The 72,089-nt window shown below is 41.5% G+C and overlaps 1 protein-coding gene across 1 annotated transcript; it reads right to left on the reverse strand.

Moving 5' to 3' along the window:
• Positions 1 to 10,170: 10,170 nt before the first annotated feature.
• rtn4r (reticulon 4 receptor) lies at positions 10,171 to 56,537 on the reverse strand. Its single transcript, XM_022752823.1, has 2 exons — positions 55,989 to 56,537; positions 10,171 to 12,228 (listed from the first exon to the last, which is right to left on the reverse strand). Exons 1-2 carry the CDS (start codon positions 56,008 to 56,010, stop codon positions 10,847 to 10,849), a joined length of 1,404 nt encoding a protein of 467 aa, XP_022608544.1. The 5' UTR covers positions 56,011 to 56,537; the 3' UTR covers positions 10,171 to 10,846.
• Between the last annotated feature and the right edge of the window lie 15,552 nt (positions 56,538 to 72,089).

The following is a 72,089-nucleotide window of genomic DNA, read 5'->3' on the forward strand; positions in this document are numbered from 1 at the left end:
TTTATTCATTCTTCAGTCCTACAGTTTAGCTGTTGGGGTAATAGTGTCCAATGCAGTAAAAAAAAAAAAACAGGCTGTGTGTCTATTCCCTTTCTGAATAAAATGAATCTCAGAATGTATGTTTATATGCTTTCACTGCAGTGACAGCGCACTCTAAAGTCTGGGAAAATCAATGGCCATTATATGTAGAGAAATGACCCATTAGCAGTCTGTTAATGTCAATCACTGGCCCTCCATTTCAGTGATTGACTTCTTGTTTCCATCACCTTGTAAATGTCAGCTGTGCACATGTGGTTTTTTGCCCTCTTTAGTAAGATTTAGAGAGGCTTTTGTGACTTTATCAACCCTGCCATATTCTCTGTACTTCCATCCACCCTCCTTAGGTTTGGTTTACAGCTGTTTTGGTTTGTTTTGTGGATGCTATGCTAAGAGGAAGAAAAATATAGAGGGTTATGTAAATAGTTCTTTTATGTTGCAGTTTTTAAATTAAAGATAAATGATGGGACTGGAGGTATAAGAAAATTGGTGCAAATTCTGGTTCTTTTGTAAGATATGATTATCCTCAGTGTGTCTTGCTGCAGAGGCATGTATGATCACAGACATATATATTGCACTTTGCCTTTTTAATCCCTGATCAGACAAGGAAAGGAACGTCACTTCCAGGAACTGAGCCAGCATCAACACTCAATACAAGGAAACCCTTCCCAACAATACAATTTAACACCAAAGCTACTGCATAAGGAAATGAATATAAAAAAGAAAAATGATAAATTCATAAACAAGTACATGAATTTGCAGATTATCACTTTACATTCATCCGTGTTGGTTTGTGTTTGTGTGTTACATCACAGTGGATTAGCCGCTCAGAGCGCTGCTGGATGTTTTTTTTTCAGTAGGCGTGGTGTGAGTCCTGCTCTTGGATTGTGGACGTTTAGTTTGGAGCAGATTATGTGACGTGTTTGTGTGTGTGTGTGTGCTGTTGGCCTTGTGAGGATAACCACACATCAGCACAGATCACTGCACGCACTGGATAGTGTGAAGCACCCTGGGTAATGCTGTGTGTGTGTGTGTGTGCGCAGTGGTTCTCCCCTTCATTTCACACTCACCAGCAGTTGACCAGTGATCCACCAAAGCACATTTGGAGGTCCACCACACAGGGCCAATGCAGGCCCAAGTCTGCAGCTGCAGTGGGGATTATAGATGAAGCTCAGGGCCAACGCAGGCCCAAGCCTACAGCAGTGGTGGGGGGCACACAGCATTATTATATAGCTTAAAATTCTTCCACCTCCATTTTGCAGCAAATGGTTTTTCAGCTGTTTTTTTTTTTTTCACGCCATAATCCCAATGCTTCTCTGGAGGGGAGCTGTGGTCTCCCACCCTCCGCAGCGGGATTGGCTTCGACGCTCCAGGTACTGACGACAGGCAGCATTCGAACCAGACACTGCACGACTGGTGTCGTAACAAACCCACCACACCACCAAGCCCCCTCCACTCAGAGCCTCTCTCTGATCACTTTTTAGTCTTCATTTTGGGTGTTCACTGGATAAAAATCAAACTTTCAACTTTTCTTTCTACTTCCACTACAGATTCCAAGGCTCAAACACAAGACCTCAACCCTCCAGACAGGGAGTTAGAGGACAACTCTAAGATATTGGAACAGAGATATATGAGCTCTGTTTTTAGAGATTTTGTCTCTCTCCTTTGGACAATGAAATTCAAAACTCCAACGCACCTCACAGGATTCAAATCTTAAGCTCAAACAGTCCACTATAGCTCCCTCAGGTACCTCACCAACAACAGACTGGTTTGGAGTGGATGTCACGGTTATGTCACTGCATTTGTAAGCGTATTGTGGTGACAAAAAAAAAACAAAAAAAACAGAGGAAACGAGTAGAAATGGGCAAGTTTAGCTATAATATCACATTTACTGTATATCCAGAACATCATGTTTATGTAAGCATTTAATGAATAAATGGGGTATATGATAATATTATATCTATGATACAACATATGAGAAGACTGAAGTTTTGAGGTTGTGGGTTTAATCCTTGGTGAATTTTGAACTCCAAATGTCCAGATAAAAGATTAAAGGTTAAGAGCTCGAGTGTTTCTGACCAAATAACCGTGTTAGAGGACTGAGGATATGGGTTTGATTCTTGAGTCTCAGTGAATTCTAAAGTCCAACACCCAAAGTGAGGACTGAAAAGTGCCCAGGGTGAAGCTCCCAGTCAAATCGCACTGGATCTTAAATAAAAAAATGTGTGTTTTTATTTTTCCATTTTTCAAAATGACTAGAAATACTGGTGGTCCAAACTTAGTCTGACAGTCCACTTTTGGTAATGTGGGACTGCATGTGTGTGTTTGTGGGTGTATGTTTGTGCATGTGTGAGAAACAGATGATCAGAGAGAGAGAGACAGAGCGGGGGGGGCATGTGTATATGGGTAGCTTTATTCTTTTTAATCATATTAAGTTGGATCATTAGATGGACCCATTTACACAGTGCTTTTATGAGGTATGGGACCAAATCCTATTGGATATCAGCCTAATCTACTGCAAAAGCTCTGCAGCTTCCAGTTGCAGCTTTAGTGGGAACTGTGTGTCCCTCGGTGCCGGCCTGGGTACGAACATACGTGCAGCATTAATTTGACTGATTTAGGATTGAGAACAAATTGCCAGTCTACATTCCCAAATCCAGGCGTGATTCAGAAATAATGAGCGGCTCAGCCCACATAAATGGTTCATGAGATTATCCCCCTCTGAATTATACAGCTCACCTCTTTCCTGGCCAGGAATTCCAATAGTTTCATAACCTACAGAATTATCATGGAAAAACAAGCCTAGATAAAGACTTGGTGAGTCAGATAGGGCCGCCCCATCAGGCAAAGGTCTTTAGTATTGATGTCGATCTACTGTAATAATAATTCTTCCACTCTGTGATGAATCTTATATCTAGAGAATGTTTTCCAACATTGTGTCCAGTTCATCATTTTCAGTGTGGCTCAAATATTGTGACATCCACGTGGACTTTGACCTTCCTTGGATGATGAAACCCTCATTTCAGTTCACTTCCATCTAAAATGCTTCAAGATTATCCCTTAGCAGCATTTCATGCTATGATAGCACTAATGGCAAAAATAGAATCATGATCCTCATTGTTTAAAAAAGGATCAGGGGGAAGGTCTTGCTGATATAACCTTTAGAGTGGGCTCTGGGGGCTAAAGCCAATACAGTCACAATTCTGGAGACGGCTCAAGAGACCACTGAAATTAGTGAAGGTCAGTCAGCCAATATGAACAATACCAGAGCAGCTGTTTGCTATTTACACCTGTGCTTTTCTGGCTGTCTGGCCAAAATTGGCTTTGTTCATCTTTAGAGATATGTATGTTGCATTACCAACATTTTATTTGACCAAAGTCAGAGGGAAGATGCAAGTAAATGCATATAGGTGCAAAAAGACCAACTCTAAAAAAATAAATAAAGAAAGAAAGAAAAAAGATCTGGATTCTGAATTAAAAAAAACAGTTTTGGTCTCTAGCAATGCATAATTGAGTGACTGGTGGGCGAGCGTATGTTGCCACAAACCAGCATGCACCAAAGTCTCGGCTCCACACATGCCCCACCTCTTTGCCCATTTTTGGTTTAGTCAGGCAGTCAGTTAGGCAGAATCAGGCACTGCCAAGATGGCGACAGCGGAGCAGCCCACTCTGAGCTTCAAAACCGCTCTTCAGAAACCTATGGGTGATGTCAGGTAGGCTAGGTCCATCTTTATCTACAGTCTATGGCTGTCACACAGGCACACTCCACAAACACACACAAACATTGCTAGCTTGTGCTGTTAACTAGCTTTTAAATTGCTAGCAAGCTTACAGCTAACAACTGCACAGGCAGTCTGAGGAAAATCAACAGACAATAGAATAAATCCATTCATGTATGCCATGCGAGCTGTGCAGTCTGAATATTAAATGGTAACATTTTAACATCAAAAAGTGAGTGTGAGCACGGGTTTACCTTGGCTTTTTTTCCTGTATGCACTGAATCAGCAGTTACTTAAATAACTGGATTAAGAGCAGCTAACATAGCCAAAACTGTGTTCTCCTTTTTAGATATTATTCAAAGAGATTTTCCAAGCATGAATTATAGCATGAGCGTGCCAGTGGAGAAAGGTGAGCAAGAGGGGGAGCGGTAGAGAGTGACAGAAATAAATAGAGAGGGAATTGGAGTGAGATTTGATAGAGAGAGCGTGATAGCGTTGGAACATTTAGTATGCAGAACGGAAGGCAAACACTTTTAGCCCCTCTGTTGAAGTCTGGGATTCCTCTGCAGTGAGCGGTCTAAACTTTCTCATATAAGCCTTCGCCTCGAGCCATGAACTCAAATATTTCAGTCACATTCACTGAAGCTAAGGAAAAAATGCCTTATTACTTATGATCAAAGGTTGGTGTTTTCTGGTGGAGACATGGAGTGTCTGCTAGAATTTGCATTAGGAGTTGAAGGCGGGTCATTTTCAGTGAATAGAGAGACATCCAGAAACAGGCGGGGATTCGTTGTTTTCCCTGCTTTTAAGCTTGCTTCCTTTGAAGAAAGTTTACACGGGTATACAGAGATACATGAAATCTGAGTAGTAGAGTACTGATGAAGAGTTAATCTCTTTCTCTTCCAACCTGTAAAAAAAAAATCATATTGACCATTATTTCTTTAAATCTTTCCAGTATTTTTTATTTTGTTTTATTTTTTGTCACATGCCATTTTATGGTTAAATTTGGAGGACTAGTTGTAGAAGGGAACTGGGCCATTGCCAGTCCCCCCCCCCCCAATCCTGTCGGCTTCAGGCAGATCCGTCAGAATGCCCCTAATCCTCCCACTCCAGCTGCCACGTACAAGTCCCACCCACCACCCATCTGAATATGAGATGGTCTGAGGTTGTGCACTGTTATTTCTTAGTGACATTTTTGGCAGTTAAATTTTTTTTTCACGTGACTTGTCATGAGCGTCTTGTCACCACACCCTCGCACTTCAGCCAATCACGTGGCCCCGGCCTGTCAGCAGCTGTCAGCAAGCTCATATTAACTAGAGCAACCAAAGAGAGACACACCACTGTCTTTTTTTGCCTTTCCTGCTACAGAAGAAATAACATTTGAACTGTGTGTTAATAATTTATTGAATTATTTCATTATGCATTTCTTGATTTTTTTGTATTAATATGATTATTTCATGTTTTATTTATGCATTTAATATTTGCTATTTTGGAATTTCAGCAGCTGGGCTGTGTACTCTGGAAATATTAATACGTAGGTTTCTGAGAAAATCACAGCAGTAAGCGTACAACTTCTCTTGCTGGTTCACATATCCTTGACTTTTCCATTTAGAATCAGTCAGTCAGAGTTACTCAGCTTCCTTTAGTAGTGGCAGTTAGTAACACCTGCCTCACTTCTGCTTAAAAAAAGCTTAGGATTTAAAGCTCTCATGACACAATAAGAGCTTCAGTGTGTCACGAGATCCATCATTTATTTTCTAAAAAAATGACCTCTTATAACACTTACAGTGATGGAGGAAGTGAGGAAAAGCTGAATACTGGTTTCCTTTACCCAAAAATGTTCACAACAGAACTTCTAAATGTCGACCTACATTTAGACCTAACCTTGACACCACTGAAGTACAATAAATAGGACTAGTTTGTATGCTGAAAGCGTGTTTCACGTGGATGTCAGCTGCAGAGCGCAGAATACCAGCTAAATGTAACATTTTTCTATGCTGATTACTTTCCTTTACCAGAGTGTCTTCCATATCCCGTAGTTATTTTGATTCCTTGCCAAGATGCTAATCCATGTTGCATCCGGACCCTCGCTGCAGATGGAGCACCCATAATTAGCTTCATTTCCCCTTCATCAGTGCAAAAAGAGGGTAAAACTGTTACTGAGACGGAAAAATCCACTCTGACTGAGCAGTGGGTTTCAGTTGTTGCACCATCTGATGAGAAAGTTCTTGACGTCCAGCAGGAGCCTGCAGGCTGCAGGTCATCATGTTTCTGGGCACTGTTAAATGGAGCTGTGGCCCCAGCATGGCACTGCAGTTAGAGTTCACAGCCTCCGTCAGTAACTTTAGGGGCTTGTAAAGAGGCCAGAGCTGATGGGTTTTTTAGTCTCCTTGGGCAGCCAGCTGGAAGAAAATTGGAATGATCCCATGGTGTGCGTGCGTGCGTGCGTGTGTGTGTGTGTGCACGTGGACTGTATGTGGTGTGAAAGTATATGTGACAGCAAGACTTACCAACTTTTAAGGTCCAGAAATAAGGACGTATACATATATAGACCTCCATCTGGGTTAGTTGGGGGATTCCAACTAACACAAATGGCTGTGTTTACTGGTGGGAAGCCAGTGAGGGATCATATCCATGTCACTGTAGTAATGATTCCATAACAGCTGCTCTGAGTACCTGTGAGGAGAGAGATCTAGGGGGGGAAATAGTGTGAACCTTCTTTTCAGAGCAAAAATAGCACCATATAAAAATATAACTGTGAATAGTTATTACAGCCGAAATCATTTTAGCTTCCATCTCGTGAGATAAAGCGTAAAATAACACTGCCATGGCAAACTTAGTGGTCTGTTTGTTCTTTTTTTGAAACAGTGCGAACGCCAGTCTTAACACAGTTTCACACTGGTTATCAGCCGGAAAGAAGTGGCTGTCGGCTCCCTATGGCTTTCTACATCCTTAATGTGCTGCGTATACTCCTGAACGGGCATGAACACAGAGGGTGGATCTTCACGTTCTGCTTATACTGATTTGGTATCTGCGTAGGTGGACGTGTTCAGACGTGTTTGTCGGAGTATACAGTCAGATGGAATTTAATACACTTGAGTGGGTAAAGTTGATGAGTGAGTTTAATGGGTATAAGAGCCATCCAGAGAGAGTGCAGTTTCACCAATACAACCCACTTTGAACAATGACAAATAACCTCTTGAAATCCTCTAATTAAAAATTTCCATTAATGTTATATCTTGATTTTAGAGAGTCAAGACTCACCATATCATAAACCGGCTAGGTCTGTTCATTTCTAACATCATTTTCAACACAGTATGTACTGTACCTATAGCTTTTATTTGCACGTTTGATTCAGACTTCCTATTAACAAAGCCACGTCTCTGTTTTCAGAATATAAAAGACATTTGAAAGCAATCACCCGGAAAATCCACAGAGAGCTGCATGAGAACCAGGAATCTGCTGTGAGAATACAGAGATAAAGGGGAGGTGGAGAGGGACCATGAAACTTTAATTATTATGTATGTGTGACTGTAGTAGGAAAGTATATAGCCTCCAATGTGTGAATGAGATGTGATACTTGTAAGGGTGGATCCTTGTTCCCTGCCCAATGTTCCAAATTTTATTCATGCTAGAAGGAAGTCTAGCTTCCTCTCAGCGTGAGGCTCTGTGTTTGCCACCACGATAATGTTTAAGAGGTCAAAACACTATGTAACATTTTGTGTGTGCCTTTTTTTTTTTTTTTTTTTTTTTTTTTTAAGATAATAATCCATCACAGAACACAATGGTGATTCCTTCCAGCGAACTACATTAGGTTTTATGTTTGCAGCAGCATAAACGCTGATTTCTGTTTGAAACACACTAGCAGTGATTTGTTTGAAATATACATATCTATACTATACTATACATATCACGATGGCATGAGCTGTGATAGGACAAAATGAAAGCGCTCTATAAGCCTTATTGGAACAATAAAAGAGATGAAATTTTATTTTATTTTAACAACAGGGAATGATTAGAAAAGTTACTTTGAATTCATATCCAGACCTGACATGTGGGTTACATATAGATTTTTCTCATTCAAGTAGAGAATTTTTTTTTAAAATTTTTAGCTGTCCTGCTAAATAGCAAACTAGAAAGCAAACTGAACTAAAGTGATAATGACATTTGTATTTTAAGTACATGTAAAATATAAAGGTATTTTCTGCAGTATACAGGAAATGTATTGCTTGATTTGTATAATACAATACATTTGAGATACATTACATTGGAAATTTCATCAATATATTGTACCTGCATGTATGAAAAATAAAGTTTAGAACTCAAGGTTCACTCACTAGCCTTTTCTGGAGGTCTTAATAACATCGCAGACATCTCACATGACGCATAGAAAAACAAACTTGAGATGAGAGTGGTTGTAATCTCTCCACATGTCGAGGAGTAAAAATTAAAACTCTAGCAGCGGACGTGCTGAACTCTTTCACACATTACAGTAGCGCTGCACTTGTAGAGCTGCAGGTCCTTATCCAACATGACAGTCATTTTAACATATGAATGGGGCTCAGATGGGGAGTGTCATTTGATGATTGCCTGAGCAGATAGACATAAGAGGTTTGACTGAATCAGATACAGTTTCTGGCATCCTCTCAGCCTGCAGCTGCGTGTGTATCATCCGAGGGCAGCGGGGCTCCGTTGGAGGGGCCTTGTTGTTCCCCTGTTGATTCCTACCCCAGATCAATATCTTCTCAGGTCCCCTTCAGTCCTCTTACTTTTCCTGGGTTAATCAACAGCAATGAAAAGCTCTGAGGATTTGTGGAGACCCTGCCTTCTAATCCTTTCACTTTTTGTAAGATAAATTGAGGGCTGTTGACAAGATCTCGACTTAATTTGGTGCAGAATATAAGTCTTACATTATCCTTGCCTGTGGACACACGGGCAACATGGACCTACCATAGCTAACTTGCCCCGTGTCAAGGTGACATCTCAAAAGTGAAATTATTTTGAATTCAAGAGTGTTCTGCTGTATTTTTCATGTCAAGAAAGCAAAACAGTACTTAATATGATGCCTTGAGGGTCTTTTAAAGCTCTCGAAGTCAAGGTTGTGATGTGAATAGTCAGTTTTTGAATATTCCCTTAGCATTTTCATACACTGTTTAATAATTCACTCAAAATTATGAGGAATCTGGCAGTGTTTGTAATATACATGACTAGGTCTAATCGTATGCTGAATTTTGTTAAGACGCCCGGGGCACTTCATTCAACATCATCATAGTGCATGTGCAGCAGTCACTTAAGCCTTGTAAATATTCTGCATGGATGGATGTTGATGTCCGATGTTGACCTTGTTTTAAATTGCATATTATCGCATGATCATTGATTTATTTGATCTTTCACAAAGCCTTAGGAGATTGTGCTGCCAACAGAGGTTGCAACTACTGGAGATCAAACAGAGGCCTGAGAATTTAATTCCCTTTATGAGTTATTCTTAGACCAGTGGTTCCTTGACCAATTTCAGATCAGAGTTAAAAACAGGTGGCTACATCAGTTGAGAAAGCGGAGGTGAAAAGTTCAAAACACCTATCAGTGAAAGGGTAATATAATTCTCCTCTTTGTTTCACTTCTGCTGAGCTCATGCGGGTCGTTCTCTGCAGTGTCCTCAAGCGCTGCGATGCCAACGTCCTGAAGAGGCTGAGGAGAAAACAAACAAAATCTGGATGCCTGAGGTTTGGGATGAAGCCAGATTTGACAAACAGTCAGCCATCACTCTCCCAACAATTCTGAAAAACAATGAACACGCCACACTGGGTCCACCATCTGTTTAGGAGGAGGAATGTTGTTTGGCTCTCAATGTGGTTAGTGGGACATAATATGAGCTGCTGTTACTGCTAAATTCAAATGCATTTTGTAAAATTCAGATGCATTTTGGTGCTCACTTAGAACAGTTTTGCTGACGTAGTCTCAAAACAAAGTCCCCTCTAATTTAGTTTGTCTTCACCTCATTAAAGCAGCGGAGCAGAATAGATTTTTGTGAGCTGCAAGTATTAAGTGCAAGAAGTCCAGTGTTTCTCTTCACTGTTTTGCTTGAGGCACTATAATTATTTTCATTCATTCAGTAATATATCGATTATTTTTGTGATTATTAAGTCAGTAAAATGTCTGAAAATTGTGAAAATGCCCTTTTAAAATTTGATATAACCCAAAGGAAAGTCTTTATTTTTTTGTTTTTCTAAACAACGGGTCAAAACCTAAAAACACATTAAATTTACAATCTATAAAACAGAAAAAAGCTGCAAAACTTCACATTTGAGAAACTAAAGTCCATGTGTTCTGCTGTCTTGGAAAAATACCACACCATTTCAACAAGATCTACGAAATAAGAACTTTTATTCATAATATATTCATACTTGTACACAAGTAAAATAAAATGCATATCTATGGTTCCTTTGCAATCTCCATAAACAAACTGATAGCATTCTTTTGGTAAATGCCACCCATATACCCTTTCTGTCATGAAAATAGAACTGAAACTGGGGGGAAGGTAAAACATTTGTTTTTATAAACATAAAAAAAACATAACATTACCCAACAAATGCATCACTTTGAATAAATAATGGGGGGTAGATCTTTTATCATCATTAAACTGACCCAACATTCTTTGTGTGCGCTCTGTCTCGGATTTCCTATATTTGTTTTATTTGTTTTTTTTGGGGGGTTTTTTTTGTTTTGTTTTTGTCTTTTTATTTTTTTAGTCGTCCGGTGGTCTGTCTAAGCAGTAAAAGCTTTTTGGGAGGGAAAAAGGGAGGAGTCCCCGACGTCTTGCTTAGACACAGTACAGTTAAGTACATAGAGAACAAACAATTTTGGGCACCAATTCATTATATACATTAGATCTGTAGTGTTCTGTAAAGGCATCCATTTTGTTAAATGTGCTCTAACATCTTCATTATTGTTTGTTCCTGACCCAGGATGGATCAATGAGACTCCTTGCTTTTCAGTCACTGCCTGTTGTTGTAGATGCCGCTGCATCTTCTGTATCATTGTCATGAGCATCAACAATCTTGAGTCCTGTATTCAGAGTGAGATCAGGAGTCCTAAGACATGGCTAGAGATATCCAGGTCATGGGAATGAAGAGAAAGAGAAGCACTTGCAAAGTAGAACCCCGGCCTTTGATGCAGTGGGTGTCTGATTTGGGCTTTTTGGAACACTTCTTTTTCTTTTTGTTTGATGCTGTAGATGATTCCAGATTGTCTATAAGGTCAGGGTTTAGATTTTCCAAAGACTTGTCCAGGGTGTTGGACAAGGTTCCCAGCGGTCCATCATTCTGCTTGTTCTGGGTCTCGTTTTTTGTTCGTTCTGGCTCCTTGTATTTAGTCTTGGACATGTTCTCCTTTTCCTTAAGAGGGTTGTTAGTGATTTGGCGGCTCTTGCCAGACAGGATAGAGGACTTGTCATTATCTCCAAGGCAACACCTGGGAATGGTGTCCCCCAGAGGATTTTCGGTGGAAGGGAATTTCCCAGATTGTGCCTTGGAGCTGAAGAGATTGGTCTGGATTTGAGGCGTTTCCACACATCCCTCCAAGTCTTCGCTTTTGAGACGTTTAAGGTCCTTTCCTGCCAGGAAATCAGGAATATTGCACTCCAATTCAGAGCTGGAACCTTTGAAACGTTTGAACCAGTCCCACAAGGTCCTAGCCCGGCAGTCACAGATCCACTGGTTACCATTTAAACGCAAATACTGCAGGGACACCAGCGGGTCCATGGTCTCCCCCGACAAGACGGTAAGATTGTTGAAGAACAAGAACAGGGATTTCAGTTTACCAAGATCATTAAAAGCCCTGGGTTGGACATAGATAACCCGGTTCTCATGTAGCAGTAGCCGGTCCAGATTGATTAAGCCTCTAAACATGTTGTCCGTTACTATCTTGATCTTGTTATTGTGCAGGTAGAGATAGGTGAGGTTGGCAAGGTCCATAAAAGTGTCATCATGCAGGGTTAGAATGTTATTGTCCTGCAGGTAAAGGTACTGTAGAGAGAACATTCCTCGGAAAACCCCAATGGGGAGCTCTGACAGGCCACACCTGTGCAGGTGGAGGGTGTGCAGCTTTGTTAAGCCCCGGAAGGCTGTAGGGCTGATGGTGCGGAGGTTGCTGTTGTCTCCAATGTCCAGTTCCTCCAGTTTCTCCAAGCCGTAGAAGGCTCCCGCTTCGATGTAGCTGATGTTGTTGGAGTAAAGCCAGAGGACGGTGAGATTGTGGCAAGAGCTGAAGCTGGTGGACCTTACCACTGTTAGCTTGTTGGACTGGAGGAATATCCGCTGGCTCCGCAAGGGGATCTCAGTTGGGATGGAAAACAGTCCTTGTTGTTGGCAGGCCACGGTGGGCCTGGGCTCACTGTAGCACACACACATGGCAGGGCAGCTGTCAGTTTGAGGCACAAGGTTCAGCCACATCATCAGAAACAGGAGTCGCCCCCCTAAGAAGACAGAAAACAAGACAACAAGTTGATTAGTAAATAATGTATGGAAATATTAAAACCTTTAAAAGTACTGAGAATTAGACTGATATTGAGCAAGTGGGTACAGGTATCGCAAACTATAGATGAAACAGATATGCTGTTTATGCTTTTTATTATGTTATTATTTTGGGGGCATTTTTGTGCCCTTTTTTTGTTGCAGTGATGCAGTGATAGTGAAATGCAGTGATAGGAGTAGGGGAGTTGAACCAGGGACTCACTGCTCAGGGAAATCCTTACGCACCCTAACCACTCAGCCATTTTTTATCATGTTCTCAAAACGGTCAGCATGTTACTATGTGACACGAGTAATAGTTAATTTGCACAGTTTAAGCCAGCGACACTGCACAGACTGTCATATCACAAAACAGACAAAATTTGAAAAATCCAAACCACTCTCATGCATAAAGTGATCCAGCAGGTATTTTAACAGCGGTGTTGTTTGGATCTGGGGTCACCTCTCCTTCCTGCATGCCTCTGCTGATGTGGAGGCCTAAGCAGCTGAAGTGAGCCCTGCTAAGGTGGACTCATTTAAAGTTGGGTGGATGGCTTTTATGTGGAATTGGCTTGCTCTAATAGGGTGGACATAACTAATGGTGTTCAGCGTTCCTGAGGTTGACATTTAGCCTGACGTTGGGAGATAAGCTTTCATGCCAGGGTAAGAGATTGATGCCTGGGGCCAAGGTAGAAAGATGGCCCTGCTAGAGTTTCCACTGTGGAGCCATGACTGAAGCATTTTTTTTTCTAAGTGCAGCATAAAGATGAGATATACAAGAGGTGTGGTAGCACTCAGAGCGAAGCTTGTAAGATTCTTGTATGTGTTTGCCCTGAGGGCATCCATGTTTAAAGTAAGGCGTATTCCGCATTTGCTCACATTAATTATTTCTGCTCGTCCGCTGCCATGGTTCAGATCAGCTCGCTGCGCAGCACCATGATAAGTGAAAAGGGCTGGATTACCACATGAGTGATCACTTCTGACATTACACTGTTGTAGGTACAACTGTGGTAAAAAAAAATGAAGTGCATCTATTGTGTCATAGGTATGTCTCGGTATCAGCCCATAACAGCAGGTACTCCTCCAAAATTCTGAATCCTATTCGACTCCTGTCCTGGCTGAGGATTTCCAATCTCTGCTCCCATGCACATGTGAGGAATCCCAGGTCTCGCAGGCATGACAGGTAGCGAGGCTCTTGGAAAAATGCATGAGCCTTACTCAGCCCTTCCTCCATCCCCACTCTCCTTCCTCTCATTCCCCCTGCAATGTGTTTTGGTGCAGCTCATCTCTGGACCTTGTTAAACGGAGCTCTGGTGTGGCCTGACAGCCGCCCTCTGCTGCACTTTCCCTCCAATCTCCCTGCTCAGCCGTCAGACTGCCACCGGAAAGCTGTCAAGACTTTCCACTCTTTCTGCATCGCAGCACTTTTCCCTCAGCACTCCCTAACAATAGCAATATTTTATCGCACAGCACGCTTCATGTATCTGCTCCACCGTCTTCATTTTTTTTTTTTCTTTTTTTTTCTGCTGTCTGCTGTCTATTCATTAACAGGCTATTTCCACCCACGCGTTGCGTGTCAAAGCCTGGTTTCCTCAGCTCTTGGCATAATATGTCTTGTCTTTGTTAGCATCTGTTGAATGACAGCATAAACCCCGCAATGTCATCAACTCCATCCCAATTATTTTTTGCTCACTAACAGCATCTTCACATCTGCACCACACTGATTGCATTACCATATGTTACCAACATAAATCTGGGAGCCGCGGCTTCCTGACACCTTTTGTGCTATTTCACTCTGTCATAATCACATTTCGGAGGAACCTCGGCATGACTTCACAGTTAGACCTCTTATCCTCCACTCTGGAGACTTGTACTGTATCTATATACAGCTAGTGTAAGAGCTGTGTTCACACTATTGATCGGCCGACCGACAACGCTGCTCTATCCACTTATATTTTCATCAACACTTTTGTTGTCTTAGCTTCAAATCTAAAAATCACAGCGAAGATTATACCAACTAATGTTTAGCTGTTTGTCCTCATGGCTGTTGTTGAGTTATTGACACTAAACTTTAATATCTTAAAAAATACGACAAGGTTGTGGAGAGAAGAAGAAAAAAAATCCATTCCTTATCGTCTTCTGCCAGCTTCGGTTTCAACGCTTAATCTTCCCCTATCTGCAGTGTCAAAACATCGCTCGGAGCACTGCCTTCCTGTTTCAGACCCTGCCAGTGGCCTCTCTTCTGAGAGCTATATTATTGTACAATAGCAATCATCACTCTGTTTAAGAGCAGACAAGCCTCTTTGTTTCCTCCTGACTGACACTGTGGCCCCTTCAGCTTTGAGTAAAGTACATCATTTAACCCCCCTCCCTCCCGCTCCTCCCTCTCTTCCAAGACAAGCACTTCTATTTACAATGGGAGCCTGACAATATATGGCAGGTTAGAGAATTGCAGACGACCACTATTCTTTGGTGGTGCGGCTTCCTTGCTTGACTAATTAAATTGCCTGTCAAAACAAATTCTCCAAAAGTCATGTGATGTAGCTGAGGACAGTCTGGTTAGGGCATTAAATGTGGCTGATGTTGGTCTATTGGATATTGGCCTCTCCGTCATGCCTGAAGCTGGCTGAATGAAATCATATCTCTACCGTAATGGCACCAGCGAAAGGGGACACAATCTGTGGGACCTGCAGTGAAACCTGTTAACAACTCACCTAAAAGAATTTCATCACCAAGGATTTCAGGAAAATTTTGCCTCATGGTCAAAAAGGAGAATTAAATAGTGAGAGAGAAAAAAGCTATTTGGACATGAAAGAAGTCAGTGTTGTAGACACATAATAACAGCTAACTGCAGCTTCAGCCAAAAAAAAAAAAAATACAGTGCTCTAGTAGTACAGGACACTACATTCAGTTGCAAAAACAAAGAAATGCCCACAGGGTGGTATGAGTGGGTGCAGACAGCTTTTGTTTACTTATCATGTGCGCATATCGCTTAACCAGACTCCTTGCTCATTTGCATGTGTCCCTGGCATGTTTGGAACTCCGAACAACCTCCCAGAGCTCGCCGCTTTGTCTTATTGTGAAAGTACAACATGCATTTTAAAAACTTAGCTCGTGTACCAAAACCCGCAATGAACAAAGGGGGCATGTCGGGACAGCACATTCAGAGGGCCTCCGATTCATCACGGTGGCTTTACTTTGAAGGGCTGGGGATTGGGCAGGGATGGCTAACATGACAGTCTTATCCCCTTGGCCCAGAGTGGAAGTGATGTCTCTGTCAGAGATGAATCACAGCAGTTCTCCACAGGGACCTCCTGGCCTCTTTCTGAAATCATACATTATTGTGTTGCTCAGAGGCGGGCCTGCATTTAATATAGTCATGATCCCTCTCTGTAAGGTCATGTATCTTGTGTGAATCCATCCACGCATACATAAATTGTTTTTATATCATGTTGAAATGAATAACTTGGAGAAACTGTATGGGATATGACAGTTGTATGAAGCCCAATTTTAGAGCAGCCTATGCAGCTGTAAAAGGCTTTCGCTAGCTGAGAGTAATAAAGGGCAATAACTCTGCAGCACAAAACTCACAAACACAAAGTTGTAAGTAGGAACACAGAAAACGGGAAGATTACATTCTGGCACTAAGAACAGATAATGTCTTGTTTTCTTTAGAAAGCACAACTTTTTATGTTGTTTTTAAGATATTTTTCAAACCGCTCTTTGACTTCCAGTGTGGTATTTACTGTATATCTTTGCTGGACTCCACCACCTTTTTATAAATCAGCTATTATAGTGCTGCTTCTGTTTATTTGTTTTCTCTCTCAAACCAATCACCAACGGCCGACTGTGCTGCTCCCGTCTGCTCTGCCATCAGGGGCTCATTACCATTCTCCGCTAGAAACAAGTACGACATGTGAATCAAGCTACGTGCTAATAGTGAAATGCTTTTAAATTGTGCATAAAGCAGGTAGTTATGCAAAAATGTTCCTCAATCACACTCACACAGATTACCAGCAATTTTATCTAGGGCTAAATTCTGGCCCTCCCCTGGTGATTATTCTTGGTTTATGACAAATAATCCAGACTATTTCTTCACCAATGCATTTCTCAGATAAGAATGATATGACAGTTTCTCCTCAGGCTTCATCCATTAGAAACTGTCACGGAGACAGTCCAGAACTCTCTTTTGGGAGCCACACAGTCGACTGTACAATGCGACAGAGATGAAAATTGGGGAAAAGGACAGAGGTTCATGTCCTCGACTTCTGAGCGATTCATCGAGCCTTCGCCTTCGGCTTCACTGGGCTTTGAATAACACTGTCCTGGATGTAAAGCAAATAATTGTTGCACTTGTTACCGTAGATGAATCCCTTTTCCTGTACTTTAACTTTTTTTTTTTTTTTTTTTGAGCACATCCTGAAAATCACTACGTCTACTTTCGCTTATGTCCAGCTTTTGAAAGCTGAGAATTACAAAGTAGCCTACAGTTACACTGTCATGGCAGACCAGTAGAATATTCCATTTAAGTTTGCTTTGAACCTCTTTTCACTCATAAGCCTGTGAAAAAAAAGTTTTATTATAGAGAGGAAATGGTCTTCACTTTCAAGAGCATCACTGAATTGCAGAGGGATTGGTTGGTAGGACATATTCATATGGAAAAGGTTGCGATCAGAAAGCCACACTGGCCCTTTTATGGTAACCATATTTACTCTGTCACTGTGAGTACGGTGTTGAAAAGAGCTACTTTCCCTCTTTGCTCAGATTTCAGCGCAATTTTTCTTATTTCTGGAGCATGTAATACTTCTTCACTTACGTTTTCAACCTTGATGCTATGTAATTCCACTTCCTATTGGTGTCTTTGTTACTATGATGTGATTCCTTTACCTTTACCTTAAATAATAAGTAGGTTTAATGGTCATTATTGAAAAAAAGTTGCTCATATTTCTGTGTTTTCTTGGTGTGTTCACGCCAGTCTCTGGGAGGCGGGTTGAAAATGAGACAAACACAGCCGAGCACACAAAGCCAGAGTTGTGCTTGCCCTTACAACATTGATGAACCAGATGCCATGATCTTAAATAAAGATGTAGACATCAGATCAAACAGGTTATTTAGGACGTGATGGACCTGCGAGTCGAGCAGGAGTCCCTGGGCTAACCATGGAGGGTTCAGCGGCGGCTCCAGGATGTAGACGAGGACACAATTAGAAGGCAAACGGGGTGGGGTGTTTGGGGGGGGGGGACAGATGAGGTTCTGTTTGACACACATCTGACACAGCACTTGCCCAAGCAGATGGCTCATGAATAACTGAAGGAACCGGAGGTCGGCTGGCAGAAGGTAAGACACAGTCTGCGTGTGGAAAGAGACGGGTCTTCATAGACCTACATGCATGTGTGTGTGTGTGTGGGTGTTTGTGTGTGTGTGTGTGTTTGTGTGCACAAACATACAAGAAGTCTTCTCTTGTTTTGTGGGGGAAAAATTAAATCAATACCGATACAGTAAATAACTCTTGTTTGGCATAGCTGCGGTAGGCAGATAGTTGTCATGTCATGCTACTGAGAAGTGACAGCGGTAACAATAGGCAAGCGGGCTGGCGATATCCTGACAGTGAGAGAATGAGCTCGCAATCAGAGGGCTGTCGGATCGAATCCCTGCTCGACTGGTGAGCAATTGGACGGGAAAGTGGAAGTGAAGAGTTCTCCCTTGCAACAACTGCCATCAAATTACCATCGACCCCTGAGTGATGCACTGACCTCCCAGCGGCTCAAACCCTCACACAGTGGGTTATCATTCAAGGCTGTGTTGTGCTCAACATTTAGTAAACTGCTGTTGCTGTATACAGCGGTGAAAAGAAAAATGATGAGATAAATTCACTCAAGTACTATAAAGTACAATTTTAAGTACTTGTATTGGACTTTTATTTCATGTCGCTTTAGTTTTCTTCTTCAAATATTGTTCTTTTCACTCTACTTTGACAGCTATTGTATTTTACGTACAAACCATATCATCAGCTTATAGAAGATGATAAATTGTTACAGGTGCCATATTTTTATTTGAAGTGCTGATATCCATAAGAAGATATATGTGTAGTACCAAAAAACATCTCAATGTAGTTTTACGTTTCCTCTCTCTGGCTCACTAACCTTGTTACTAGAAGTCCAGAGAGAAGCCTATCAGAGGAGAGGAGGCTGTGAGCCTCTCTTCTGATAGGCTGACTGTTTTCTGAGTGATCAATTGAAATATAGCATATTTCAGGTAAACACTCAGAGAAACTAAATCCTGGAAATCCTGGGCTGGCTGAGGGCATGGCGGTGTCTGCTTTGTTGTGACATCATAAACTTACAGAAGTCCTGACGGCTCGTTTGAAGGCTCTGTTTCAGAATACAGGCTGTGTGCATTTCTCTGTGGACTGAGCGCTTTGATACTTTCACAGTATGAATATATATATCAAAAAAGACATTGAAATCTCCCTTAATACAATATGAGACCTTTTTAAAGATGAAATTCCAAAATAACACAGATTAAAGTAAAGCTAACAGTTCAACTTAGTTCCACATTAACCGGCTGCAACATGCTGCTTTCACATTAATTCTTCAGTAATACATTTACATTCTTCCTCTATATGGGTCCTTTTACTTTTGATAGCTGCTGTTATTATGTAAGTAAGATTTGTGTTGCAGGATTCTTACTATAGAGTATTTTACATTGTGGTATTGATACTTTTACTTAACATTACATTTGTGATTTAGTAGTGCAATTCTATCAAATTTGCAGTGGAAGACTGAGGAGGATATATTAAGAGTGGTCAAAGTCGATGCAGCAGAGGTTAAGATATTCAGATTTTTAGTCCCTATCAAGCTCCACACACAATTGATCCCCACATCTACTACTGCAAATCAATAACTATTCTTTATTAGACATTTCCTCCCCATCTCTGCTAAACCCCATGCCAGCTTGTGTTCCAGGATTTGTGTTACAAATTTGTGGTCTAAAAGCTGAAGTTGAGATACTCAAACATCGTCACCTGAATCTTTTGACAGAGCTCCTCCAGTGTCGCAGAAAATATTATTCAACTGTTTTCACAGACTGCGTAGGACTCCTCGTGACGATTAAAGAGTCTGTGATATATACAATTTGTGAAATGTGTCTTTTAAGAAAAGGATAGATACCTCATACAATGTTTCCAGAAATGCAGCTCACATTTACAGTCAACAATCAATCAACTTAGTTGCTGAAATGGGAATGCTTTTTCCTCTAAGTTGCATTTAAACAGAGCTGAAAGAGAGTTAGGTATGCTTAAATGCCACTACAGTGGATTAATTGTTGCATGGTGGCATAGTGCCACTGGATTAGAGGGCAAAAATGGCACATTCCTCATAACTCTATTGTATAGTTGGCAGCAAACCAAGTTGCCCTCAGTGCTGCTACTGCTCACTATGAAATGTTCCACGGAAGGCGTTGAGAGTCAAGTCTACCCGTGAGGTTTTGCAGAATGGCTGAAATCCAGCTCTGAGCCCGCCTCCACATGTCACAGACATGGGCAATTTTCCCATGTGAAACCATGTAAAATTCATAATTCAAGTAATGTAAGCTGAAAATAATGCAGGCATCCACCAAGCATGAGTGTGTGGGGGTGTCCAGATGTACTCCTCAAGCCACAGAAGTGCAAAAATTCGGAATGCCCTACTTGGGTTTTGTGCTGTGCAGGCTGCCAGTAGTGCAGCCAAGTGTTTTTGCTTAACAGAGTGTATAAGACTTTATCTTATCTGCACATGGCTGGAGAGAAAATAAATGAGGGTAGCTCATACAGTACATGCCCCATGTGTCTAGTCGTTGCTTAGCTGTCAAGCAGACTTTAGCACAGGTGTTACAACAACGTTTTAGCAGACATCCTTTTCTTTTGTTTAAAACAGCACGTGTCATCCTCCTCTTCAGAGGATTGAATGAAAACACAAGTATGTGGAAGTATTACTGAATCAGTTCAGTCTTGAATGAATATAATATCACATATCTGAACTAACTGCTGTAATTGAGATTGTGTTTGCTGAGTTTTCACTCCCTTTATTTATAGGCTGATAGTATAATCACATCTACCATGTGATCCTAGGTAAAGGTCACACATGTGGGTATTTTCAGGACATGGTTAGGCTACTCATGCTACATTGTTTGGCATGTGAATGGTGGTACAGATGGCTCAGTTTCATGGAGTTTTGTCACTACAGTCTCCAACATGCTTTGGGTAATGTAAACAGAAGGTTAACTAAAGGCTACACCTGAGCCCTGTTTTGCCTATACTTATTTAGATTCTGGATTTTCTGCAACATGCAAGTCTGCATTAGTTGCTGGCATGTCTTGTTTGCACTGTAATCATTGGATAAACTGAGTTATAAATTGATTTAAGAGTAACCTCGTCTCCAAAAAAATGACCTTTTTTAATTGTGACCAAATTACATTTCCTATTAATGTAATGAGGATATGTTGTTTATTGATGAATTTGGCAAGTCACAACATATTTGTTTTCTGCCAAGAAATTCTGCTTTTGCAGTCCAGTATCCACATGTGCTGACTACAGCATCATGAAACTTGTTTAGGCACTCGCAGCACAAAAATGTTTTAGATTAACAATATATTGTTAAAATATAAAAGCATATATGTTTAATCATATGCAAGTTTAACAACGTGTATATATAAAACTTCAAGATGCTTATGTATGTTTTTCTTATTAATTTCTCATTAATTTTAAACATTTATCTCCCTATTCTGGGAAAGTGGTTTCAGACTCTTGGATCCCACTGTGTAATATATCAAGATATATTGCCAGGCTTTGGGATGGACATATATTTAATTCATGTGACATATGTCTACTAAATAAGCATACATATATAAACACACATATTTGTGTGAGCTAGACATATATGTCAATATATGATATTGTTCTAATTTCAAATAGGTTTCAAATACAATTTTTATGTTTTTATTTCATACACATACATTCCATATATGGAAATCAATTTAATACACATATTTCCCAAATGCAAATGTATCTGTACCATGTACGTACGTTCCAATTTTGACTTTGTTTATAGACGAATCGGTGGATTGTATTTTAATTGAGGTTCTAACATTTCATTTCATTTTTCAAAAAAAAGCTTCACCACTCCCAAAACTGAATCATTTCATATCATCAATTTTGAAATGGGTGAGGATTGCGAGCCCTCAGAGTTAATGCATTGCACTGGAATGAAGGCCTAATGAATCACAGCTGCATTATCTAAAAGGATAACCGCCCCAGTACATATTGGATGATAGCTTCATATAAAGCGAACACCTCCTCATGTGAAGTGTCAGCTGGAGAGGGAGAGAGCAGTGACAGCACCCACAGGCAGCCTCGCAGATTTGGGCATGTGAAGATGAGAAAACACATTGAGGTGGTCGGAGAGCAGAGAACACGCTGTAATGGGCAGTTACGCGGCTTGATGCTAGTTTGATGCCATTGTAGTTGAGCTTTCAAAGAGCAGTCTATTCTGTTTTTCCAGACCTGGAAGTAGCTGGTGCAAACATTATCCAGCCCTCATCTTTCTGACAGCTTCATTACTGCAAAATTTGGCAGCAGCCCTCTTTGACTCCGGACTTGTTGTGCTTGTGGAAGAGAAACTAGCTCTAGCTGAAGTGTTGTGTTTGTGTGAGTTACAATTGGGAGGGGAAGAAATACATCAAACAAGCACTTAATCTTTGACCAGGGTAGACTAAACCAAAGTCATTCTGTGAGTGATCCATTTAGTTGGTTTGGAGAATTGCTGCGGAGCAAAGAGTGGCTGAGGGGGAAACCAAAAAGGATTTCTAAATTGCTTGCTGCTTTGTTCTTGACATGGACGCCAAACTTAACCTTGCAGAGCCTTTTGTCCCCAGGATAGAAACAGCTGCAAGCACACACATTAGTCATCCCAAGGTTATGCATAGGTGAATGTACTGTACCGCACAGAGATGTGTTTTGAGTAGGTAGATTTAATCATTCGTGTGATGATGGAATGAATGATACAGGTAGATCTACAGCCTGAGGGTGAGAGGTAGTGAAAATGAGCCTAAGAATACTTCACATGACAAACCATCACTGACACTGTTTTTTAAATTTTTTTTTTTACTGTCATAATGTGTCATCTAACCTTCCTCAGTTTTCTCCAGTTTCGCAATATTGCACTTTGCTGGACTGGCCGGCTGACTATGCAGAGCGGCTGCAAGTATGTCATCTGCAATCACCTCAAACCAAAAGACCTGAGTGAGAGCGGGGCAAGCCCAGAAAGACATGCTCTAACCAGCAAGTGTGGCTTTAAAGAGCATCACTGAACTCATCTTCACTGAAGTGGATACAATGCTTACTATGCCCATATGTCATGGCACACAAACACACACACAATCTCACACATACACAAATCCATATGGTTAAATGTAGGCATATATATTCTCCTACTGCAACTCCCACATGTACAATTAGCCACGCATGATTTTCCTAAGATTTTTAAAGGTCCCATATTTTATAAAGTGAAAGTAAGATTTTCATGTTTTTTGATTATAAAGCAGGTCTGGGTTGATACTTTGAAAGTATCAAAGCGCTCAGTCCACAGAGAAACACACACAGCCCCTATTCAGAAACAGAGCCTTAAAATGAGCTGTCAAGACTTCTGTAACTTTGTGATGTCACAACAAAGCAGTCACAGCTCTCAGCCATGCCCCAAGCCCCACCCACCTGGACCCACAATGCAATGTAAGATTTGGTTTCTCTGAGTTTTTACCTGAAATCTGCAACATTTTTATTTGATCACTCCGAAAACAGTCAGTCAGTCTGACTGACCTGCTGTTACTAGAGCTCCATAGAAGCCTGAGAGAGGAGCTGTAAAACTACATCGAGATTGTTTTTGATACTTTTAAACCACAAACACATCTTCTTGTATCAAAACTTCAAAATAAAACACTGTAAAATGTAAAATATGGGACATTTAACTTTATCAGTAAATATCAGTAAAAGCAGATTTATGTTAGAAGAAAACTTAATGTAGTCTGCACCTTGGATGCTGAATCCTCATCTCTCTGTTCAACCACTGTGTTTCTCACAGAAACAAAGTACAGACTCTACCAGAAAGTCAGTCGTAGCTGCAGAGTTATATTTCACACTAAAAATTCAGACAGACAGAATGACATAGCTCACCATGAGATGACATGTCATGCGGCACAGCGCTCAGCAAGCTGTTATCTGTGGTGCTATAGCCACAACTACACTGTGGCATATGGGAGGGTCGCTTTCATTTGGAGGGGATGAAAAGGAAATCACGTGGGACACACAGCCCAGCGAGAACGGGAACATTTTAACGAAGTGTGAATGGCAGAGAGCGACTGGATTGCTGTCCAAGAAAGGGAAGTCAATCAGCTGGAAGAAGATGAATGGGGCAAAATAACTGGGATAAGGTGGGCAGGTGGCGCAGAGTTTTGCAGAGTTTGTAGTGACTGACTGGCTTGTTTGCTTGTTGCGGGGTGGCATTTACATGCTCTATCTCATCACATCAGAATGTCAGCATGCTTAATCTCGCAACTCATTTGCAGCACATTCAATTACGGCATCTCACATGACAAATACGCTCTGAAGTGCCAGCTCGTAAGGTAGCCATTAGTTATCCATTATCTCAAACAATGACTGTGTAATTTCTTTTTTTTCGGTCCCCGTGCACGACTCGTCAGACGCACAAAGGAAGGGATGCAGAGACACAGCGCGCCCACAGGCATCTGGAAGAAATCACCAGGGGAAGAGGGATGTCCTGAGACTAGCAGAAAATGAAAAGAATAAGATAAATAAATAAATTAGGCAGATCATTGTGCGAGCGTTAACTAATTCTGGCCAGATTTCTTGTAGATCCATCTATTTTGGATGTGTAGGCAGCCTTGGAGCATGATGACCTGAAAAAGACAAACCTCTCCCTTCCTTTCATCTTTTGAGTCAGTTCCTGCAAGCAAATGTATTAGGGCCAGTAACACGAGGCCTCCCTCTGCTGTAACGAGAGCAGTGATCTCAGCAGTGTGTTTTTTTTTTTTTTCTACCATCACATTGTTTTTTGGGTTTTTTTTTTTTTTTTTAACAGGCCTCTCTCTTCCAAAATAGTTGTCAGAAGGATATGTTAGGATTTGTTGCGCAATAAAAAGTATTGAATATCCGGTAAATATTTGTGGAGGCTGCAATACTCTCTGTGAGCATATGTAGGTGGTTTTCTGACATTAGTGAGGTATAGGATCTCATATCTTCCTCTGCCTCCGCATACATCTGATTCATTCTCTACCCTAGACCTTCCACTTACACCCGAAGCATGTGAAAACTGCAGCTCTGAAACTGAATTTGGCCCAGCCTCTGACTCAAACAGTATTTACTGTATATTTTAAAGCACACAGCGCAGAATGGAGACCTTCAAGCGCACTAGTAGGTCTGTATTCGCTGCTATGCTTTAAAGAGAAATGACAACCTTGCAGTATCTCGACTGAAAATGAAACACCGCTGGAGTGTTGTCGTTACAGGATTGGGTGAAAATAGGAGGTGGATAACAAAAACACTTATCTTTGCAAAATGAAGGAAAAAAAAAAAAAAACTGGACCAGATCAAAAAAAAAAAAATAAGGTAAAAGAAAACCCATGATGACACTAGAAAAAAAAGCCAAAACGGCACATGCCGGAAAATAGCACTTTCATGTAAAGGTTACAGCGTTACTTGTCAGGAAAGGTGAGCAAGCTTTCCAAACCTGGATTTCATCAACCATTGCTTTGAATCCTGTCCAGAGGATGATGGCCATCTGCTCCTCTGTTTCATAGTTTCTGTTGTAAATGTCATAAACCGAAACTTACAAGGCGAGAGATTCCACAAGCAAGTCGGCCATCTTATCTTTCGGCGAGGGATCAGGCGCAACCTAACTGCAGGATGTCTGCAGTGCACCACAGCAAAGGCACACTTAGTGACTTTGAGGGTTCTGTGTATCTCCCATGTGGATTTTTTTTTTCTTTCAGTTTCACTGGGTAAGGGTTGAGGGAGTGGAATAATGGACCCTTGCACGCAGATATGATTTTAGGAACATTCTCACTTTCTGCTCTTGTCGTCACCCCCCCCACCCCACCCCCCACCACCACCACCACCACCCCCCAAAAAGAGATGGAAGAAACAGCTGCGGCCTGGTTGTTTTAATAAGCCCACTTCAGAGAGCGTCTTATAGTGAGCGCTCGCTCCTTTGGAAGAATGAAAGGAGAATGACTGGTGCATTATTTACCACCTGCCTCAGTACCGCTGCACCGTGCGCAGACAAAGCGGCCTACTGCAGGAAAATGGATTTTTCTGCAGAGGAGCTTCGATAAGAAGGATAGAGGGATGAAAGGATAGAAAACAGAAAAGGAGGGGATGAATAGAGAGAGACATTAGTAACATCCCCACCCAGTCGACCCCGAAAATCAGTTAAATTTCTTTGCACCAGCCCGTCTGCTATCTGCTCCTCTTCCTCCCCGTTGGCCTGATAAGGGCAGTTCTTTACATCAGAGGCCTCCACGGATCAGTCACCTTTTTTACTGGAAAGGTCGCGCGCTGGCCTAAAGCTCAGTTCATGCTGGGGAGTCATCATTCCTGCTCTTTATCTCCCAGGTGAGGGGTTGATCCAAGGCTGAGTGCCATGCAAGTCTGCCCCCAATATGGCCCCTAACCCCGTTCAACAACCCTCACACCTCCTTGGGCTGCATCCAGGGAGATAGCAGTAAAGCTGGTGACGTATGAGCACCGGTTTCACAACTCCTCACGGGGAAGCGACCATCAGATAACACCAGAGTAAAGATCCCAACAGTGGCAAGTTGTCACGGTGGCGCTGCAGTATCTGAGCGATAGGCTGGTCAGGCTATCTCCCAGCACCCCTCGCTCCTGAACAAGTGAGCCACGAGATGAGAAGCAGGGATAAACACGTCAGCATATGGCAGCCACCTGAGATTTTCCCTCTCTAGCTCCTAGAAAACAGAAATCTTCTGCAATCTGCACAAATCACTTCCCTGAGTTCCGGCTCAGGTGTGTGCGTTTATGCTAAGTTGTCTACAATTGTATGTGTGCAGCGCCGCTGTTGTCACAGTCCCAAAACGACTGTAGCACTGTAAGTGATGCGCTGGCGCAATTGGCGTGTCACTGTACTGTGGGACGACCCAACTGACAAGACTTCCTGCTTTGCTGCCTGGGTAATGAGTCATTCCAGCCCTGGAGAAAAACAATCTGGTATTTTTAAACTGCATCCTTCAGCTGTTCCTTTCTCCCCGGAGCTCCAGTCTGTAAGCTCTTGGTGGATTGTAGTAAGAACGCAGTTTGTAGTGCTTGTGCTAATGGGCCTGATATATCTGAATAATACAAATGCATTACAGCGCTTTTAATGGTAGTCCTGGTCCATCCATGGCCTGCTGGTTAAGACTTAATGCACTGCACAATGCAGCTAAGTACAATATACATGTGAGTTCAGACTCTGACCAGAAGACTGGTGACATTAGTGCCTTGTCAAGTTATAACCCTCAAATGTTTTGAATGCTGAAAAAATGGGAAATACTATTATTATTATTATTAGTTAGGTTTGTCCACTTCTGTTTGGATTCTTAAATCAAGACCTTTGGTTAGATGCTTTCTCACACCTGAGTATTAGAAGAAGTAAAAGAAGTAAAAGTATAGATTTCAACAAATTCACTGTAGCAGGTTAAGTGACAGTTGAAGATGTGTTCAATTCCTTTACTTAAGTAAACGTAGCAGCATCACATTGTAAAAGTCCTGTAGTTAAGTCCATGTAAGTCTGAAGATGTACCCTTGTGCCAAAATTGTGGATGTAGTTATTAATTCAGTCCTTTCTTTGATGCCGGTGTTTTGATTTGTGATGTTTCCTTTGTAATGTTTTCCTTTGCATGTGAAGAAAAAATCATAACCATAACTGCAGTGTTTTTCACCTGCGCAGAGTTAATCTCAGCAAAATCATTGAATTTGAATTACAAATATTTCTTGGATTTACTGATACCTTACTGTCTAAGCAGTATTTTATTGTTGGGGTTAAGGTGGAGCTATTTTAAACACTGATCTGCAGTTTAATCTATAACAGTCAATCATATTTAGTACATGAGATCTTAATCTGCAAAGTAACAAGTAACTGTGGCTCTGAAGGAGCCCTCTGATAAATAGAAGTACATAATGGAAATAGCACAGCAACGTAGTGTAATGTCATTAATGTACTTTGTTATTGGAAGATGGGATCATTAATTGGCTGCATAGAAGATCTTTGATCCTGAAATGAATAGGACAGTTGTCAGAGGAAACCTTTGTACTCTTTGTTCTGGTTCCTTTATCAACTTCCACTTTGTTAAAGCTTTTCAGTCACTGTTGCCTCAGCTGTCCTCATATTCCGGTCACTGCTTATACATCCAACATATTGCTTACTTGGCATGGACACATCCAAGCCATCAAGCCTGTCAAATTAATCCTCTTTTCTATGTAGCAACCTTTTGATTGATTATTTTTGTTGACATGTATGGCAGGATGTATACGCCTCTGTCCATGTGAGGCTGGTGGTTTGTACACGTGCCTTTTCATATTATGTATATATGTTTGCAGGCTGCATTTGACACGCAGCCCTGACAAGAAACAAGAAAGAAACAGACAGCACAGAACCAAATCCCTCTTGATCCCCTCTCATATGAAAACATCTAAAGTCCCCCCCCCCCCACCCCATCGTCTGCATTCTGCTTAGAGAGGCGCTAGCGTTGCGGCGCATCACCTGAGCAGCCATCACCTGACAGTGGGGATTTCAATCATTCTGCTGAGCTCGTAACCCCATCCCCGCCACCTCCTCCTCCCCCTTTTACTCCCCAACGCACCCACCCGCCTCTGTCATGCTAATTTACTAGCGCACACTGATGTGAGCACTCAGGTTTTTAGAGCTTTCTCATAGACCCCCATCATGGGCTGGCAATTAAAGTTATGCATGATTTGAAACTGGAGCACAAAAGGCGATAATTTTACTCTCTCCTGGGGAAAATCGGCTCAATCAAAGGTCATAAGACAACAGTGCTTTGTTATACACACATGGTTTCCAAAGAGGAAAATAGCTCAGAGGCAGATAATACAGAAAGCAGGGAGCACTACTGTAACTACATGTAGCTTCACAGGTATACCAGTGCGTTTCTGGGGGGCATCTAGAAATAGCAGCTGTGAAACAACTGCAGTGGTTAACAATAGATCATGTTTGCTCTTCCACTTTTGTTGGCTATATCTATGGTAAACCGCCTCCGGTAAAGTGGAGTAAACAACAAAATAGAGGGTCTGCGTCTGCTCTGAGCAACAAATCATGCTCCCACAGATTATCATTAGTTTCAGTAGCCAGCAGAAAGTAAGACAAGAGGCTTGTGGCTCAATGAATTGAACACATATTTGGCCATAAAGAAGAGCAATAAATCACAGCATGTTTGTACGAGTTGGACTTAACAAACAGAAAACTCTTAACAGGCTAATCTTGATGCTGTATCCACAAAGATAGACATGCGCCTTTTTGGAAAACAAAGAACGATGCACTTTTCCGAGCTCACCGGGAGCTTATGGAGCTTCCACACTTCCTCGTGAACATGACACGCCATTTATGATTAATGGCATTACCGGCTGGCATAAGATAAGAGCTCAATTAGCTGTGTGGGCACGGACCTTGACTCTATCTCCAGTGACTAATCCCATGGCTTTTGTTATGATCAGCAAGAGCAAAGTTTTAATCTTGGCGTCTGAGTGCCTGGCACTGGCCCAAACACAACAGATTCATTAGCAGTTAAAAAAAAAACTGCACTTCACTGCTGTGAGTCGCACAATTCAGAGCTCACTTGATGGTGTTTATGTCACGTAATCTGCCAATCTTTTGCCGTTCATGAGCAATATCAGAAGCGACACCCATTGGCAATAAATTAAATTAAGTCTTTTTAAGTGAAATGAATTCATCCACCTTGTTAATATTTTAGAAAGAGGGGGCCTCTTGAGAGTTTTCATCCATGCTAAGCCCACTCATCCTCCCAGGCGGTGTGCTTGCCTTCATGCTTGCACTGATGCTAGTTCCCTACAAATATATTTCCAGCTACAGCTGCAGCGCCCAGGGAGTTTTTGCTGAAGCCCATAATCTCTACAGAACTCGAGAACTGTCAAATGACTGTGGATTTCAGACGACTATAGTACAAAAAAGGTCCCATAACAACGCTTTTAATATTTCACCAGTTATCCATTGAAAACAGTCAAGGACAATCCTTTCAATCTTGCAGCTTTAATTTGGTGTGAAAACTTTTAGCAAGGCATTATGAGGATCCTTGATTAAATATTTAAAAAAGTCACGCAAGGATAAACCTTTCAAAGAAGAAGAGAGAAATGCTACAGTATGCAGGGAAGTATAAAGACCTCTGTGCATAGAACATGATATAGTAGTATTTATTTGTGCTGATAAGACTATAACAATAGCAGCGATCTACCGTTAGTCGTGCAGTAAAAACCCATCTTGCATGATGCTGCACTTTGTAGCGCTCACCCTCTGCAGGGGGAAACGTAGCGCACCATCTGTTCCCCGATCCCCAGCAACAAACAACAGACAGAACCAACGCAAGCGGACAGACCAGTAGACATAGGCAGGCACCACTCCCGCACCAGCAAAGAATTGTGGGAAACAGGGAGGCAGCTACACCAGACGCAAAAGCAGCTAAATGTGGGATGAAAGCAGTCATCAGCTGCTAGGATTTGATCAGGAGGCCTGAGCTGACACTGCTCTCCCAGGAATGATGCAAATTGAGGCAGACACTGCAAAGGAGCCGCCGTGCGATGAGAGAGACTCGATAGTGAGGGGAGCAGGGGAAAGAGAGACGATGGGATGGGGGCAAAGAGACGAAGGAGAGAGAAAGAGAACGTAGCCGCCATACAATGAGGGAGCCTCGACACAAGAGTATAAAAGCAGGGTGGAATAGAGAAAGAGAGAAAGGCGAGTGTATCTAAAGAGACAGCCAGCAACAACAAGAGACTTGACAGGGTATATAAGGGGGGCAGAGGGAGAGAGAGATGGAGAGAGGCAGGGAAAAGAAAGAGAGGGAGAGATTTGGGGATGCAATCCAATTTTAAATCCAACATGCCAAGCATCTACACGGCTCGCCTTAATCAGAATGCTAAGTAGCCTCATGAACGTTATTTTTAGGATTAAGATGAATGTGGGAGGCTCGCCACACCCAAACAAATACCAACAATGTGTGAGTTCAGTCTGTTACAGATGTATATGTAGCGCTGCGGAAGCAAAACATGTACACACCATGTAAAGTGCTAAAGGATGGCAGAGGGGGGGAAGAGAAAGGAGATCTAATTGCCTAAATATGCTATGGACATGAGAGAAAGGCTTAAGCTTGCCCCCTAGTGTTCATCCCAGTCCCTGATGGCATCAGAGCAACACAGTGCAAAGAAGTCTCCATCTTAACAAGGTATTATGTCTGTTATTACATCCTCAAATCTCATTTTCTCAACACAAGCACACATTAAAAAAAGTGTGCCAGTAGGGTGGTATTAACATTTGACCTATTTTCAACACACACTGTTTCAATATTTTTCTTTAGCCAAGTGTCATGTTCCTGATTTTAGTGCAGCTTCCTGCCTTTTTTTTTTTATACCAATGGTTAAAGACAGTGATGCTCATTTCAGGAGATTTTCTTAAACAATGAGTTGCATCAGGAACAATGGCAGCTCTATAAGGCTTCATTGGGGGGTTAAAATTTGTGTGGGCTTGTTTTCTGAAGCCATCGGTGTTAATATAATAATGTTTTCACTGTTTTGATAGAATAATTTGCATATTCAGATCTCTTATCTGGCAAAACAGCATTTGTCCTATTTCAATAATTACTGTAATTTGGCACAAGATTATACATTGCGCCAGATAGATAGATAGATAGATAGATAGATAGATAGATAGATAGATAGATAGATAGATAGATAGATAGATATTTTCTGTAACTGGTTTACAAATATGTTGATGAATAATAAAGCAGTCTGGCATCAAAGGCCATGAAAAAAAGCATGTCCTATAGAGGAAAAAAAGACAAAATAAAAGTAGACAGCTTCATGACTAATGGTTTATACGCCTGTGGATCGACATCAAAGTCAGCTCTACATTAATAGAAAGATTCATTATTTGAAAGATAAAAAAGAATGTGATCCATTAACTAGACCTTTTTCTGCTCAGCTCTGGAAATTCTCCATTTTGTATTGCCAGCAGCAGATTTGATTTAATAATATGCAATGATTCAACAGTGAAATGCCAGCACCAGGAAAGCCAAAGGAAGAAAACACACAAGAAAACCATTTACATTCAACATGCTTGAACTAAGGAACTAACATAAAGTTACTTAATGAAAATGAAAATGGATGGAGATACGGATGTGTGATGGATGTGGGATTACTATGATTCAACTACCATAATCATGAAGTTTGTGGAAAAACAGCCCAACACTGAATTAGAAAGTACAGAAGTTTGATTCAATAAAAACTAGTATCCCACAACATGTCAGCGAGAATGTGCTCGTGGGACAAACAACCACACAGGTTGTCTGTGGAAGCAGCGTGTTACAACCCACAGTTATGCTTTAGAAGGACAAGGATTTAGATGGATGCACGACTCCGTTTTTCCTTTTTTTCATTCACCATTCACCACGTTTATTATTGTAAACATGACGACAAAGGTCCTGTAAACCAGTGGTTCTCAAACTTTTTCATGTCAATGACCCCTAAACTGAGACAAATTAGACCCCGGGTCCCCATCTTATAAGAGTTTTGCTTTTAAATGTTTTATTCCAGGAAGTGTTTGAAACTCATGACCAAACTAGTCATACATTCTCTCTCTGTTACTTATGGATGGAATTATAGTGAAAATAAATTATCCCCTTTTTGCTGGGGGACCCCCAAGAACCTATCAAGGACCCCTGGGAGTCCCTGGACCCCACTTTGAGAACCACTGCTCTAACCATGAGGGACATCAAGGCAACATTTCCTAAACCCGAGGAAGTAGATTTTGTGCCTGAACCGTGACCGTTCCAGGCTAAATCTCAGATTTATTATTGTATCCATGACAACAAAGGTCCGGTACGCCTGCTGCTGTAGGGGCACTGTTCCAGGAGACGCTCCTATGGGTCATATCAGAGCGTAGGGACAAACAACCTATATGGTCAGTCAGGTTGTATCAACATAAAGTGTGGTCACCTCTAATGAGAAAACCCTGCACCTTTTATTTTATTTATTTATCAAGGAAGGTCCTACTGAGATACAAAATCTCTTACACTTCATGCAGTTTATTTCCTTTGTTAATCTTTTCCAGCTACCAAGACAATATGTGTATGTGTGTGTCTGTGTGAAAAGGCATATTCATAGGAAATGTTGCCCCTGTGTCCACACTGTACACCAGAGACATGTTGTAAACTAGGTTTTTTTGTATCCTGCATCTCTTTTTTTTGAGCTAAGCTTCGCAGTTTGACAGCTCAAATCCCAGTAGCCGATGGTATGAAAGGCAAATCACAACAAAGTGAGTATAGCAGCTTAGCTGTTATCAGCTTAACATGGCTATCAATGGTGTTTTCAAAAATATCAGTGAACAGTGTCAATAGTCCTAATTAAAGTAAATTCCTGTAATCAACAAGGATTTACCCTCTGGTTCAGTGATTATATTAGCAGATGAAAGGACAAAACCCTGATCAATAGTCCATTTGAAAACAAAATGGTCACTTGAAATGGTAAGCCAAGCTATGGAATGGCAGGGATTTAATTGTTTAATTTAATTGTTTTTCAAATGTGATGTGAACATACTGTACAGTATGTCAAGGAAGAAGTGAAATATTGCAAATATGTCTGGTGTTATAACCGAAGTTTACCCATTTTGCTTCATACCATCAAACAAAAAAAGATAATAATGATGATATACAATAAGCAAAACAATAATGGCAGGGAATGTATCAACATACATTTTTTGCTGGCAATGCACTATTGTAGAGAAGCAAGTAAAAAGTACTTTCATTACTGTCAAATGGTTAGTTAGTTTTCTTTTTTAACTGATAAAGCACATTGGTAAAAATCTGGGGCGGAGCCAGATATTCAGGGCTTAGTCCAAACATAAAAGGCCAAATATGAAACCACCCCGAAGGCCCCGCTAGTTTTCAGGTGACCTATAGATGGCGATATTTCCCCAGCAACTAAAAGAGCTCCATTGATTTGCCGGTCCAGTCAGAGAGACTGAGGGGAACTGACACCAAGTTGAAGTTGTGTTGTAAACATTATAAAAGATTCAGGGCTTTAAACATCCAGAGCTGGAGCCCTAAAAGCTGCCCCCTTGATTTGTCCAAAATGTCAAAAATAGTGAAAAAGCCTCTCACAGGTTTGCTATGTTTGACCAAAAGTCCAAAACTCAAACATATCCTGGGGATATCCTCACATTTGCGAAGGTGGAACCGGTGGCATTTCTCTTTGATAAACATGATTCATCTTCTGTCCATTAACTAATCACTTACTTGAGTAACATTTCCAGACTAAACCAATGCACACCATCCATCAATTGTTTCAGAATCTCGTATTTCTATCACATGTTTATTCTACATTTACACATATGCATTTGGGCCTGAATGGGGCCTTGTCATTACTGTGTGACTTTGTGGTGTTTTTGTTTCTTCTTCACTTTCCCAAGCTTTGCTGTGCAGTCTGGGAATCGTAACACTGGAAACCCTGACTGTCTACAGTCCTGGCTCCCAGTCAAACCTCTTTGCGTGCCGCGGGACGATTCTCGGTTGGGGCAGGAAACGCCTACACGGAACAAGAGTCTTTATTAAAAACAAGCTGTTTATTTCGGTTGTTCGATTTCACAATTAAAATTCTGGCATTTGAAGTCGTGTTAGGTTTTATACCAGAATGAAAGACATTCATTAATGAGTCTGAGGAACAAATCCTCACATTTGAGAAGGTGGAACCAGAGGATGTTTGGTATTTCTCTTTGAAAAACATGATTCACTTTCTGTCCATAAACCAATCACTTACTTGACTAATCATTTCAGCAGTAAACCAATGCACACCATCCATCAATTGTTTCAGAATCTCGTATTTCTATTACATGTTTATTCTACATTAACACATATGCATTTGGGCCTGAATGGTGCCTTGTCATTACTGTGTGACTTTGTGGTGTTTTTGTTTCTTCTTCACTTTCCCAGGCTTTGCTGTGCAGTCTGGGAATCGTAACACTGGAAACCCTGACTGTCTACAGTCCTGGCTCCCAGTCAAACCTCTTTGCGTGCCGGGGGCTGGTGGGGCAGGAAACGCCTACACACAACAAGAGTCTTTGTTAAAAACAAGCTGTTTTTTCTTGGTTGTTCGATTTTACAATTAACATTCTGGTATTAAAAGTCGTGATAGGTTAAATACCACAATGAAAGACATTCCTTAATGAGTCTGCTGGAGAAGTAGCATCATAATGCAGAGAGAGGGCCGTGAAAGACAACCATAAAACAGACAGCTTTTGGTATCGTACGTTGTGTAATAGAGGGCCATGTTTCAGCAAATCCTAATCAAAAGTCGCCGACTGATTCCTATCTCACTCTTTTAACTTTTAGTCTTGTCTCTTGTCTTCTCATTATGATTTAACAGGGCATAGAAAAACAACACTGACAACCCCCTGATATTTAGACCTATTATCTAAGCATTTCTGCTTCCTAGTGGAACAAATTGGTTGTTTTAACCACGACTCCCTCACACAGTGCAAGATACAAAAGGGGAAAGGGTCACGGGAAGATACGCACACATTTCTCACAATAGCAGCATCTCATTCAGGGGATTCAGTACATACAAGGCAGAGCTGGACATGAAGGTTATATGACCTAATGTCTCTACGGCGGATCAGTATGACCGAAGGATCCTATATGGACAAGATAAGCACCTGCCCTTTAATAACTAAAGTAGCCTATTACATAAGGTTGTACAATCTCCTCTGTGAAGGCTGCCCTCTGATACTGCCAGCAGAGCTTAAGGAGGGAAAATGCAAAGCCATCACCTTATTGCAAGGAAGAGAGAGACTTTGTGGATTACAGATTTTTAATATGTATTTTTTTTTTCTTAAACTGAATATCATAGCACAAAGCAGGGATAAGCAAACAACAGCAAGAAATCCGCTTGTACCTTTAAATGATCTATCAGACCTGTTTGTGTTTAAAATTGTTTCTTCTTCTGCATTTTCATGTGTGCATACGCAAAAGGGATTTATGTCTCTGAGAAGCTTGCAGGATTGATGTTCACTGCAGCCTGACCAGCTAGACACTATTGGCAGCAGGAAGGAGCCGATAGTTGGGGGTGAAAAAAGACTTAAGATCAAAAGCAGACATCAATGGACTGGTGTCACCTCAGCTAATGCCATTATTTAAACTCCAGTATTTTGTGTTCTGTCAATCGGATCTGGCACTGAGCACTAACAGTTTGCTGATTCCTTCCCCTCTCTCGGAGACTAATATCCTACCAGGAGAACTTATCTGATGGGACCTTGCGCTTAAATCGACACTTTGAAGATCAGGACTGAGGTCACTATTTGGAGTCTATTCCCTTAAAGAGCTTATACTTTTCTTGTGAGCAGTGAGACTAGACACACTCCCCCAAAACGGAGTCAATAAAGTATCTGCTCATCAGGAGAGCGTGACAGCCGGAGAGATGAGACCACATCAATCATGTGGACTCCAATAGCCACTCTGCGGTTCAGATAAAATAGGGCGCGGAGACTGGCGGCGCCTTAAATAGGCAGCAAAGGAGCCAACTGGAGACCTTCTCCATCCCTCTTACTTGGAGCGAGGTCAAGAGGTCGTTATACCCTCAAGAACTTTTGAGCTTTTCGCTGCTGTGTTGATTGAGAACCAAACACTGTCTGAATGCCAAAATGAGCTCACCAGCTTTTTCACTACATTTTTTTTTTTTTTTTTTTGCCCATACCTCCAGGAAAGAAATCAAATGCCATGCACATTTCTGAATAAAAAGGAAGAGATTAAAAGAGTAGTTCACCCCATCCCTCCTCCCGAGGTAACTTCTACTTCTCCTCAGCCTTTTCATTGTCACGTCTCATTTCTGCCAAAACAACCTTTTGCAGAAATGCAAAACGAGATGCGTGCTGAACCCAAACCAGCTCTGGCACAGGCTCCCCAGGGCAACTTCAGAGCAGGCGAGTAACAGCAGCAGCAGCTGTTGTGTGCTGGCACCTGTTGACTGGGGATGTCACCCGAAATATGAACACGTGTCTGTGAGCTACTTAGAAGTGCACTGCCTTTATATTACTGGGGAATCCTGGAAGTTGTTTTGAGGTGTTTTGTTGGTGGTGTGGATGTATTCAGACAGAGGTCCCATGCCAGCTTCTGGCCTACTTTCCCTTTCAGAACCGTATTTTGACATTTTCTGTCCAACATCGAAACCCAGCAGTTAAACGCTGCCATTCGGCATTTTACACAAGTCAAACCTTTCTCACAGCATGTTTACTGTAGAAATACATTCTTTCCAAATTCTTTCCACAGGATTTCAAGATAAAGACATAATTACTAAATGTAAGGATGACTAGATTCAAGAAGAACTCAGTGTGACTTCTACGGAACATGTCAAAGGACAGTAAACTTTTAGGATGAAACCACTATTTTTTTTCCCTCAAGGTCAGTTTCACTCCTCGCCACGAGGACTGCAGCCTGTCAAAGCAATAGCAGTGTCCCAGTTTAGGGGCTGCATCTTGAGGCATACGTGGCCCTCGTAGCCGTCGTAGACCGTGAAGGCCGACATAGACTGAACCGAAATGAGACCGGTCTACGGAGGATTTCACCAGCTGTGCCCGCCCTTACAGTTGCGCCATAAATCTCTGCTGCTGTCGCCTAGCCACCTTGACAACACGTAGCTTTTTATTTTTAAATTTTACAAAAACTTCAGGTTTGAAGGCCCTTGGTTTTCTAACAGTTGTACCATTAGCTGTTTGCTGCCATATTATTTTAACAACTCTTGGGATAGGTTGGGCCATTAAGGATCCACTCATTGGAGCCTTCGTTGCCAGGAGAAGAACGCCAAAGGAGCCTTCGTGATGGGACAACCTATCTGAAGGAATGCGGCCCCTGAATTGGGACACAGCTCATGTCTTCTGTGGGGGGTCTGTAAAAATAACCCTGATGATGTCATAATGATGTCATCAGGGTTCTTCAATAGCTTGATCATCACAGAATAAATCCACACTGTTTTTGATAACTGAGTAATCATTGAAGTAATTTTTTTTAAACAAAAATGCCAAATGTTCGATGCTTCCGGATTCACATTTGTGAAAGATTTAGGATTCTGCTTGTCTTAACGTCAATGTGAATGAAATATTTTTGGGTTTTTGACAAAACGAGACGAGTGATGGGCGGAAGTCTCTATTAAATTGATGGGATTTTGTTTGTTTTCTGATGTTTTATACACCAGACTAGTCATCAGTTAATTGAGAAAATAATGGCGGATCAATGGATTATGAAACTAACAGGTGCAGCCCTCCATGAATCAAACTTAATCAACTCACCATAGTTAACTGCTAAGCTACTGGGAATATCGCAACATTGCTCCAATAAAGACTCGCAGGGCAAGAGAGGTCAGCTGATCAAACAGGCAGTAAACAAGCCATCCATTCATTTGGTCATAAAACCATAAATACTGTATGTGTGCATATACTGGAAATTTCTATAAATAACCCCTCAATGCACCGGAAAGATGTGTGCATGCATGCAGCAGTCGGATCAAAGTTGAACCAGGGAGCTGATCTGTAAACTGTGATGGATGTTTGCAAGAAATTTTGAGCATTTTTTTTTCTCCTGCAGTCAAGTCAGATTTTTCCTTTGCGGTGCATCTCAGCATATGACCATGGTTATGTATGGCCATATGGGCCTTTGAAAATCACCCCTCATATCTCTGCTTCTCCTCCGTGCCGGGAGAATGCCAGCATCAGTCACTTTCATCTGTTTTCATCACCTTTTTTGCAGACAGATAACTCATCTGAGCGTCTCCTCAGGTATTCACTGTGTTACAGTATGCAGCTAATGACACACAATATACTACAGGCTCCCCACCATTCATCTTCTTGCTGCCATCATCAAGTCAATTAGCCCAGTCAATATGCTGTGTCAGTTATTACCCACATTATACCATAGGTAAATTACTTCTATGCAGTGCAGACACCTCTATCAGCCTGACACCAAGGTCAAGGCATTTGGACGGGCATCAGGACGACAGATTGACAGCCTCACTTTGGTGATTCATGTGCACTTCAGTTGGGACGGTATATGGGAACAGGAATGCTGCATAGGAGGCATCGTGACATGAAGATAGTTCATTCTAAAGTTGAAGTAAAGACCCCCTATGCACAGAACAGAACAGCATTAGTATGTATGCTTCCCCTCTCCTTCTCTGTCGCTCTCAGTTCCTGGAGTTTCTCTACAGCAGTTTGATCTTCTGTGCCATCACCAGCCCTGCTACATCATCTTCCAAGATCCTTCATTCCCTGTTTTATCTTAAACATGCTATGGCAGTGACAGTGATGCCGCACTGGGGGAAAAGAGCAGCTGAAATCTTCTTCTGAGGAGCCGAGGAAGCTGCTGTGACACTCGATCTCTTAACATTTGTGCTGCCGGCTGGCTCCACAAGGAGAAGGAAGAAGGATGTACGTTGCTGCCGAGGGGACACGGTTAAAATTTACTACAAGTTTTGAGATACAAACACAGCAGGGGGAAGAAACTTTCAAAGAAGCGCAAGGCCAATGAAATATATGCGGAGCTGGGGTGACAGAGAGAGACAGGGTTTTGTCTTTCAGTCGCAGCACCAGATGTGTGTTTTGTTGTGGGGTGTCAGTCAATCCAGAACAAAGTATTTCTATCTCCCTGCTGAACAGTCTATAGGAAGCCCGCACTGACTTATATGGACTTTATTTAAAACCCCTATTTGGTATTCAGAACGAGCTACACTTGGCTTGACTCTTTCTAATTTCCACACCACATTTGGGAGGCAGCATTGCCTCATCAGAGGCTCATTTTTTTTTTAAACAAACTGAGCGAGGGAACAGCTGCAAGTCTGGAGTTTTTGTTGCCGACATGGAAAACAGTCATTAAAGCAGTTACTTGAAGTGTTTGTGGAGCCCCATTTTGCGTGCCAATGAAAAAAAAGCATTGTCACCTGGGAATCCAGCAAATTCACAGAAACCTGCTCGCCCTGGTAAATATTGAAATTCAGTCTTATTAGAGTGTTATTAGGTTTAATACCTGTAGCCATCGACGAACATTTAAATAACAATTTCTCTAAACAAGCAAGAAAATAACAATATGGCTCAAAGTGTCCCATTTTGCATGACTCAAATTTCATGCACATCTTATCTTATTCCAGCTGAATGTTAATAAACCTGACAGCACCGTGACTGAAATGCTAAACCTGAAACTACTGCTTGTGCGCTTTAAAAAGAATGTGTGTCACTTGTTTTCTCTATAATCAGCCAGAATTTATAAGAGTCTATCAGTATTTGACATCTATGGGAATGGGATTTATTATGGGTTCACATGATTTGGTTTAATGCAATCAAATGTAGACAGCAGCAGAGTGAATTAGAGGGAAAATATGACCTGAGATGCTGCAGTTGATGAGAGATGTTGTCTTTCATGCAGATCAGTGTTTCCAACCTGCATGCCATCTTCCTTTTTTTTTCTCTTTCTTTTTTCCTTCCTTCTCTCCTTCCTTTGTGTCTCTGATATTTTAGGTTCATTTCAGTCGCATTGCATTTTAATTTGGGCTGGCATCCTTGAAATTAAAGGAAGATAAAAGGGAAACTGGTGCTATGTTAATATCTCTTTGAAGATGGAGTCAATCTGGCAACAGAATGCCTAGCCCTTATTTTCCCTTCCCTTTCCCCTCTTCCTGTATTGAGCACAGTGGATAAGAGATAACTGCAGACTCAGCTTAGCAACAGCTTACCTTAGGTGGAAGAACTCTTAAAGCCCTCTGCTTTCATCTTGCTCCTTTTGGCAGAAACCAGTCTTTGTTTTGTCTTTTTTAATCTACATCTGGACACTGAATATTTACCTTTTGTAATTTCTGCTTATTCCTACATCCTTCCCCACAGAGAGACACGGGCTGCACCTGTCTGGCTGGATTTTCAAAGGTATAGATTAACCTCCACCACAGTTTAGATGATGGGTGTGTGTAGGTATACTGTGTGTGTATATCAAGTAGGGGGAAGTAAAGCACTCTGCTCACGGGCTGCAGGCTGTTGCCAACCACTGTTTCTGGAATAGTGGCTGCACAGTAATGATGCCTTCGTGTGTGCAGTCACAGCCATTATGCGAGTCCTTCATGCATTTAACCTGCATAATCCACCATTAGCATTGCAGATAATGAAAATGTTATAAAGTAGAAACAACCTGGTGGATTGTGGCGCAAAAACTCAGTTAATCGCCAGACTATTTTATGTAAATTCTGATGATGTAACCTATAATTTTTTTCCCCAAGAGTTTCTCTTGAGGACTGCCTCAAAGTGCAGCAGAGTTTCAGCAAATACTACATCTGTACTGCTTCCTATCACTTCCTCAAATGCCTAATTCTACTGTTTCTCCACCTTTTACAGTATGAATACTGCATGAAGTCAAGTGCTTAGAAGTTGATTCCTCTCCTCTAATAACCTACTCTCATTCGTAAAACAGTTTCTGCACCTCTTTGTTTCATTACTGACATGGATTTTTTTTATTTCCTGCCGATCCTCGAGGGCGGCTTTTGAACTAAAAAGTGTGAAGTATGAGAAGCAATCCGCCCAAGTTTTGATGACACCCATATCAGCACTCTGCACCCAAGCCTCCATTTTGTCTTGTGTGAGAGCTGGCGAACATGTCACGCTGCAACTTTAATACCCAGTTAATTACTCTCATCTTGACCTGCTGGTAAAATGAGCCTGGCTGCCACTGCCGCCCATGTTTCTGTTATCTGTGCAAAAATGCATTAGCGTGTGTCCCCTTTAATGGCTTTAATTAGTCGTGAACGGAGCTGATTCTCCTGTTAAGTGGATGAGGATTCGATACTGTAATACAGTCCCAATATGCTCCAGCTCTATCTCATTGAGAAGGACGTGCACAGGAGGATAGTTTGCACAGCAATGACAGAGGGCGGGCTGGATAAACCCATTCAGTAATAAAGAAGGTATTGCACACTCCTGAACTATATCAGGCAGCACTCACTCACTGCTCTGATATGAAAAGGACATAATTAGAGTGCCGCTGCACCGACAGAGGAATCCTTATACGGGAGTTGTTTCAATGTCAGTTACATAATGTTAAAAGAAAGTTTCCGCCGGAGCAGATGAAACATCAACAGGGGTCTTACAGTCTGCAGATGGAAAGGGAGTCATCTTCCTGTCATAATAAAGTAAACATATCCTTGGAATGAGTGAAAAGAAATATGCAGCAAATACAGAAAAACTGGGAAAAATAACAGCAAATGCTACAATAAGCCTGTTTTCTCTAGTCATTCAAGAAAAAAATAGATGTCTGACATGATATTGCCAACACAAACACATCATTGTTATTTCAGCTTTAGCTGACAATGTTTGCCCAATAAACGCTTTCCCAATAAGAAAAATAAATAAAAAAAACCCTGCAGATTCAGTAAATGAGGCCACTTTGAGGAAGAGAGGCCCATAAAGTCCGTGACAGTAAACCATATCTGCTTTCATCCGCTCTTCTGCAATAAAGTTTCCAGTCTCTAGTCTCTCCATTTGCTGAGTAATGCCTTGCCTGGCATCGGTGAGGTGCAGTGCTCTCACACATGGAGGAAGCTAATGGCTGTTTATGGTTTCTAATGCGTGATGCTATATAGCTTTTGAAATAACAGGTCTCTATTACGACATGCGCAGACAGAATCCGCTGACGGGAAGTACTGTGACACCGCAAGTGACCTCCTAGAATTTCCTAATGTATTTGTCTTAATCTGTTTAATAAGTGGTCGTTAACAGAACAGTGCTTTTATGAACCTGGAGGAGATGCTCATAGTTTCAATAAGCAATTAAGAAGCTCCAGACAGGAATCCTCAAAGTTTGTATCCGCCTAAATTCCCCAATCAATAATCAAGAAGAGGTATCAAGGGGTTTCAACAGCTGATTTCAACCGCGATATAACGGGGATTCTATCAAAAGTTGGGCGTAGGTTTGCATGTGGACGGTAGGGACGCATCCCTACCAATATTTTGGGAGGACAGAATTTTCCTTAACAATATTTGAGTGAACTTGTGCCCTCCAAGAGGCTATATCTCCAAGACGACCGATTTTAGGCATGCTAGCATTTGATTGGCTGAAAGGGCGGGGACTATCTGGAGGCTCACGTCATGTACAAATATCGCACTTACTGTCAGACACGGAGGAGGCGAGAGTGGATCAGTGTGCTGACGGTAAGTTATCAGTGCTGTCAGTCCACAACTCAAGGATGGGCGAAAATGTAGTATTTCTTATGACTCCCTGTCCTCTATTGCCTGATCTGCACAGGGGACATAACTTCATTCTGTCCAGTGCAACACATGTTGTACTTCGTAGATATCATGCCACCAAAAATTAGAAGGGACATTAGGAGCTACTTCACAATCCAGAGTGTAAGTAATATGAAGTAATCTAACTAGCCAGCAGCCACATTGATTTAAGATGAAAACCTGCTGGCTGGCGAACGTCACCACTCTCACATTATTAGATTGTCAACACTGATGTGTCACTGGATTGACAGCATTTTACTGTTGTAGCTGGTCAAGGTGGAGCTAGTTTTAAATGTGAAATAGAGGGAAAAGGTGAAGTGTAACACTGGTAATACAACTGAATATAAAAATGTTGATGTTGGATGCAAAAATGCAAAAATATAGTTTTTCTCTCTTTTCCGTTAAAGTAATTTCCTACTGTACTTTCTTTTAGTCTTTGACCTGTTATTGGGTATAGTTTTTATTTAAATGTAAATACAAATCTTTTATATGTTAATAAACCATTCTCTTTGAAGTGGTGGTGGGGTTGCTGTGTCTCCACCAATGTTGAGACCAAACCTACGCCCCCTTGCTTCTTGAAAACACATTGTGCCACCTCTGTGGAAACAATCTGAATTAAATCAGAATTTTTCAAAGATAACAATGAGAAGAAAAAACAAAGAAAAAACAATCATAATTCTGTTGTATACTTCAGAATATTTTGAGGTATGGAGCAATTTACAATATTCAAACCATGTCTTTGCTGTCAGCGTTTTCTACCTTCAGAATTACTACTAAAAACTAAAAACTAAAAACTACTGAATGAAAACCATTGATAGTAAAGTCTTTGGATCATCCTTCGTAACCCGAGTATCAGGGACTTTTTTTTTTCCGGAAGGACATGTTGCTTTTCAGTTGTGAGAGCTGGATACCTTGAGCAGCAAAAAAGCAAAATTCTTTTCACTTCTATTTTATTGTGATGGACAGCAGATATTTCCACTGCATGACGTATGCAGCCTCAGTGGACATGTGTTACTATATTCACTTGACATTTCTATTTAAATGCATACATGGAAATATTTTCTGCTTTTACCTCAATTTTCTTTTTAACTGATTTCTACATTTATTTATAAAGGATAATCATGCAAACAGTTTCTGCTTTGTAACTATTTAACTAACATATTGCACATTAGATTTGCATTCATGATATTGATTGTGATGCATCCTTGTACTCTCTTATTATTCTATTAAAGTGTATGCATGTACATTTTTATACTAATTTTTGTTCTTGTGCTGGTTCTTGGAATAGCTCTAATGCAGAAATATGTATGTTAGAGGACTTTCTTGACCTCTTTATACTTTATATTTATATACAGTGAGTTCCAAAAGTCTGAGATACTTCCCCATGAATGGGATGATTGCTCTGTGGTGTAATTGATTTTTAAAGCACCTCCTGTCTATGACTGACTATGTATAATAGTGGTAGTTTCTGATGGTTTTATATTGAACATGATGATGTTTGCAGAAAGACATTTAATGAGTAAAACGATTGCATTAGAGATACAACTGTTCTCCTTCATTCCGGTGTTAAAGGTCCAATATTATATAAAGTGCGATTACCATGTCTTTTTTGATTATAAAGCAGCTCTAGGTTCTATATTAATATTGTTAAGTATCAAAGCAAACAGAGAAATGTACACAGCCCATTATTTAGAAGCAGAGCCTGAAAACTAGCAGTCAGGACTTCTGTAACTTTGTGATGTCACAACAAAGCAGTCACCGCTCTCAGCCATGCCCCAAGACCCACCCACCTGCACCCACCATCCAACCTTGCAGGATTTAGTTTCTCTGAATATTTACCTGAAATCTGCTATTTTTTTAGTCAAACACTCAGAAAACAATCAGCCAATCAGAAGAGAGGTTTTTGATTGAAAAGCCAGAGAGAGGAGATGTTAAACTACATTGAGATGATTTTTGGTACGTAACACCACAAATATCTTCTTATGGATCAACACTTGAAGTTAAACACAGGAAAAGTGTAAAATATGGGACTTTTAATTTATGATTGAAAACCCTGAAAATCAAGGTTGTTTAATGAGATGACAGACCATTCATCAGATGTCTCAAAAATGCATTTTATGGTACACTGGGCTGTTGACATCAGATCTATTGACTTTCCAGAAGGAAAAGATGTCTGTGTCTTCACTAGTGGAATTCCTCGGTATGATTTTGAGCTGCTGATCAGATTATGCAGAGTTTTTAGCCCTAAATTCAGCGTCATGCTGGAGCAGGCAACAATAAACAAGAGGAAAACCTGGAGAGGCTCAGGTGTCTTTCACTTGGAGGGGATGGTATACCTATTTCATGGCTTTTTCTCCGGAGTTAACTGTGGGAGATGGGGATGTTACATGCACTCACCCCTCCTGAAAATCAGGTCCGCCTCTTAAACCTTGTGTGAGTCAGCAAGCAGCGGGAGGATGGTGGTGCTGGTGGGGTTCTAGCAGTCAGTGTGTGTTTGTATGTGCATGCGTGTCTAGCTCATCCCGCTGAAGTGTGTATGAGCTGAGACGAAAAAGTGGAGGAAGAGCGCACACTCTTTTTCTCTCTCCTGTCTCATATTTCTCTGCGGTGTAATGTGCCACCTATTCATGCGATGCCTTTTAAAGGCATGGTGGGAATCGCTTCACAGTCAGGCACGAAACTCAATATGCTAATGCCTTCCAAGGGAGCGATGGAGGGGGAGAAAACATAACCTGTCAATTACCCGCGGCAAAACCACTGAAAGATTTATTGAAAACCACCAGAAATTTCAACAAGACAAAAGAGCTTAAATATGCAATAGATCAAAACACAAGCCACCAGTTGTTTGAGTAATTAGAAAATCATGTCAGTACAATTAACCTCCTCTGACTTAATGGCATCAAGTTGAATTGCATTACGTTTAAAGAAGCATATGGCAATTGTATCTTCAATTAATTCTTGAAAGTTCCAGGTGGAAATTTGCAGCTTTGATTTATGCTAACAGAGAAAAAGCTTCATCTGTCAAAACTCATTATCCAAACAAGTGGAGCGGGGTGTGTACTTTTGATGAGAGATGGAGATGGAAAGACAAAAAAACCAAAAAAAACAACACATCACAGATACACCATGCATCTGGAAGGCACCGCTGTAATCGCCTGCTTCCTTCCGGTGGCGGCACAAATTGTCACCCCCATGAGTATCTGTTGGCTGAGGACCGAAAGTCGCCACAGCGGGACCATCAGAACTGGTATCAGACTATTTTTCGTTTCTCACAGACATCATCAAGACCTCCTCAGCGTAATTTGTTTACAGCTCGGAGATGGAGTGTTGGCAGTGCTCATCTTCCTCACTGGAATAATTGCTGTGATGACAGGCTTTGCTGGGAACACGTACAGGCATGTGAAAACAAGCACCATTCCCGATTAGAGGTTTTGGAAACCGAGCCAGGGTTTGGCGTTGTCCGCGGCAGCGACATATCCCCCGTACAATCTTTTCTGAATGTCAAAGGGATTTAATGGGAATTTTTTTTTTTTTTTTTTTTTTTTTTACACAGGTCTTCTGCCTGCTCTAATGCGCTGACAGCCATGTCGAAATGCTGCACTGCAGGATCTACATGCTGTTGCTTCAATCCCGCACAGTGCCCAGATATAGTCATCTGCAATATTTTCAGATGGGTACATTTTCATTCTGAGTCTCTACCACTGATTGATGTAACATATTAGAAAGAAGAAAAAAAAAAACATCTATATTTGCTTTGCTGAACACCCACTTTGAATCTTTCTTGGGGAAAAAAATCATCCAGGGAACAGGGAGTGATGCATTTTGTGAGGCTAGCAGCAGCATTGATGGGAATAAAGACTAAAACGGGGCAGTTATCATGATCACTTGTTTGCCACCATATGGCAGAGCAGACAAGGATCATTACACACAACTGGAAACGATACTTTAAGAAAGAAAGGACAAAGATTAAGATTTCAAACCACCATCTAGAAACAAGGGGAAAACTAAGTCGACATACTGCATACAAAGGTTCATGACCTGGGCTTTGGATGACATTCTGGTTCATGAGAACTTAAATGGATGACATATGGTCCAGTATTCCATGTGAACCTCATCAGAGGAGGAAAATCCATGTCGGGCACTCTCCCGCTGTAGCCACGGGATCCATGCTGAACCCCCCACCCCACTCCACCCCACCCTCCATCATCATCCCTCCCTCCATCTTCCCATCCCTCCCCTGCTGCTTCCCCTGAGCCAGCAGATTACAGATATCATTATAATGGACGTCCTGGCAGGGTAGCTGCGGTCACATTTAATTTGCCGTGGTCTGATATCTACACAAGATAATCAGCATTTACACCTGAGAGTGAAGACAGAAAGATGAGCGACAGTGTGTGTCTGTGGGTGAAACGGTAATAGAATTAGAAGAGAGCGACCAACACGTTTGTGAGAGGGGTAAGAGAAAGCAAGAAGGAAAGATTGTAAAGAATCAGAGGGAATATGTATTCAGGCACACACAATCCACAGGGACAAAAGGAGAGTGCCAATGAAGCACACTTGTCAGATTTGCATTTTAATAAGAATAACCTACTTTGGGCCCCTGAGATGACTGAGAGCAAAACCTGATTCATATGGACGTCCCTGAACACAGATGTTACATTTTAGCTTGGGGAGCGACGCCTTTCCTTCATACTGTATTTTGCTTATAAGGGCAGCCTCATCCAATTACATGCAAATAAGCAATAGTTATTTCAAAGTGAAGGTTGTGTGGCGCTCTGATTGTAGCCGACAAGTGGGATCGCCATTGATTCCACTTACATGCTTGTGGATATGTTTAGAAAAGTCTTACTTTGCTCCTGCAGCAGTTACAGGATTATGCATTTCCTGCTCGACAAATCCTTTTACCCCCACCTGCAATTGAGGACATTGATTTGTGTATGAAAGGAAGTTATATCTGCCACCTAAAATTTGTGGAATTCTTGTGTAAAGCCACCAGAACAGGTATATATTATATGTTTAGCACCTACGGAATGAGCTTTCACATCTACAACAGATCAATTTCCCCTGAGCCAGGGAGTGACGACCTATTTCCTTTGAACGGCTCCCCATACATATTTCAGCTGTGAACTACCAACCAAGCTCACAGAGAGAGGCACATCACTGTTGTGGATGTATTGCAATGTGACTGTATGAAAGTGCAATTTGTCAGCGACTTTGTGCACGGCTTTGTTCTAGCTCAGTCTTTGATGGAAGTACGGCACCATGTAAAATTCAGGAATCTATCTATCTATCTATCTATCTATCTATCTATCTATCTATCTATCTATCTATCTATCTATCTATGAGGAATGAGGAATGAGGAAACAATGAGTTAAAGACATATTTGAGACAACATGATTTGTGTCTGGCAAATAATACCACCCTATTGGTTTGGCTGATCTTTTGTTATATTTATTTAAAGGTCCCATATTTTACACTTTTCTGGTGTTTTATTTGAAGTGTTGATCCATAAGAAGATACATTTGTGGCTTTAAGTACCAAAAACTATCTCAGTGTAGATGTACATCTCCTCTCTGAGGCTTCTCTCTGGAGCTCTAGCAGCAACGCATCTGTCAGCCAATCAGAAGAGAGGTGCTCTGAGCCTCTTTTTTGATTGGCTGATTACGGCTGTTTTCTGATTGATCGAATAAAAATATAGCAGATTTCAGGTAAACACTCAGAGAAACCAAATCCTGCAATGTTGGATGGTGGGTCCAGGTGGGCCATGATAGGGCACGGCTGAGAATGCTTTGTTGTGACATCACAAAAAAAGTTACGCTCAGGTTCTGAATACGTTTGTACGTGGACTGAGCGCTTTGATACTTATACACACTATACTACAGCACCTAGACCCGCTTTATAATCAAAAAAGACATAAAAATCTCACTTTATACTATAAGGGACCTTTAAGTAGATTTTAGGATGTAATAGTAGAGTTCGGATGCCAGAGAGATGGATGGTAATTCAGCATTCTATTTAATTTATGGTTTGGCTAGCCTTTCTTTGAGTGAGCCACCCTCTCAGTCATTAAATGGGTTCCTTACTCCATCATCTCAAGGTGCTTTTTTTGTCTATCCCACACTGCAGAACCACCTTTAGAAAGCTTGCTAAAATATGCAGTCTCTGAATTCAGTATAGTAGTTGTCCTTCACATAAAAAACCCATATCAGCAGCAATTTATGCAAGTCACAGGATCCTTCTGAAGTTTTCCTTTAGAACTTTGCCTTCAGTGAAGATGTATAACAACGAGAATAAGATCCAACAATGCATACAGTACAGAAAGGTGACCCCCCCCTCCTTGGCTTAAGTGCCTCAATGACGGCCGTGCCAGGGATTGAGAAAGACGCCGCATCAAAACACCAACTCCCATCTGTCGAGTCTGCAAACTAATCACAACGATGGGCACACTCACACAGGATGATCAGAGGGATTCATAGGGAGTCCATTTTGCGTCACTAACGCTAATGAGATCGGCGTGGCTAAAAATACCAGAGAATATTTATGCATCCATGAGGGAAAAAAAAAAACGTAGGTTCTTCTTCCCCTTCTTATTCCAGATATCGTCCCTCTGAAGAATTCAGTTAAACATTTGACATTCGTCCTGCTGTTAAAAGCTCAGCAGCCAATACTGACTGCGTGCAGACTTCAGATCAGGTCATAATGTCTGCATAATGTGGCTAATTTTATCAAAATGAAGCCAAGTATCGATGGACCTGCCTCTTTGCTATCATCAACCTCTCTGCTGTGGATCTACCATAACAGAATTGTTGTAAAACTGTATTGTGTATAGACTGTATAGACATATACAATCATTAAAACAACAGTCCCAAATATGACTTCTATGCCTTTTTTTTATATCACAGCCTCTGAATCAGCAGCTTTTGTTGAATGTGAAACCAACAGCATCCAAGGTTTTTAGACTGTTGTGATGTATGTATGAATAAAAAGGGACGTGTAGGACGTATCATAGAAACCCAGTCATTAATAAAAGGCCGACACCTGAGTTCTATCTATGCTCCATCTGTCCACATGAGTTCTGGTGTTTAACCCTCCCCCCCTGACACCGTGATCAGTGACATTGTACTCATGCTCACGTCTTGGATCAGTCAGCTACTTTATCTGTCTGAGTGACACTACAGCCTGCGAGAAGAGGAGCGGAGCATAGGGTTGACTTATAAGGATGACAACGGCTCCATTCATGCGTCTAATTTAAGAGCGACTTCTGCTCTGTCTAATTAATAATTTACCAGGCCATCAGTCAGCCTCCCCATTGTGGTGTAATCAGCGTCATCAGTGTTCAGGCAGCTCGCTGCATTCTTTTCGCATCTACAGCAGGATTAGAACAACCACGCAACTTTCACGGATACCCGGACAGAGAATCGGGCAATCGTGAGTTCCAGATTGAAAGATGACACTGCGCGGTGGAGTGAGAGAGATGGGCAGCGTGTTTGACAGATTAGCCAGATCTGCTTATGCATGCAAGGAGCTGCAGGCGTATAAGGTTATTGCCATGTTAAAGGAATCAACAGATGCATATTCAATCCCTTGGGAGCGGTGGTGGTGGTGGTGGGGGGGGGGAGGGGCTTTCGTGTGTCTTGCTGGCTCAGTTGGTTGGTATGTATCACGACTCTTTTGTGAACGCACCTCTGATGCAACCGCATACTGAGGGCAACATTTTTTCAAGAGTTGGGCTTGGAGGCACATTGGAGGGTTTGCTCTGTCATGTGTAGGCACCTTTAAAAGATTATGATACAGTATCAGGGGATTTTTGTAAAAAGACATAAATAAATCCCCCCATAAAGACTCCTCCCGCCTCACTGTACCCTAAAGTTGCGTAACGCCAATTCATCTGGTCCTCCCTCTTCTCCCGTATCCTCCTCAATACAAGAGCCAACACTTTGTTATTTTTTTTTATTTTAGGAGTGGAGGGGAGGGGGGGTTAGCATCTACACCGTGTTTTCTGCTCGTTGTCCCTCCAAATATTCTGACAGTACAATAATAACCCACAAAGAGGATTAAGAACTGGTAATCTGGGGGAATAGTGTATTCCATTTCTACTGCTTTCTGTATATTTTTTTTTCGCCCCTTAGCTTCCTCTGTATAAACAAATAGAATTTTACTCGTTTATCCACTTAGTTCCTCTGTCTTGCTGATTAGCAGTGAAGGGCTGGGAGACTGGGATAACCTAGAGCGGATGGTTCCAAGGATATCTGAGGCCAGCATGCCTGTGTGTGTATCAGTGGGAATCTGCGTGTGTGTGTGTGTGTGTGTGTATGTGTGTGTGTGTGTGTGTGCACACGTACTGTATAAACAAATGCAGTGCTACTTGAAGGGCGCGGCCAATTAAAAGAAGCCCCTGAAGGAGTGTGCTCATCAGGATGCAGTGAACATAGCAGATCCACTCTCAGATAGCCTGCTGCAGTCTGTCACTGTAACTAAGGCATTAATATCGCCACAGCTCTGTAGCATAAAATATTGACATCTTCATCCTATAAGACTTTGAGCATTTAATAACAAATATAAATACAGGGGCCCACAGGATCACTAAACAGTATGGAATCCAAAACATTTCATGTTTGAGGCACAGTTTCTGCACAAACTCTTGTATCTTGTATGAGCTGAGAGTGATAATACAAATATAGTCCTAATTCAAAGGTCCCATATAGTGTAAAGTGAGATTTTGATGTCTTTTTTGATTATGAAGCAGGTCTAGGTTCTATATTAATACTGTGAAAGTATCAAAGCGCTCAGTCCACAGAGAAACACACACTGCCTGTATTCAGAAACTGTGCTCTAAGATGAGCCATCACGACTTCTGTAACTTTGTGATGTCACAACTAAGCAGTCACACCATCTAACCTTGGAAGATTTGGTTTCTCTGAGTGTTTACCTGAAATCTGCTGTATTTGTATTAGATCACTCAGAAAACAGTTGGCCAATTAGAGGAGAGGTTCAGAGCCTGCTCTCCTCTGATTGGTTCACAGACCTGATTTTACTAGAGCTCCAGATAGAAGCCTGAGACAGGAGATGTAAAACTACTTGAGATGGTTTTTGGTGCTTAAAACCACAAACATCTTATGGATCAACACTTCAAATAAAACATTGGAAAAGTGTAAAATATGGGACCTTTAACTAAATTAAATCATCATTTGAAATCCAAATTTTACACAATTTTATAATATAAAAAAGTGTAATCAAAAGTCCATAAAATGGCTCATTAGACTGTAATAAAATGTGAAACTCTGTTACTTTATATCGATGATGTGCAACATTAGCACAAAGGCTGTCATGCACAACATAACATTTCTAATAATTACAGGTAAAAACTTTGTATATTTGTATTCAACAACAGCAGAGCTTAGAACATCCAGTAGTGCATTGCTTGAGGAGTTACACTGTGGATATATTTAGAAGGATTAAAACTCGTTTTTTGAAGGAAGTTTTAAACACCATTACCCCACAGTTATTACACTATCTGTTGCTAAGAAACTTTAATGATGAATCAGGGTGAACGGGTGAACGTGTAATTGGATGGGAATGTTATTGACTTGCGAGAGAAACAAACAGATTCTGTCGTTATGGAACAAAAAAATGCAGTATTTTGCAGGTTTTACAAAGACAAAGTGGAACCAAGGCTGAATGCCTGCTTTTGACTTCAGTGAAGCTACACTAAACTACCTTTTGTATTTACCTTGTTGTCTACTGATGCCAGTGGCAACCCAGAACACAGCGCTGACATGTGGCTGTGCACAACTGAACTGCCTTCTGCAGACAAACCACATGTTGAGCTCATGATGACAGTGCTGACCCCTGTTGACCCCCCACTAAAAAAGGGGGCAATAACCCATCTGTGACCTTTATCGACCTCTGTTGGTGACCAGAAGGGATTGCAACAACATTAACAGAACTTATCATCTTCCTCCTCCCGGAGCTGCACAGATCTCTGGCACAGATAATGAGGCTTATTAGTCTTCATAGTTGAAAGGTCTTGCTCATAGCACCGTCCTCAATTGTTAAAGAGTTGGAAAAAAGTTAGTAAATGAGACCGGGGAGACTGGGAGTGTGTTGAAATTCAAGCTGAAAACTAGAAATGAAAGCCAGAAATCTGTACACCTGGCAGACTGATCAGTGAGTCAGTTCTATTGATCAGCAACCTTCTCAGCTACAGATATATGATTTCATTTTGTGCTATAGGGATGTTAAATTCCTACACATTTCCCCTTGAATACCTCAAGAGAAGAGTTGTGCTTTCACTGGTCTCACTGCTGACTTAAACAAACCTCGACATGAGCTGACAGGAATGTAAATATCGCTCAATGCAGAGCTGCTAATTCTTTTTTTCTCTCTCTCTCTTTCATTTTGCTGCAGCTTTCATGCGGCTGATATCCTGACATGTGATGAAAGACACTGACTGGAGGACGCATGGGTGGCAAGTCTGACAAACAGCAGGCATGATAAGTTGCATAACCTTCACACTTCTCCATTTCGCATGCACTCCTTCTTTCTTTCCTTTCATTCCCTTCACTGCCTCTCCCCTTCCTCAGACCTCCCCATATACTCACACAACACTACACCCACACAATCATTATCCCTCGCATCCCTCCCTCTGTGCTTATATATACACACCCATACAGGCACAAAGATGGATCAATTTCACATTCCCTTTCAGGATGCGGAAGATGCCATGTCTCATTGTCAGTTTATGGCATGATGTTTGATTCCACCTAATGCCGCTATGCAAATCAGCTATTGTTATTCGTTTTTTTGTGTGCCAACTTTTTTCTTTATGGCTTTATATTGTTATAAACAATTATCTCGCCACCTCAGATGCTGCATCTTGTAACCTATTTTTGAAAATAGGGCAGGAGTTTTTTGGCAGGGTACCGCCAAAACAATAACAAAGTTAACTAATTGAAAAAATGCCCTCATTGTGTAGTGGTTTAAAACTCCCGAAGAGAAAGCTTTCAGTTCCACCATAATGGTTTTATCCATTCATTTGGGCTTTATTGGCTTTGCTTGGCAGTAGACAGGGAGCAACGGCACCCCCGAGCAACAGCTTTCCCACAGAGGCATTTGATCATATGCTGACTGGGTGAAAAAGAGTGTAAATTAAAGTCCCACCTCACTCTGACACTTTAAACACAAGACACGACAGGCCATATTTTCTCCGCCAAATCAGGAGCCTGAGAGATGGATACCAATTATAATTGCAGCAGGGAAAAAAAAAAAATCAGACATAGGTGTGTGTCAGGAGCCTGGTGCTAAATCACACTAGCAGTTGGATGATGAAAACCTGCCTGTAGGGTCTGTGGGACCCAGAGCCATTCTGTGCCAATGAAGGGGTGTGCACTTGAATTTGCATCATCCTGTGACATATCAAAGAGAATGCACAAGTAGATGTGCCTCTTTGCATTTCACAACCAGGAAAATCAAAGTTACTCTGTAGGCCCACAATAATCTGTGGCTGTCTTACCATAATCCTGCAGTTTTAGCCAAGTAATGAACAACGTGAGGAAGAAGGGAGTGTGTGCAGCGTGTTGCATAAGGGTGTGTGTGTGTGTGTGTGTGTGTGTGTGTGTGTACGTACTTGTTATTGTCACCTCTTTGGGACCTTTTCTGGTATAAACACTGACCTTGTTGGGACCTCTAGTCCTCATGGGGACCAAAGCCAGATCCTGATGAGGCAGGTCATGGGCAAAGTGTGAATCGAGGTTAGGTTAGGTCGAGAGATAAGGTTAGGCATGTAGTGTTTGGGGGGAGTGTGTGTGTGTGTGTGTGTGTGTGTGTGTGTGTGTGTGTTTGGGGGGGGGGGGGGGGGGGGGGGGGGGGGGCGCTAAAATGAATGGAAAACAATGCACCGTCTTAACAATGATGGCTGCACAAACTTGAGTGTGTGCTGAGGCGGTGTGTGCAGGGGTGGGTTAGGGTGGAGATGAGGGTTTTCCACCAGCTCTTGATGGAACAAATTGGATGTTGCATACATGCACTTATCTAATCACGGTGCTGCTTATCAAGCATAAGACGCCATGTCCCTGTTATCCTCTCCGCATTAAACACATTAACACAAAACAGGAAAAGGTACGATCAGACCTGCAGGGAGGGAACACGCGCACTGACATGCCAGGTGCTTCCTCCTCGAGCCAGCAATTCGTGCATGCACCGCGCACACACAATACAACACACGCACGCACGCACACAGCCTAAGGCATAGCCTCCTCCTACCAAGAAATGAAATAATTTTCAGCCTTTTTTTTCCGGCGGGAATGGGAAGAGCATTCCTGTCCTCATTAGAATAGCAAGTCAAGTCGGTGAAAGCTACAAGGCCCCAATTTTCCTGTAACTTCGGCGGCACCCTGAGTGGGACGATGCCACAAAAACAACAATTACAAGCCAAGGTTCTGGAGCGTAGATCGGTATTATTGGGCCGCCAAGCGGGCCATCTGCAGACTTCATCAAACGCTTCCAGCCTCTAGACTGGGCTGAAGCGGATGCGCGGGTTAAGTTGCGATATCATGCAGAGCATATTGACCAGCACAAACACTTACATGGCCTCTAACTCTCTCTCTCCCTCTCTCTCTCTCTCTCTCACACACACACACACACACACACACACACACACACACACACACACCAAACACTAACACACAAACAGGCACGCTTGCGCACCGGTACACACAATGGCACCTACAAGGAGAGACAGAATAGTGGGGGCACGCGCAAAATCTGCTCTGAATTATGACTCAATTAAGAGCCACTGAGTCAAGGTCGTTTACAGGCGCAATTTCCATAACTGATCCTGACTCTGCTTGTTAGTCCGCTCCAAAAAGAGAAAAAAAATCAAAGAATACTTTGTTACTGTGCAGATTAGATGTAGGTTTTTGGCGCATATTGTCAGTCATGTACCAGTTTAACCAAATCCTGGAGGAGCTGGCAGAGTAACTCCAATTAGGACATGTGATTTATCTTTAGCTGTGTCTGTTCTCCACAGAGCAGCGACTCTGCCCGATGTGGATTTTTATCAGTGCGCAGTAACCCAGCAGAATCCTCCTGTCTGCTTTATGTGAAAACTTTACAAAGATGTCCTATCGTCTAATGTGTACTCACCATCAATAATGACGGTCTTCATGATTTTGATGGGGGTGAAATCCAGGAGCTGTATAAATCCAAGTGGAATGAATCCCCAGCGCGCGCGCAGACAGATAGGATATCCGCTGTTTATTGCAATTTGTGGGTAATTGCAAATCCAGTGCACGGTGGGAGACGGACAGACTACAGCAACCCCGGCACCCTTCAAACTTTAGCCGTAGGTCTTCCCGAGTGGGGAGCCACGTCTCCGGCTGCACCCGAGCTCAGTCATTTGGACGAGGGATTCAAAAAACTGTCAGCAATAAACATCCAAATTGGGAATCAAAAAGACTCGACACACCAGTCGACACCTCCCCAAAAATATAGGACGCGCAAACAGCTCCGGAGAAGAGCTCAAAGTGTTAACGCAGAAAGTGGAGATTCAACGACACGGGCGAAAACCCAGGGTTTGATCCATCTTTTGAAATCGCAGCACATATCCAGTCCGATCACTTGCCCCCGCTGTATATTTCCCAAGTACACAGAGAAAAGTGTGTGGTGGATGCGCACGGATGTCGGCCGCACTGGTGCGCGTCAGTGTGCTTTTGCCACGGGGAGGTGGAAAGGGAGGGCGGGGCAGCGAGGTGCGTTTGGCGGAAAGAGAGAGAAAGAGGGGGAGAGAGAGAGAGAGTTCAGAGATGAATGTTTTATGGCTCTCTATCACGCTGCAAGAAATATTCCTTTCAAATTTCAAAGTGGGATTTTCAAGGCAAAGCAAAGTGTATTTCTTTTTATTTTTCTGGCGTTTTCTGCCTGGTTTCACGACGGGCTACCTGCGGTTATTTATAGACAATCCCTGACACAAACAAAAACATGCCGGGAAAAATCTGTCATTTTACATAACTGATGGGACTTTGAAGATATAAGAGTGAAACTGAGACTCAACGGTTTTATCCTGACAGACATTTCTTGCAGCGAAGGGCTGCACTCTAATGAATGTTTTATGTGCAGAGGGGTGGTGGGTTGGTGCTGGTGGTGGTGGCGGCGGGGCGGCGGCGGTGGTGGGTGGGTGGGTGGGTGGGGAGGAAGGTGACGTGAGGCGAATCTATTTGGATCGGACACTGCCAGGCACGCACATGCATATGAAAAAGGCCCCCACCCCAGCCCACCTCTCCCCCCCCAAAAAAAAAGACAGGCGGAGAGCCAGGCCTGCTGGTGGGACCCGCGCTTCCTCCCGGGGAATGGACAATTTGGCCACTCTGATGTTGTAGGCGGAGTTGTTAAAAACAGGCAGAAATAACAGATATCTCAGTTCTGCTTGGTTAACAGCGCAGACAGGATAACACTTTCAAACCCTTACACTAACCCGAGTCGTGGGACTGCTACTAAAATGCTCTCTTGATATTTTTTCTTTCTTTACATCAGCGGGTGTCATTTTAATTTCCCACCATAAGGTATTGCTCCTAACTTGTTATCGTCCTCAAAACAACGTAACTTAGCCCAATTATTATTTTTATCATTATTATTACTGTTATTACAGTTATTAGGATATAACACAGGTAGATTTTTTGTGTCTTCTCTCCACATGCAAAGCATAGCATGTCCTTGCAGAGAAAATGGTTGCTTAAAAACAACAACAAAAAAAACTCAGTCTATATTGAGCAGCAAAGACGCAGTCAATGCAATGCTGACTGGACCATGGACCAATTCACAGTCGGTCTGGTCTTTCAGCCATGCTGGGTTTGCTGAGACTCGGCATGGTTTTATCTTTAGGTACAACACGCCCCCTACCGGCGAACATGAGAATAGATTTCCAGCACCATGGACAGAGACAGAGAGGCCTCATCTGTGGATGATGATTCCCTGCTCGCCCTAAGAGACAAGCAAGGAATCATACTGTATAGACCATATGGGTTCGTATGCTCAGACAGGAAAAAAATCCCAGTGGAGACTAAGTTGTATAAATGTATTATATTTCCTATAAGGGAATATCTCCATCTGCTTGCTTGTACATTCATAATGAAATATAGGAAAGTTTCCAAATTTCCCACTAAATCTTTCACTTGGAATAGAAAATGGAAGTTTAGCTGCTGAATAGCGACATATATAGACAGTACTAGCTTGTGTGTATTTTGAGGCAGACTGGCACACGATCAAATGCTTACATTAATTACAATGTAGTCAGTACATAGAGACAGGAAAAAAAAAAAAGCCAAGAGATTACCATAGGGAGCAGGTGAATGGAAACCACAGCCAGGTGGGTGGTGTAGCTCAGTGAAATGGAGGTAGGCTATGTGCAGCAGGCTAATCCCAAGCTTACAACTACCACCAATATTGAATCACACCATCACAATGTGTCAGTGAGCCACTCGGCTGGTTGTTTGCTCACGGTGAAGGCCGGGCAGGGCCAGATGGCCAGTAGAGACACAGTCCAAAGCCGCCGCAGCAACCCGCTGAGAACGAGGTCACCCCGAGAGAAAAAAGGAAATGCTGTCACCTTTCACAGTTGTCTCAGCCTCTCCTGTTTTATCTGAATGCATCCATGAGGACAAAACACATGTGTCGGCATAATCCTGTCATGCATGCTGCTTGTTTGTGTGTCCTGGAGCGTACCGTAACAGGCAAAGTAGCATTTCCTGTGCTGTATTTTATAAAGAGACAATAATAATGATGACCAGTTATCACCAATAATAACACGGGACAGCATATACATGTACATGTTGCATTTTCTAGCCAGAGTATTATATATCATGCACAGAATTACAGTCTAGAGAAAATGTATTATGCAAAAACCCAGTTCTGCAGACATGTTTACGTGCAGTGAAATTACTTTTTTCTCTTTTCTTTTCTTTTTCTTTTTCTTTTTTTCTTTTGTATGTGGCAAGTAACTAAGCTTAAAACAGAACCATCATTAAATGGACAAGAGCATGAGTTGCATATGAAAAGGATCTTAATTAAGTCACAGTGTACAGTGTTGTCATGATTACAAAAATTGGCCACAACAAGGCATTCCCAGAGTATAACCCTGCCTAAATGTATCGCCAGCTTGAAAAAAACACTCATTTGGCTCATTGGTTAAGACGTCTCCCTGTGCCAGGAAGTGAAAGGTATACTGTAGTTGATTACTATACCTCCCCCAGCTCATTATACAACATGCCCACTCACTCCTGAGTCCTCCACTCATTCCATTATAGTATATCACAATAATATGTGCCAGCAAGTGAAAAGGACACAGGTAAATTGTCATGGGAGCTTGGAGGCTGGAGGCCTTCCACAACGAGTGACTGTAAATTAACTAAGGGCGGATCATTGCCATGCGAATGGGGGGAGGGGGGTAGAAAAAAAAAAAAAAGGAGATTGGGGATCTTTAATTCATGACAGTAATGAAATGAGTCAAGCTGTTGAGTCTCAAAGGTAACAGATCCACAGGCTGAGGCGCTACTATTCTTTTCATCACAAGTCTGACGGATCAAAAGGAGAACCAGGGCATAAATGACTTCCTTTGGTAATGGGAAAGTTAGTTGTCCTACTGCCACAGGAGCTGCAGTAGGACCAGTGTTAATTACACTATATGAAATGAAAGCTTAGTTGAGATTATAGAATGAAAAGGTGGAGTGTCATGCTCGGAGTTCATGTTATGTACATGTTAAAGGTCATGCAGGTTCCTTCAGGCCACTCATCCATAAATCCATTATCACTCTGGCATATTCATTTTCCTCTTGAGCATTCCTCATCTTTTCCAAGGTCCCACAGAATTTCTAAATATTCAGGAATGAATAGTAGAAAAGATGCAGACACATTCTCTGCTGCATTTGGCCATTGCTAGTCCATAACTGAGCTGGAATAGTACATTTGTCACACTGCGCAATCCGACTCATTTCACAACTTTCAAGCCAAGCACGCAGCATGGGGTGACTGGGATAAAAAAAAATGCTTGGATTTAATAAAAGGAACAAAAAAAAAAAAAAATCAAAAATCAGTGTAAGGAAAAGGAGAGAAAACGTAAATCCTCCTCAGGGAGAGAATCCCCTGCTGGATGGTTTGTGAATGTGATGATAGGTGAAACCAGTTCAGAGCAATGCTGTAATTTTATTTTATGTTTTACACAAATTGCTGGAATAAGACTTATTTTTATTGGTCTTGTGACTCAGCACCTAATAAAGAAATTGCTTGATTGTTCCTGTAGGTCACATTAAACAAACAAACATGTGCAGACACATGTGTGGTATTTAAAAATGCATCAGAAGATACAAAAACAACAAAACACATTAAAAAACACCTTTGTACAGTGGTGCAATTACGTTGTATTTATTGTATATATTGTATGTATTATTCAAAATTAATAGAACTGAGTGATTATCATTTCGATGAAGGTGACAAAATACAGAAATTACCATACAACATTGTTTTTATGCAAATTTATACGCAGGATTTTATGACTGAAATATTGTCTTATATGCATGAACATTACATTACTTTTGTTTTTTGCCAATAGGTGATCCACAAGACAAGAAAATCATGCAGAATGTTATCTTTGTGATTTTAGTTATATACGAGGTCATTTAGATTCCTGTGAGGTCTAATTTCCTCTTAGACCTCTTAATAAAACTCCAACAATCCTACATTGTGTTTTTTTTTTATTATTATTTGAAAAGGGTAGTGCTGTATAAAAACTACTGTCAACACCAACCACAGGTATACAGCAGATAAATATCCACTATAAGCCTCTTAGAGCCCAGACAGATGTAAAATGTAATTTTCTCCAGCAGATAAAACACAATAAAGTGTGTTTATTTAAAGATTATTATAAAATTAAGAAAAAACATGTAGTGTCAAGGTGAAAAAACAATGTTAAGTATGATTTTGAACAGTTAAATATTTTACAAGGACCCCAGGACCCCAACCAGAACATTAGGTTTAAGACTGGCAGCATTTCTAGTCTCCTGCCCAATATATATAAACAGAAACATCAGAACTGACATATTTAATGGTGCAGAGAGCAGTGGCACTTGTGAGGGAATACGTGTGTCTAATTGGAAGCTGGTAATCAAGGGCAACTGAAGAATAATAATTTCCTGAAAGCAAAACAAAACAAAAAATTAATGAATTAAGCCAGAGGAACAAGTCTGTGTTCTGGTAAGTGAGAATACAAAAAGAAAATCGCATCTCCAGCTGCAGAGAGAAAACATCTATCTATTGATACCATCCTAAAGCCATGTAGACACTGTATACAGAGTATGCTGTATGTGTGTACTACCTAACTACTCAGCCATGCTGATAAACTATATTTAAAGTTGAACTAGTATTGTAAAGGGTTCTGGTGTGTATATAAATGTATGCATGGATAACTATCCAATAAAAACGGGGTTAAAGCGTATATATTCCACCTGGATATGGGATATTAGGGGCAATGTGCTGAACACCAACAGTGAAATTAGCCGTAATTAGCTTTATTATTACTACTGCCTAATTCTGTCTTTGTGTATAGCTTTGCGGTGTTAAGTGAAACACTTTGAGAATATGGTGAATTTTCCGATCGTCACACTGATAAGGCAGCTTTGAATTGAAATTGCCCTTGAGGAGCAGAATCCAATCAGAGAGATGCATTCCCTCACAAGTGCCATTACTCTCTGCACCATCCATTTCTTATTTCTATTTTTATTTTTTATTTATTTTTTATTTTTTTTGCTTTTCCTCTCCTTTCCTCTCCAAAGTTGCAGGACAAAGAGTTCGCTCTGCTCTCCCTGCTCTTGCTCATTAGGCCTTGGAGTCAGATATTAATTCTGGCCCGGGTGAAAACCCTGTTGCCATTAAGATCGGGTGACAGCTCATTTTCCTTGGTGGCCTGCAGAAGACAATAGCAGTGATGGAATTGTTTTTTCCAGTCTGTAACCTCATTAACTCATTGGAATAAAGACAATGTGGAGTTGTTTGCATTAAGATGTAATTATGCTGATTCACTCACTTTCTCCCTCTCTCACTCACTCTCTCTTCCCTTTCCATTTGCCATTTTAATTAGATTCTCCTCAACTCAAACGCTCAGACTTGCTTTTGACTCATGAATTAAGTGCCCACCCACCCATCACTTCCTATACGGATCTGAGTGTCGTATGTGAGAGGAAGAGCAAAAGGAGGGAGAGAGAGGATAAGGTGGACGGTAATGGAGGGCCACATGCAAACATGCCATACGTCTTCACTAGTCATATATTACCTGGCTTGTGCAAGGCTACATTCCTTGAGACTGTCAGTGGGTCGGAAAGGACAAGTATGTGGAAATTTATTCTCCTGCAATTTCACGTGCTTGGTGGCCTGACCTTGATTTTTTTTTTCTTCTTCTTCTTTTTCTTTTCAAGTGAAAGCCAGAGTGGAGAGACAGAGAGAGAGAGAGAGTGATGCTTGGATGAACACAGGCTTTGTGCATCTGTCTCATGTGGATTTGATTCGGTCTTGTCTACTGGGTGATAGGGGTACAGATAGCAGATGTCAGCCAGGACCTCTTCCTGCTGCATTTTTCAGTCAACAGCAGCGTAACTGTTCATAATGAGTATTTATCAACAATTAACAAAATTCCCAACTTACTTCAGAATGAATTAACAAATTTTAGGGAAATGATCGCAATCTCAGCTGATTGAGACATATGTGTTTGTGTTTGATGTCAACTCATCACCTGAAGGAAGAAGATGATGATTTTACCCATAGGTTTGCTTTTCTGCCTGCCAACAAGAAATCTCAACAACCTAATGGCCAACAAGTTCAGGCTTTGGATGCAGGAACATTTTATCAGATCTGTTATATACAGAGGTGCACCGTCAGGGGAGGCAAACCAGGCAAATGCTTGGGGCCCCCGGGGGAAATGTGGCCCCCAATGGCCCCTCATACTGGCACATTCTGCGATTACTTTACTACTACTACTTAATTTATTAACTATAAATCCCCTTAAAAATTCAAGACACTATACAGTGCACTGCTTTTGCCCCTGAAACTCCCTGATGATGTGTGCTGTAGCTCATATCTAATCTGCCTGCATGTGAGGCATTCAGGGAAGAGGGACAGTCTGCATGCTAGCCGTTTAAGTAACATCTGTAAATTGTAGCATCTCCCAATAGTCTACATGTAGGGATTGATTTCTATGGGCTTCTTTGCCTGCCCCCCCCCCCAAACTCCAGGTGAAAATGGAGCTCTAAAAAGACATCAAGAAATCAATTTGAAATTGAAAATCTAATCTCCAGTAGAACATATAAGAATAATAACTGTTGGTAGACGGTTGGCGTCTCTGGGTGGCTTCTAATTTGTAAGTCATTACATAATAAGGAATATTTGTGTTCCTGAAATAAACAGTTTGGAACTTTTGAAAACCTGTTTGCCACTACACACATTTTACATTTGTATTAGATTTGAAAAAGGCTTAAAGTCTTGCAGCTTCCAGAGGGTGCAGAATTCTTTACACCTTGTGTGAAAGTGTTGGGAGGTTGGAAGGACACACTCATGATTTTGCTAATCTTCCCTTGCCTTGGGACAGAAAATATGACATTTTCCCTGAGGTTTCGAGGGGAGAGGAGGCCACGGGGTCAGTAAGGCATCAGAGTTTGTTCCCTTGGGATGAACATGAACATGCTCAGTAAGTTGCATAGCTGTGGTTTACAAGATACTGGATGTGCAATTGAACAAGACTAATGGTTAAGTTCTAAATGCAAGCTACATAGTAATTCCTAGTGAGTGTAATTGTAGTGAGTGTGTCCATACTGGAAAAGTGACAAAATGAGGTGTATTCAAACCACGCAGTATGACTACTAACAAGAATTGATTTTTGAATATGCTGTCAATGGACACTATTCTCCCACAATGCAATGCACAAGGGAAATGGAAGAGCTGCTCAAAGATGGGAAAACATTTAAATGAATGATGGATTGATGAGACATCTCCAGAAATAACAAGTATTAAATCTTCATATCTCAAAAATATTTTGTTTCTGATTTCTTGACTTTAATTAGCTGTGGCATTTCAAAATTTGATTGACGTCTAATGTGTGTTTGGCATCATTTGATGTTGGTATAAAATGGTAAATCAGGCTGTTTTTTTCCTTACTAACTGTTAAAACAGTATACCATTATGATTATTATTGTATTCGGGACATAGTCATGTCAGCTGCTCTGTGAGGCTGTAGTTGGGCACAGCAGTGTTTTCAGCCAATGGTAACCTCAGCATGCCAACACTGCCATTGTGATAATGCTAACATGCTGATGTTTGGCAAGTGTAATGTTTATCATACTAAAGGTCTCATATTGTATAAAGTGAGATTCCTATGTTGTTTCTGATTATAAAGCAGGTCTAGGTTCTGTATTAATACTGTGACAGTATCAAATCGCTCAGTCCACAGAGAAATACACACAGCCTGTATTCAGAAACTGTGCTTTAAAAAAGCCGTCAGGACTTCTGTAGCTTTGTGATGTCACAACAAAGCAGTCACCGCTTCTCAGCCATGCCCCAAGCCAGACCCACCATCTAACCTTGCAGGATTTGGTTTTTCTGAGTGTTCACCTCAAATGTGCTCAATTTTTATTCAATCACTCAGACAAGCAGTCAGCCTCAGTCAGGCTCAGAGCCTTTCTTCTGATTGGCTCGCCGACCTGTTGTTACTAGAGAGAAGCCTGAGAGAGGAGATGTAAAACTACATTGAGATCGATTTTGTTACTTAAAACCACAAATATATCTTTCTATGGATATCAAAACTTGAAATTAAACACTGGAAAATTATACAATATGGGACTTTTAATCATCTTAGCGTCGCATGCTAACATTTTCTAATTAGCACCAAACACACCTGAGACTGATGGAATGCTATTTGTCATAAATAAAAATATTGGACAAATTAAAATTGTGATCTGATGATGAAAGTGTGTAAGATTCATCCTCTTGGGATCATGAATGTCTCTATCAAATTCACTGGGAATCTATCCAATTAGGTTTGACACATTACACTCAAAACAACAAATGTCAATCTCATGGTGGCGCTATATGAAAAGTCAGGGAATCATCAGTCATTACAATTCATTTTCTTTGCACCATGAATGTCTGTACAGCCAATAGTTTTTGATATATTTCAGTCTAGACTGAGGTGGTGGACTGACCAAACAACAAACTGCTAGCATAGTTAAAAACTGAAATGATGGCCTAACGGAGGCACTTAAAAAATTCAGATGTCTTGATTTTGACAAGATTGTCAAAACCAAAACTTTGGTTCCCTAGGGCCCCTTTTCGTAGCGGGGCAATAATTAAACACCAGTTTGTAAGGGCCTTTTCCACAGTTCCATTTTGCACATATCTCTTTCTGCTACTCTCTGAGCACTTTGTCACTTGAAAGGCTCTCTTAAATTCCATATTATTTATTCATAAAGGACAAAGATTTATTGGTTTTTAGTGTGTGGTCACTGCATTTTAAAAAACAGGCAATTCAACCTCCCAACACTTGTCTCCTATGTGGTTTGCTTCGTGTAACTGCCATACATCAGAACAATTTGTCTAGACTTGCCTTGAATACAAAACAATCCAGAACAATGGAGTCTTACATAAAAGGGGCCATATTGCGCTCCCTTGGATTCCAGGTCGATGCAGGTCAGATTAAAAGATCTACAAAGTGAGCTGAGAAGCACCAGATGACACACTATCACTCTCTCAGTTCCTTATTTTTTAAGTCCATCTCATTCCAGATTATTTAGGGGTCTAATTCCATCGCCACAGCAGATAAAGCCGATTACACACCGTCTCTAAATGGAATTAGGTAATTTGCCTCACTTTATTCGGTGTAATCTCCACCACCAACCTCAATTCAACCGCTCCCTCACTTGACTTGATCTTTTTCCTTTACTACCCAATTCAGAAACTGAAACCTGACTGTTTGGGGATATGCCCAAAGTGTGTTAATTGAGACACAGTAGCTAATTCTCCTTTTAAAAACAGAAGTTACACTCACTAAATGGAAAATGGTTGAAACACAACAGTGGCCTCAGCTCCACCTATCAAATTATTCAGGGAGTCTAAGCTTTACCATCAAATTCCAGGCTGTTTTTTTGGTGAGCTTGTGTTGTTCACAAGCTGAGTGAAGGCAGATCTCATTGTAGTTCCGAATCAGATTGGATTATGAGCTTAGTCTATTTTTTTCTGTTTTCTCATTGTATTAGTCTCGGGGAAAAAGCATCACAAGGAGTGCAATGATGCAGTGCTTTTTCCCAGCACAATCAGATTTGTTGTATTCCTCATGACAATTATCATCTGAAGTCATTCCTTTTCAGTAAATGTTACATGATATGCCGCAAAGTTATTTCAGAGAGCTTTATCAATTGATGATCTTTCAATCCACTGGAGCTCAATATTAAAATTCAAATGCAGTCCCTGGCTCGCAGTTACTGAGTTTATGATGTGAAATCACATAATGAGATCTTCTTACTCCGCAGATATATCGATGGTATCATAAGGACAACACCAGTAATGTGTGGTATACATGTACTGCGCAGCGATAGAGCCAGACTGATACAGTCTGATGGCATGTTCCTGTTCGAATTCAAATGTGGTCTTCTGATAAATCTTTCAGAATAATATGGTTTCCTGCGAGATATTGAGATTCTGTGTGAATGTATAATCAATCTGACATAGAATCTAAATCTTTTTCTCTAAGCTCACAAAAGACGATAAGACACGGGCATCAAGATTGCAGCCCAACAGCCACTGAAAAGAATGACCCTTGCACAATGATTAACCACAAAAAAAAAAAAAAAACATGCTTTATTTCTCATATTGTCAGTAATCTGCCATTCTGGCTTGCACAACAACTATTCATTTCCTTTAGAAATCTTCTCTGCTTACCAAAATAAAAAAAAAACCTCTAAAAGCCTCTTAGTAGAACACATAAATATACATCGTTTTCCTAGAAATACTGTGTAAATCTTCCTTATCCATTTCACAGGTACTCTGCCCGAATGAATTACAGATGAGGCAGTCCATTTGATTTAGGGTAACTTACCCATGTACAAGGGGCTTCAAAGTAGCCCTGAGCAGGAAGTGAAAGAGGAAGCTGTGTAGCCCTGAGCAAGGCAGGATGCATCTGCTTACTTTGCCTATGAAATTGATGGAAAATCACAAGGGGTCTAGCCTGAGGATTCTCTACCTTGATATCCAAGAAACAGGATGATTCTAAATCCAAGGTCTTCTTTCAAATTCAGTTTTGGTTTAAGCTTATTAATGCTGGTGACTCTAGTTTGCATTTCACAACAGGCAGCACTAATGTCTTTCCCAGTGGGTATAAGCATCCATCCACAGACTCATATGGCTATCACATTAAAACCAATACATGATCCACTCTAAGTGAAATAATGACTCCAACCCTTGCTAGCATGATCTCTAAAGGAGAAACGGTGCTCTATCATCTGAACACAAGGCCCTTATGAGCTTAGTGCTTAGTGCAGAAATTAATGAACAATGGATTGAATCCATTACATTACTCATAACAGGAACCAGGGGAGCATGTATGGACAGACTAGTGCCAATTTAACACACACACTCATACACACACACACACACACACACACACAAACACACACAAAGAAAATTACGAATCCAAATGTTCTGGGTCTCCAGCTCGTAGTCTATTTCCTTCTTTCCATATCCAAAATATTTCTGAAATATTTCGAAGTGATTGATGGCTCACATGTTGGCATGTGACGTGTCCCATCACGTGTCCTGTAGTCACAGATATGACTCTTGAAACTTGCTATTTGAGAGAGATTATCCATCAGTGGTAAGATTTAAGTTTTGAAGAAACAGAACATCAGTATGTGTGAAATTCAAAATGGTACTACTCTCTGCACCTGACGGACAAGTCTGCTTTCAATGATGTTACTGATCATTTGTTTCATTAATCCAATAAACATGACGACTGATTACAGTGGGCGTCGATTCTGTATGGAGTAGCGCACGATGATTGGTGGGCAGTGGTGGCCTAATGGATTCAGTGGTTTGAAGGGGGAAACGGTGGGTGGGAGAAGTTTATGAGTAACGCCCTTCCTCCCTTTAACATGTGTTACACTGATGCTCCTCAGTGGTATACAGACTTGCACTGGAAGCCGCCCTGTTGTGAATATGCAGAACTGCACGGATATGAACTACTGCATCATTGGTTGTTTGATGTTTGCTTAGTAGAATTGAATTTGGCTCTCAATTAGACTTGGACTGATCATAGATATCATGGGATGATGACAGGTAAGTCCGTATTAGACTTGGCGTAATGAGCTCAGATGCCTGATTTTACACTGCTAGTGTAGAAGATCTGGGCAGCTGCCTCCGCACAGTCCCATGGCTAACAGTTCTCACTTTGTCTCTCTGCTAGCGTCTGGCCCCGGGCTACTGGCTATCTCTGCGAAAGGTCAGCTGGAACCCTCTAGGCTCATAAAGACAGGCCCATTAACACATCCACACTTGGAAACTGGCATTATTTATTCAGGATCCCTCCTTAGGACGAGAATGGGAATGAGGGAGGAGGCAGGGAGGATGTAGGAAGAGATGAAGGAGATCAATGGAAATGCGGAGTTTAATTACCATCAGCTCGGCAGGCCATCTTCACAGGACTAAATCCATGGCAGGGGCTGGTGGAAACTGACTGGCAACACCCGGAGCCTGTATTTGTGTTCCTGACAAGTTTCACTATTCACAGTGGTGTTGTGTTAAACAGAACTTAGATCAGGGTGAGAGCAGTCTTTCTTGACAAGGCCGACATGCTTTATGATGAATAATGAAAGAAGTGTTTTCGTCAAAAGCCCTTAATTGGCTTAAAGCAGAAAAGCATTTGCGTGGAGTTTGAAAAACCTCCCTTCTTGTCAGGATGTAATTGAGCGTCCTCTGTAGATAACTTTCCAGTCATGATGCACTTACAGCATCACTAAACACAAACGTGTTAGCCCGGCTCAAGGATAAACACTTAGTTTCACACCAAGTGAAGGAAATGTGATTAAGTCCCTATATCTACACATCAAGCGATAAACATCATTAGATGGAAACTGCCCCGTCTAATTTGTTGTGATGTGCCTGTGATGTCATGATTGGATGTGCTCCTCTCAATGAGAGAGAGGCAATTCCAGCTGGTTCGGAAAAAACACTTTGATTAATCATGCCATGTTGTTGACTGCAATTAAGCTGTGATAATGAAACAGGTTATTTCAGGCGTGATTCGCACCAGCTGAACAAAGAAAGGCACGGCTTAAATGTGTCCATACATAAAATCTGACGTAACACCGTGATGCTTTAGTGGCAACCTTTAGTACACAAACAGAAACAGACTTAACAGACGGAGCATGGCAACAACTCACAGTGTGTCATGGCAGTTTTTTCACATGAGAGATGTTTTGGTACATTTTAGATGCATACATTTTTTAATGTAAAATAATGGGTTTACTTTATATTCATGTAAGCAGGATTTTTCCTGTGATACTATGCAAAACGGCAAGTTACATCCTCTTTGAACACATGGAAGAAGCACGTCTCCATTGAGTTGTTAGGGCTAGTGCACAGCAGTGCTAGTTTTGTGATCTATTTCCATGACATCAAAGAAGTAAGTATGTTAACACATGCTGAGATTTTCGCAGGTATATCTGCAACATCTTGAATGTTTGCACACAGAGTGTCACAGAAAATTACATTCATTGTAAATCATATTCCTGTCACTGCATTTAATTTGTGCAGCATAAGCAGCTTGTTTGGGTGGAATTTGTTTCTCTTTAACTGGAGCATTTTCTCTTGTAATTAATTAATTGTGATGAATGTGAATACACATTTTTGAATTAGTACTATTTGTGAGACATCAAAAGACACTGCAGATGGATTATGTTACTTTGCTCATCAATTAACCTGCACAAAAAACAGTTTAGAATAGTTTAGTTTAGAATTAAACCTGGAAAATAAATTGGCTGAACCTATTTGCAGTTGTATATTCAATCCATAAGAGCAAGTCAGATAAATGTAAATAATATAGATAAATGTAAATGTATATATATATGAAGAAAGGACCAATCCACTTCACAATTACACACTTCTTCACCTGGAACCTGCCCAGTACAACCACTGTCTGACCCTGCCTGCCACTGAACAGCTCCACTGAGCAGTCGGGGTAAAGGGCCTTACTCCGGAGCACCACAGTGGTGTTGTTGAGGGCGACTGAAGCGCTGCTCTTTCACTTTTCCCAAAATGGCAACCATCCAGTCAAAAGCCTGCCCATCTAACCTTTAGGCCACCACTCGCATTAAAGTGCACCTCTGCAGTGGTTAATGCTGGTGTAGGAATTGCTGTGAAATTCAGCCTGCTTAGCTGCACACGTGTGGTCTCACTCCACAGGGAAACTCACTGGACTCCTCTCTGTGCTTATGATAGACAGACTCACCCATGACCTGAAGGCAGAAACACGAAACTGAGGATGTAGGCAGGAGGGCAGGTTCTCTCGCCTTTGACCGCTACCCGCAGTGTATTGGGCGCCCATAACGCAGGCAGTGGTCAATACACTTACACCAATTACAGGCTCCTTCCTGAGCACAACACAGGTGTAATTTCATTGCATCCTCAGAAGTATTTCATACAGCGGACATACATACAACGTGTGAATGCTTATATGCACATTTTCATTCATACAGCCACTCAGTCTTTGATAATACAGTCTGTCTTACAGTGAATGTTGCTGCTTTCCAATCACTACTACTTTATCCATTTAAGAATTTATGTATCTTATGTCACTGTAGTTTTTAGTCCAATGAAGAAAATATTCAATGGCTGAGGAAATATTAGAATAGATTTTAAGGAGGTGAAAGCCGTTAAACATTTCAATTTATCTTTTTTAGTTCAGGAGAACATTGTTATAAAGCAGTTCCAGTTCATAAGGACAGCTTCTGTACTATTTAATATTTTTTAAATGGTTCTGTAAACAAGATTTTAAACACTGATATTTATAAAGATATAGTGGAGCTGAGAACGAAGTCGCACCCCCCGTGTGTGTTGTAATCTGAGATTCTCTGTTCTTTGTTTTGGTATTCGGCACGGGGGTATGTGCCTGTTAGTGCGTGTACGTGTACATGTACATGTTAGCGCATCCATAAAGTTGTCACTGCCTCCATCTGTATCTTTACCGGCTCGTCAGAGTCATTCATGCGACCTGGTCCCAGCGGATGAGTCCAAGGCTGAGTATCTTTCCCAGTCGGACCATGGAGCCAATACTGGTCTGGCTTTACCAAGATGGAGAGTCCTGGAGAGCTGCGAAAGGGCTTCAGTTTCATTCAAGAAGCTGGTTTTTCTTCTCCTCTTTGTGTGAGTAAGAGAGGGGGTTTGTGGCTTTGATGGTTTTTTAGAACATTGTTTCATGTACAGTGAATGTAGGGAACCTGTAAACAATGCAGGTCTCTCTTCAAACATGTATTTACCCGGGGCAGTGTCACTAGCAGCCAGGGTCTCTTTTGCAGGTTCATCTTGATCACACTTAGTTACACTAGGCAACACACTAGGAAGCTGAAAGCTGCTCTACACTACAAACACGGTCGAATCTCCTGGCCACTGTGCAGCTCCTCTGGAGCAGTCTGAGGTTAAGACTCTTGCTCAACTGCACCTCAGTGATGGTAATGACAAGATTATAAAAACATGAGCGGCCAGTAGATTTGAGGCAAAAGACATTTGCTTTTTCACTACACTCTCAGCAATTACACCACCGAGATTACACCACCGAGACATAGTCTGCTGGTCCGGGAATCAAACTAGTGACCTTTAAGTCACAAGCAGAATTCTCTAACCTATAATAGGGAACACTCCCTCATAGTTCACATTGATGAAATCACTGCTGAGGAAACCCTCATTAACTACTACTGTGAGAGGTATCAGTATAAGTAATGACACAAAAGATGCAACTGTCCAAGGATTTCAAAAATAAAAATGATTTGTGTTAGCTGCACTGAAGTGACTGTCGCTCAAATGGAGCAGGTCAGATTTTATTATTCAACAAGGTCAGTGATTGGATGCCTGGCTCCTCCAGTCTACACGCTGAAGCGTCCTTCAGACAACGAACACTAAATTGCACCCAGTAATTGTGTGTGCTTTGGTCAAGAACATCTGCCAAACAAA

The sequence above is a fragment of the Seriola dumerili genome, unplaced genomic scaffold (assembly GCF_002260705.1).
Source record: "Seriola dumerili isolate Sdu_G_001 unplaced genomic scaffold, Sdu_1.0 BDQW01000177.1, whole genome shotgun sequence".
Lineage (NCBI taxonomy): Eukaryota > Metazoa > Chordata > Actinopteri > Carangiformes > Carangidae > Seriola > Seriola dumerili.

What these genes read in the sequence shown, in the direction of transcription:
- rtn4r (XM_022752823.1), bottom strand. Translation starts at nt 56,010, where the DNA reads ATGAAGACCGTCATTATTGATG. An exon ending in GAAGACCGTCATTATTGATG is followed by an intron (nt 12,229 to 55,988) that starts GTGAGTACACAT and finishes CTGTCTTCTTAG; the next exon opens with GGGGGCGACTCCTGTTTCTG.